At 45.8% G+C, this 72,089-nt stretch overlaps 1 long non-coding RNA gene across 2 annotated transcripts; it reads right to left on the bottom strand.

Moving 5' to 3' along the window:
- Positions 1 to 39,392: 39,392 nt before the first annotated feature.
- LOC128696453 (uncharacterized) lies at positions 39,393 to 63,080 on the bottom strand. 2 transcript variants are annotated; one of them, XR_011393239.1, is made up of 5 exons: positions 63,043 to 63,080; positions 62,170 to 62,486; positions 59,989 to 60,244; positions 59,824 to 59,863; positions 39,393 to 40,693 (listed from the first exon to the last, which is right to left on the bottom strand). It is a non-coding gene; the product is annotated as an uncharacterized lncRNA (long non-coding RNA). The 2 variants fall into 2 exon arrangements; XR_011393240.1 differs by having other exon boundaries at positions 39,394 to 40,693; positions 62,191 to 62,486.
- Between the last annotated feature and the right edge of the window lie 9,009 nt (positions 63,081 to 72,089).

Raw genomic sequence — 72,089 nt, 5'->3', positions numbered from 1 at the left:
CTCTCCACCAGTGGACTAGGGTCCACCCCCCAAAACCAGTGGACTAGGGCCCACCCTCCAACACCAGTGGACTAGGATCCACCCTCCAAAACCAGTGGACTAGGGTCCACCCTCCAACACCAGTGGCCTAGGGTCCATCCTTCAACACCAGTGGACTAGGTTCCATCCTCCAACACTAGTGGACTTGGATCCACCCTTCAAAACAAAGGGACAAAAGTCCATCCTCCAACACCAGTGGATTAGGGTCCACCCTCCAACACCAGTGGACTAGGGTCCGCCCTCCAACATCAGTGGACTAGGGTCCACCCTTCAACACCAGTGGACTAGGTTCCATCCTCCAACACCAGTGGATTTGGATCCACCCTTCAAAACAAAGGGACAAAAGTCCATCCTCCAACACCATTGGACTAGGGTCCATCTTCCAACACTAGTGGACTAAGGTTCAACCTTCAACAAGTGGACTAGAGTTGAACCTCCAACACCAGTGGACTAGGATCCACCCTCCAACACCAGTGGACAAGGATCCACCCTCCAAAACCTGTGGACAAGGGTCCATCCTCCAACATAAGGGGACTAGGGTCCACCATCCAACACCAGTGGACTAGGGTCAACCCTCCAACACCAGTGGACTAGGGTCCACCCTCCAACACCAGTGGACTAGGGTCCATCCTCCAACACCAGTTGACTAGGATCCACAGTCCAATACCAGTGGACTAGGGTCCACTCTCCAACACCAGTGGACTAGGGTACATCTTCCTACACTAGTGGACTAATTTCCACCCTCCAACACTAGTGGACTAATTTCCACCCTCCAACACCAGTGGACTAGTTTCCACCCTCCAACACCAGTGGACTAATTTCCACCCTCCAACACCAGTGAACTAATTTCCACCCTCCAACACCAGTGAACTAGGGTCCATCCTCCAACACCAGAGCACTAAGATTCACCATCCAAGACGAATAGACTAGCGTCCATCATACAACACCAGTGGACTAGGGTTCATCCTCCAACACCTAGTTACCACCCTCCAACAACCGTGGACTAAGGACCATCCTCCAACACCTGTGGACTAGGATCCATTCTCGAACACCTGTGGACTAGGGACCATCCTCCAACACCAGTGGACTAGGGTCCACGCCCGGACAGCTGTTTACTTGGGTCCACGCTCGCACAGGTGTAGACTTGGGCTCACACTCGGCCAGCTGTGGACTTGGGCCCACGCTCGGACAGCTGTGGACTTGGGTCCACGCTCAGACAGCTGTGGACTTGGGTCCACGCTCGGACAGCCATGGATTTGGGTCCACGACCGAACAGCTATGGACTTGCGCCCTCGCTAGGATAGCTGCGGACTTGCGCCCTCGCTAGGACAGCTTTGGACTGGCGGCCTCGCTAGGATAGCTTTGGACTTGCGCCCTCGTTAGGATAGCTTTGGACTTGGGTTCACGCTCGGACAGCCGTGGATTTGGGTCCACGGTCGGACAGCTGTGGATTTGGGTCCACGGTTGGACAGCTGTGGACTTTGGTCCACGGTCGGACAGCTGTGGACTTGGGTCCACTCTCGGACAGCCGTGGATTTGGGTCCACGCTCGGACCGCTGTGGACTTGGGTCCACGCTCGGACAGCTGTGGACTTGGGTCCACGCTCGGACAGCTGTGGACTTGGGTCCACGCTCGGACAGCTGTGGACTTGGGTCCACGCTCGGACAGCTGTGGACTTGGGTCCACGCTCAGACAGCTGTGGACTTGGGTCCACGCTCGGACAGCTGTTGATTTGGGTCCACATTCGGAAATCTGCGGACTTGGGTCCACTATCGGACAGCCGTGGATTTGGGTCCACGACCGAACAGCTATGGACTTGGGTCCTCGCTAGAATAGCTATGGACTTGCGCCCTCGCTAGGACAGCTTTGGACTTGCGCCCTCGATAGGATAGCTGTGGACTTGGGCCCCCGCTAGCATAGCTGTGGACTCGGGTCCAAACTCGGACAGCCGTGGATTTAGGTCCAAGTTCGGACAGCTGTGGACTTGGGTCTACGTTCGGAAAGCTGTGGACTTGGGTCCACTCTCGGACAGCCGTGGACTTGGGTCCACGCTCGGACAGCTGTGGACTTGGGTCAACGACCGAACAGCTATGGACTTGCGCCCTCGCTAGGATAGCTTTGGACTTGCGCCCTCGATAAGACACCTTTGGACTTGCGCCCTCGCTAGGATAGCTGTAGACTTGCGCCCTCGCTAGGATAGCTTTGGACTTGCGCCCTCTGTAGGATAGCTGTGGACCTGGGCCCTCGCTAGGAAAGCTGTGGACTTGGGTCCAAGCTCGGACAGTCGTAGATTTGAGTCCACGCTCGGACACCTGTGGACTTGGGTCCACGATCGGACAGCTGTGGACTTGGGTCCACGACTGGACAGCTGTGGACTTGGGTCCACGACCGGACAGCTGTGGATTTGGGTCCACGCTCGGACAGCTGTGGACATGGGTCCACGCTCGGACAGCCATGGATTTGGGTCCACGACCGAACAGCTATGGACTTGCGCCCTAGCTAGGATAGCTACGGACTTGCGCAATTGCTAGGACAGCTTTGGACTTGCGCCCTCGCTAGGATAGCTTTGGACTTGCGCCCTCGCTAGGATAGCTGTGGACTTGGGCCCTAGTTAGAATAGCTGTGGACTTGGGTCCACGCTCGGACAGCCGTGGATTTGGGTCCACGCTCGGACAACTGTGGACTTGGGTCCACGCTCGGACAACTGTGGACTAGAGGCCATCCTCCAACACCAGTGGACTAGGGTCCACCCTCCAAAAAAGGACAAGGGTCCATCCTCCAACACCAGTGGACTAGGGTCCACCCTCCAACACCAGTGGACTAGGATCCACCCTCAAAAACGTGTGGACTAGGGTCCACCCTCCATAAGGGGACTAGGGTCCATCGTCTAACACCAGTGGACTAGGATCCACACTCCAACACCAGTGGACTAGGATCCACCCTACAACACCAGTGGACTAAGGCCCATCCTCCAACACCAGTAGACTAGGGTCCACCCTCCAACACCAGTGGACTAGGGTCCACCCTCCAAAAAAGTGGACTAGGATCCACCCTGCAACACCAGTGGACTAGGATCCACCCTCCAACACCAGTGGACTAAGGTCCATCCTCCAACACCAGTGGACTAGGGTCCATCCTCCAACACCAGTGGACTAGGGTCCATCCTCCAACTCCAGTGGACTAGGATCCATCCTCCACCACTATACTAGGTTCCACCCTCCAACACCAGTGGATTAGGTTCCACCCTCCAACGCCAGTGGACTAGGTTCCACCCTCCAACACCAGTGGATTAGGTTCCACCCTCCAACGCCAGTGGACTAGGGTCCACCCTCCAACACCAGTGGAGTAGGATCCACCCTCAAAAACGTGTGGACTAGGGTCCACCCTGCATAAGGGGACTAGGGTCCATCGTCTAACACCAGTGGACTAGGATCCACCCACCAACACCAGTGGACTAGGATCCACCCTACAACACCAGTGGACTAAGGTCCATCCTCCAACACCAGTGGACTATGGTCCACTCTCCAACACCAGTGGACTAGGGTCCACCCTCCAACACCAGTGGACTAGGATCCACCCTGCAACACCAGTGGACTAAGGTCCATCCTCCAACACCAGTGGACTAGGGTCCATCCTCCAACACCAGTGGACTAGGGTCCATCCTCTAACTCCAATGGACTAGGATCCATCCTTCACTAGACTAGGTTCCACCCTCCAACACCAGTGGACTAGGATCCACCTTCCAACACCAGTGGGCTAGGATCCACCCTCCAACAGCAGTGGACTAGGATCCACCCTCCAAAACCAGTCTACTAGGGTCCATTCTCCAGAAGGGAACTAGGATAAACCCCCAAAAACCAGTGGTCTACGGTCCACCCTCCAACACCAGTGGACTAGGGTCCACCCTCCAACACCAGTAGACTAGGGTCCATCCACCAAAACAAGTGGACTTTGGGTCCATTCACCAGAAGGCAACTAGGATAAACCACCCAAAACCAGTGGATTAGGATCCACACTCCAAAACCAGTGGACTAGGGTCCATCCTCCAAAAAAGAGGACTAGGATAAACCCTGCAACACCAGTGGACTAGGATCCACCCTCCAACACCAGTGGACTAGGATCCATCCTCCAACACCAGTGGACTAAGATCCATCCTCCAACACCAGTGGACTAGGATCCACCCTACAACACCAATGGACTAGGGTCCACCATCCAACACCAGTGGACTAGGGTCCACCCTGCAACACCAGTGGACTAGGATCCACCCTCCAACACCAGTGGACTAAGGTCCAGCCTCCAACACCAGCGGACTAGGGTCCATCCTCCAACACCAGTGGACTAGGGTCCATCCTCCAACACCACTAGACTAGGTTCCATCGTCCAACACCAGTGGACTAGGATCCACCCTCCAACACCAGCGGACTAGGGTCCAGCCTCCAACACCAGCGGACTAGGGTCCATCCTCCAACACCAGTGGACTAGGGTCCATCCTCCAACACAAGTGGACTAAGGTCCATCCTTCAAAACCAGTGGACTAGGGTCCACTCTCCAAAAAAAGTGGACTGGGATCCACCCTGCAACACCAGTGGACTAGGATCCACTCTCCAACACCAGTGGACTAAGGTCCGTCCTCCAACAGCAGTCTACTAGGACCCACCCTCCAAAACCTGTGGAATAGGGTCCACCCTCCAAAATAAGGGGACTAGGGTCCACTCTCCACCAGTGGACTAGGGTCCACCCCCCAAAACCAGTGGACTAGGGCCCACCCTCCAACACCAGTGGACTAGGATCCACCCTCCAAAACCAGTGGACTAGGGTCCACCCTCCAACACCAGTGGCCTAGGGTCCATCCTTCAACACCAGTGGACTAGGTTCCATCCTCCAACACTAGTGGACTTGGATCCACCCTTCAAAACAAAGGGACAAAAGTCCATCCTCCAACACCAGTGGATTAGGGTCCACCCTCCAACACCAGTGGACTAGGGTCCGCCCTCCAACATCAGTGGACTAGGGTCCACCCTTCAACACCAGTGGACTAGGTTCCATCCTCCAACACCAGTGGATTTGGATCCACCCTTCAAAACAAAGGGACAAAAGTCCATCCTCCAACACCATTGGACTAGGGTCCATCTTCCAACACTAGTGGACTAAGGTTCAACCTTCAACAAGTGGACTAGAGTTGAACCTCCAACACCAGTGGACTAGGATCCACCCTCCAACACCAGTGGACAAGGATCCACCCTCCAAAACCTGTGGACAAGGGTCCATCCTCCAACATAAGGGGACTAGGGTCCACTCTCCAACACCAGTGGACTAGGTTCCATCCTCCAACACCAGTGGACTAGGTTCCACCCTCCAAAACCAGTGGACTAATTTCCACCCTCCAACACGAGTGAACTACGGTTCATCCTCCAACACCAGTGGACTAGGTTCCACCCTCCAACACCAGTGGACTAATTTCTACCCTCCAACACCAGTGGACTAATTTCCACCCTACAACACCAGTGGACTAATTTCCACCCTCCAACACCAGTGGACTAATTTCCACCCTCCAACACCAGTGGACTAATTTCCACCCTCCAACACCAGTGGACTAATTTCCACCCTCCAACACCAGTGGACTAATTTCCACCCTCCATCACCAGTGGACTAATTTCCACCCTACAACACAAGTCAACTAAGGTTCATCCTCCAACACCAGTGGACTAGGGTTCATCCTCCAACACCAGTGGACTAGGGTTCATCCTCCAACACAAGTGGACTGTTGTCCACGCTCGGACAGCTGTGGACTTGGGTCCACGCTCGGACAGCCGTGGATTTGGGTCCACGACCGAACAGCTATGGACTTGCGCCCTCGCTAAAATAGCTGCGGACTTGCGCCCTCGCTAGGACAGCTTTGGACTTGCGCCCTCGCTAGGATATTATCATAATCAAAAAGAAGCGCTAAGCCCTCGCTAGGATAGCTTTGGACTTGCGCCCTCGCTAGGATAGCTGTGGACTTGGGCCCTCGCTAGGATAGCTGTGTACTTGGGCCCTCGCTAGGACAGCTTTGGACTTGGGTTCACGCTCGGACAGCCGTGGATTTGGGTCCACGCTCGGACAGCTGTGGACTTGGGTCCACGCTCGGACAGCTGTGGACGTGGGTCCACGCTCGGACAGCTGTGAACTTGGGTCCACGCTCGGACAGCCGTGGATTTGGGTCCACGCTTGGACAGCTGTGGACTTGCGCCTTCGCTAGGATAGCTTTGGACTTGCGCACTCGCTAGGACAGCTTTGGACTTGCGCCATCGCAAGGATAGCTGTGGAATTGCGCCCTAGCTAGGATAGCTTTGGACTTGCGCCCTCGCTAGGATAGAGGACTTGGGCCCTCGATAGGATAGCTGTGGAATTAGGTCCAATTTCGGACAGCCGTGGATTTGGGTCCATGACCGAATAGGTATGGACTTGCGCCCTCGCTAGGATAGATGCGGACTTGCGCCCTCGCTAGGATAGCTGTGGACTTGGGCCCTCGCTTGGATAGCTGTGGAATTAGGTCCACGCTCGGACAGCCGTAGATTTGGGTCCACGCTCGAGCACCTGTGGTCTTGGGTCCACGCTCGGAAAGCTGTGGATTTGGGTCCACGCTCGGACAGCTGTGGACTTGGGTCCACGACTGAACAGCTATGGACTTGCGCCCTCCTAAGGATAGCTACGGACTTGCGCCCTCGCTAGGACAGCTTTGGACTTGCGCCCTCGCTAAGATAGCTGTGGACTTGGGCCCTCGCTAGGATAGGTGTGGACTTAGGTCCAAGCTGGAACAGTCGCAGATTTGGGTCCACGCTCGGACATCTGTGGGCTTGGGTCCACGATCGGACATCTGTGGACTTGGGTCCACTCTCGGACAGCTGTGGATTTGGGTCCACGCTCGGACAGCTGTGTACTTGGGTCCACGCTTGGACAGCTGTGGATTTGGGTCCACGCTCGGACAGCTGTGGACTAAGGTCCATCCTCCAACACCAGTGGACTAGGGTCCATCTTCCAACACCAGTGGACTAGTGCCCATCATCCGACACCACTAGACTAGGTTCCACCCTCCAACACCAGTGGACTAGGGTCCACCTTCCCAAAAAAGACAAGGGTCCATCCTCCAACACCAGTGGACTAGGTTCCACCCTCCAACACCAGTGGACTAGGATCCACCCTCAAAAACATGTGGACTAGGATCCACCCTCCATAAGGGGACTAGGGTCCATCGTCCAACACCAGTGGACTAGGATCCACCCTCCAACACCAGTGGTCTAGGATCCACCCTCCAACAGCAGTGGACTAGGATCCACCCTCCAACAGCAGTCTACTAGGGTCCATTTTCCAGAAGGGAATAGGATAAACCCCTCCAAAAAAGTGGACTACGGTCCACCCTCCAACACCAGTGGACTAGGGTCCACCCTCCAACACCAGAAGGCTAGGGTCCATCCACCAAAACAAGTGGATTTTGGGTCCATTCACCAGAAGGGAACTAGGATAAACCCCCAAAACCAGTGGACTAGCGTCCACCCTCCAACACGTGGACTAGGATCCACCCTCCAAAACCAGTGGACTAGGGTCCATTCTCCAGAAGGAAACTAGGATAAACCCCCTAGTTTATCCTAGTTCACAAGTGAACTAGGATCCACCCTCCAACAGCAGTGGACTAGGATTCACCCTCCAAAACATGTGGACTAGGATCCACCCTCCAACATAAGGGGACTAGGGTCCACTCTCCAACACTAGTGGACTAGGGTCCATGCTTCAACGCCAGTGGACTAGGGTCCACCCTCCAACATAAGGGGACTAGGGTCCACTCTCCAACACTAGTGGACTAGGGTCCATGCTTCAACATCAGTGGACTAGGGTCCACCCTCCAACATAAGGGGACTAGGGTCCACTCTCCAACACTAGTGGACTAGGGTCCATGCTTCAACATCAGTGGACTAGGGTCCATCCTTCAACATCAGTGGACTAGGGTCCATCCTTCAACATCAGTGGACTAGGGTCCATGCTTCAACATCAGTGGACTAGGGTCCATCCTTCAACATCAGTGGACTAGGGTCCATGCTTCAACATCAGTGGACTAGGGTCCATCCTTCAATATCAGTGGACTAGGGTCCATGCTTCAACATCAGTGGACTAGGGTCCACCCTCCAACATAAGGGGACTAGGGTCCACTCTCCAACACTAGTGGACTAGGGTCCATGCTTCAACATCAGTGGACTAGGGTCCATGCTTCAACATCAGTGGACTAGGGTCCATCCTTCAACATCAGTGGACTAGGGTCCATGCTTCAACATCAGTGGACTAGGGTCCATCCTTCAACATCAGTGGACTAGGGTCCATGCTTCAACATCACTGGACTAGGGTCCATCCTTCAACATCAGTGGACTAGGGTCCATGCTTCAACATCAGTGGACTAGGGTCCATCCTTCAACATCAGTGGACTAGGGTCCATGCTTCAACATCAGTGGACTAGGGTCCATCCTTCAACATCAGTGGACTAGGGTCCATCCTTCAACATCAGTGGACTAGGGTCCATCCTTCAACATCAGTGGACTAGGGTCCATGCTTCAACATCAGTGGACTAGGGTCCATGCTTCAACATCAGTGGACTAGGGTCCATCCTTCAACATCAGTGGACTAGGGTCCATGCTTCAACATCAGTGGACTAGGGTCCATGCTTCAACATCAGTGGACTAGGGTCCATCCTTCAACATCAGTGGACTAGGGTCCATCCTTCAACATCAGTGGACTAGGGTCCATCCTTCAACATCAGTGGACTAGGGTCCATGCTTCAACATCAGTGGACTAGGGTCCATCCTTCAACATCAGTGGACTAGGGTCCATGCTTCAACATCAGTGGACTAGGGTCCATCCTTCAACGCCAGTAGACTAGGTTCCATCCTCCAACACCAGTGGACTAATTTCCACCCTCCAACACCAGTGGACTAATTTCCACCCTCCAACACCAGTGGACTAATTTCCACCCTCCAACACCAGTGGACTAATTTCCAACACCAGTGGACACCCTACAACACAAGTCAACTAAGGTTCATCCTCCAACACCAGTGGACTAGGGTTCATTCATCCTCCTCCAACACCAGTGGACTAGGGTTCATCCTCCAACACCAGTGGACTGTTGTCCACGCTCGGACAGCTGTGAACTTGGGACCACGCTCGGACAGCTGTGAACTTGGGTCCACTCTCGGACAGCTGTGGACTTGGGTCCACGCTCGGAAAGCTGTGGACTTGGGTCCACGCTCGGAAAGGTGTGGACTTGGGTCCACGCTCGGACAGCTTTGGACTTGGGTCCAATTTCGGACAGCCGTGGATTTGGGTCCATGACCGAACAGGTATGGACTTGCTCCCTCGGTAGGATAGCTGTGGACTTGCGCCCTCGCTAGGACAGCTTTGGACTTGCGCCCTCGCTAGGATAGCTGAGGACTTGCGCCCTCGCTAGGATAGCTGTGGACATAGGTCCACACTCGGGCAACCGTGGATTTGGGTCAACTCTCGGACAGCTGTGGACTTGGGTCCACGTTCGGAAATCTGTGGACTTGGGTCCACTCTCGGACAGCCGTGGATTTGGGTCCACGCTCGGACATCTGTGGACTTGGGTCAACGACCGAGCAGCTATGGACTTGCGCCCTCGCTAAAACAGCTTTGGACTTGCGCCCTCGCTAGGACAGCTTTGGACTTGCGCCCTCGCTAGGATAGCTGTGGACTTGCGCCCTCGCTAGGATAGCTTTGGACTTGCGCCCTCGCTAGGATAGCTGTGGACTTGGGCCCTCGCTAGGATAGCTGTGGAATTAGGTCCACGCTCAGACAGCCGTAGATTTGGGTCCACGATCGGACAGCTGTGGACTTGGGTCCACGCTCGGAAAGCTGTGGACTTGGGTCCACGCTCGGAAAGCTGTGGATTTGGGTCCACGCTCGGAAAGCTGTGGACTTGCGCCCTCGCTAGGATAGCTTTGGACTTGCGCCCTCGCTAGGACAGCTTTGGACTTGCGCCCTCGCTAGGATAGCTGAGGACTTGCGCCCTCGCTAGGATAGCTGTGGACATAGGTCCACACTCGGGCAACCGTGGATTTGGGTCAACTCTCGGACAGCTGTGGACTTGGGTCCACGTTCGGAAAGCTGTGGACTTGGGTCCACTCTCGGACAGCCGTGGATTTGGGTCCACGCTCGGACATCTGTGGACTTGGGTCAACGACCGAGCAGCTATGGACTTGCACCCTCGCTAGGATAGCTTTGGACTTGCGCCCTCGCTAGGACAGCTTTGGACTTGCGCCCTCGCTAGGATAGCTGTGGACTTGCGCCCTCGCTAGGATAGCTTTGGACTTGCGCCCTCGCTAGGATAGCTGTGGACTTGGGCCCTCGCTAGGATAGCTGTGGAATTAGGTCCACGCTCGGACAGCCGTAGATTTGGGTCCACGATCGGACAGCTGTGGACTTGGGTCCACGCTCGGAAAGCTGTGGACTTGGGTCCACGCTCGGAAAGCTGTGGATTTGGGTCCACCGTCGGACAGCTGTGGACTTGGGTCCACGCTCGGACAGCTGTGGACTTGGGTCCACGCTCGGACATCTGTGGATTTGGGTCCACGCTTGAACAGCCGTAGATTTGGGTCCATGCACGGACACCTGTGGACTTGGGTCCACGCTCGCAAAGCTGTGGACTTGGGTCCACGCTCGGAAAGGTGTGGACTTGGGTCCACGCTCGGACAGCTATGGACTTGGGTCCAATTTCGGACAGCCGTGGATTTGGGTCCAGAACCGAACAGGTATGGACTTGCTCCCTCGGTAGGATAGCTGTGGACTTGCGCCCTCGCTAGGACAGCTTTGGACTTGCGCCCTCGCTAGGATAGCTGAGGACTTGCGCCCTCGCTAGGATAGCTGTGGACATAGGTCCACACTCGGGCAACCGTGGATTTGGGTCAACTCTCGGACAGCTGTGGACTTGGGTCCACGTTTGGAAATCTGTGGACTTGGGTCCACTCTCGGACAGCCGTGGATTTGGGTCCACGCTCGGACATCTGTGGACTTGGGTCAACGACCGAGCAGCTATGGACTTGCGCCCTCACTAGGATAGCTTTGGACTTGCGCCCTCGCTAGGAGAGCTTTGGACTTGCGCCCTCGCTAGGATAGCTGTGGACTTGCGCCCTCGCTAGGATAGCTTTGGACTTGCGCCCTCGCTAGGATAGCTGTGGACTTGGGCCCTCGCTAGGATAGCTGTGGAATTAGGTCCACGCTCGGACAGCCGTAGATTTGGGTCCATGATCGGACAGCTGTGGACTTGGGTCCACGCTTGGAAAGCTGTGGACTTGGGTCCACGCTCGGAAAGCTGTGGATTTGGGTCCACGCTCGGAAAGGTGTGGACTTGGGTCCACGCTCGGACAGCTATGGACTTGGGTCCAATTTCGGACAGCCGTGGATTTGGGTCCACGACCGAACAGGTATGGACTTGCTCCCTCGGTAGGATAGCTGTGGACTTGCGCCCTCGCTAGGATAGCTGAGGACTTGCGCCCTCGCTAGGATAGCTGTGGACATAGGTCCACACTCGGGCAACCGTGGATTTGGGTCAACCCTCGGACAGCTGTGGACTTGGGTCCACGTTCGGAAATCTGTGGACTTGGGTCCACTCTCGCACAGGCGTGGATTTGGGTCCACGGTCGGACATCTGTGGACTTGGGTCAACAACCGAGCAGCTATGGACTTGCACCCTCGCTAGGATAGCTTTGGACTTGCGCCCTCGCTAGGACAGCTTTGGACTTGCGCCCTCGCTAGGATAGCTGTGGACTTGCGCCCTCGCTAGAATAGCTTTGGACTTGTGCCCTCGCTAGGATAGCTGTGGACTTGCGCCCTCGCTAGGATAGCTGTGGACTTGGGCCCTCGCTAGGATAGCTGTGGAATTAGGTCCACGCTCGGACAGCCGTAGATTAGGGTCCACGATCGGACAGCTGTGGACTTGGGTCCACGCTCGGAAAGCTGTGGACTTGGGTCCACGCTCGGACAGCTGTGGATTTGGGTCCACGCTCGGACAGTTGTGGACTTGGGTCCACGACCGAACAGCTATGGACTTGTGCCCTCACTAGGATAGCTTTGGACTTGCGCTGTTGCTAGGGTAGCTTTGGACTTGCGCCGTCGCTAGGATAGCTTTGGACTTGCGCCCTCGCTAGGATAGCTGTGGACTTGGGCCCTCGCTAGGATAGCTGTGGACTTGGGTCCACGCTCGGACAGCTGTGGACTTGGGTCCACGCGCGGAGAGCTGTGGACTTGGTTCCACGCTGGGACAGCCTTCAATTTGGGTCCACCCTCGGACAGCTGTGGACTTGGGTCCACGCTCGGACAGCTGTGGATTTAGGTCCACTCTCGGACAGCCGTGGATTTGGGTCCACGCTCGAACATCTGTGGACTTGGGTCCATCCTTCAACACCAGTGGACTTGGGTCCATCCTCCAAAACGAGTGGACTATGGTCCATCCTCCAACACCAGTGGACTAGGGTCCATCTTCCAACACGAGTGGACTAGGGTCCATCCTCCAACCCGAGAGGACTAGGGTCCAACCTCCGACACCACTAGACTAGGTTCCACCCTCGAACACCAGTGGACTATGGTCCACCCTCCGAAAAAGTACTAGGGTCCATCCTCCAACACCAATGGACTAGGTTCCACCCTCCAACACCAGTGGACTAGGGCCCACCCTCCAACACCAGTGGCCTAGGGTCCATCCTTCAACACCAGTGGACTAGGTTCCATCCTCCAACACTAGTGGACTTGGATCCACCCTTCAAAACAAAGGGACAAAAGTCCATCCTCCAACACCAGTGGATTAGGGTCCACCCTCCAACACCAGTGGACTAGGGTCCGCCCTCCAACATCAGTGGACTAGGGTCCACCCTTCAACACCAGTGGACTAGGTTCCATCCTCCAACACCAGTGGATTTGGATCCACCCTTCAAAACAAAGGGACAAAAGTCCATCCTCCAACACCATTGGACTAGGGTCCATCTTCCAACACTAGTGGACTAAGGTTCAACCTTCAACAAGTGGACTAGAGTTGAACCTCCAACACCAGTGGACTAGGATCCACCCTCCAACACCAGTGGACAAGGATCCACCCTCCAAAACCTGTGGACAAGGGTCCATCCTCCAACATAAGGGGACTAGGGTCCACTCTCCAACACCAGTGGACTAGGTTCCATCCTCCAACACCAGTGGACTAGGTTCCACCCTCCAAAACCAGTGGACTAATTTCCACCCTCCAACACGAGTGAACTAGGGTTCATCCTTCAACACCAGTGGACTAGGTTCCACCCTCCAACACCAGTGGACTAATTTCTACCCTCCAACACCAGTGGACTAATTTCCACCCTACAACACCAGTGGACTAATTTCCACCCTCCAACACCAGTGGACTAATTTCCACCCTCCAACACCAGTGGACTAATTTCCACCCTCCAACACCAGTGGACAAATTTCCACCCTCCAACACCAGTGGACTAATTTCCACCCTCCAACACTAGTGGACTAATTTCCACCCTCCAACACCAGTGGACTAATTTCCACCCTACAACACAAGTCAACTAAGGTTCATCCTCCAACACCAGTGGACTAGGGTTCATCCTCCAACACCAGTGGACTAGGGTTCATCCTCCAACACCAGTGGACTGTTGTCCACGCTCGGACAGCTGTGGACTTGGGTCCACGCTCGGACAGCCGTGGATTTGGGTCCACGACCGAACAGCTATGGACTTGCGCCCTCGCTAAAATAGCTGCGGACTTGCGCCCTCGCTAGGACAGCTTTGGACTTGCGCCCTCGCTAGGATATTATTATTATAATCAAAAAGAAGCGCTAAGCCCTCGCTAGGATAGCTTTGGACTTGCGCCCTCGCTAGGATAGCTGTGGACTTGGGCCCTCACTAGGATAGCTGTGGACTTGGGTTCACGCTCGGACAGCCGTGGATTTGGGTCCACGCTCGGACAGCTGTGGACTTGGGTCCACGCTCGGACAGCTGTGGACGTGGGTCCACGCTCGGACAGCTGTGAACTTGGGTCCACGCTCGGACAGCCGTGGATTTGGGTCCACGCTTGGACAGCTGTGGACTTGCGCCTTCGCTAGGATAGCTTTGGACTTGCGCACTCGCTAGGACAGCTTTGGACTTGCGCCATCGCAAGGATAGCTGTGGAATTGCGCCCTAGCTAGGATAGCTTTGGACTTGCGCCCTCGCTAGGATAGAGGACTTGGGCCCTCGATAGGATAGCTGTGGAATTAGGTCCAATTTCGGACAGCCGTGGATTTGGGTCCACGACCGAATAGGTATGGACTTGCGCCCTCGCTAGGATAGATGCGGACTTGCGCCCTCGCTAGGATAGCTGTGGACTTGGGCCCTCGCTTGGATAGCTGTGGAATTAGGTCCACGCTCGGACAGCCGTAGATTTGGGTCCACGCTCGAGCACCTGTGGTCTTGGGTCCACGCTCGGAAAGCTGTGGACTTGGGTCCACGCTCGGACAGCTGTGGATTTGGGTCCACGCTCGGACAGCTGTGGACTTGGGTCCACGACTGAACAGCTATGGACTTGCGCCCTCCTAAGGATAGCTACGGACTTGCGCCCTCGCTAGGACAGCTTTGGACTTGCGCCCTCGCTAAGATAGCTGTGGACTTGTGCCCTCGCTAGGATAGCTTTGGACTTGCGCCCTCACTAAGATAGCTGTGGACTTGGGCCCTCGCTAGGATAGGTGTGGACTTAGGTCCAAGCTGGAACAGTCGCAGATTTGGGTCCACGCTCGGACATCTGTGGGCTTGGGTCCACGATCGGACATCTGTGGACTTGGGTCCACTCTCGGACAGCTGTGGATTTGGGTCCACGCTCGGACAGCTGTGGACTTGGGTCCACGCTCGGACAGCTGTGGATTTGGGTCCACGCTCGGACAGCTGTGGACTAAGGTCCATCCTCCAACACCAGTGGACTAGGGTCCATCTTCCAACACCAGTGGACTAGTGCCCATCATCCGACACCACTAGACTAGGTTCCACCCTCCAACACCAGTGGACTAGGGTCCACCTTCCCAAAAAAGACAAGGGTCCATCCTCCAACACCAGTGGACTAGGTTCCACCCTCCAACACCAGTGGACTAGGATCCACCCTCAAAAACATGTGGACTAGGATCCACCCTCCATAAGGGGACTAGGGTCCATCGTCCAACACCAGTGGACTAGGATCCACCCTCCAACACCAGTGGTCTAGGATCCACCCTCCAACAGCAGTGGACTAGGATCCACCCTCCAACAGCAGTCTACTAGGGTCCATTTTCCAGAAGGGAATAGGATAAACCCCTCCAAAAAGTGGACTACGGTCCACCCTCCAACACCAGTGGACTAGGGTCCACCCTCCAACACCAGAAGGCTAGGGTCCATCCACCAAAACAAGTGGATTTTGGGTCCATTCACCAGAAGGGAACTAGGATAAACCCCCCAAAACCACTGGAGTAGGGTCCACCCTCCAACACGTGTACTAGGATCCACCCTCCAAAACCAGTGGACTAGGGTCCATTCTCCAGAAGGAAACTAGGATAAACCCCCTAGTTTATCCTAGTTCACAAGTGAACTAGGATCCACCCTCCAACAGCAGTGGACTAGGATTCACCCTCCAAAACATGTGGACTAGGATCCACCCTCCAACATAAGGGGACTAGGGTCCACTCTCCAACACTAGTGGACTAGGGTCCATGCTTCAACGCCAGTGGACTAGGGTCCACCCTCCAACATAAGGGGACTAGGGTCCACTCTCCAACACTAGTGGACTAGGGTCCATGCTTCAACATCAGTGGACTAGGGTCCACCCTCCAACATAAGGGGACTAGGGTCCACTCTCCAACACTAGTGGACTAGGGTCCATGCTTCAACATCAGTGGACTAGGGTCCATGCTTCAACATCAGTGGACTAGGGTCCATCCTTCAACATCAGTGGACTAGGGTCCATGCTTCAACATCAGTGGACTAGGGTCCATCCTTCAACATCAGTGGACTAGGGTCCATGCTTCAACATCAGTGGACTAGGGTCCATCCTTCAACATCAGTGGACTAGGGTCCATGCTTCATCAGTGGACTAGGGTCCACCCTCCAACATAAGGGGACTAGGGTCCACTCTCCAACACTAGTGGACTAGGGTCCATGCTTCAACATCAGTGGACTAGGGTCCATGCTTCAACATCAGTGGACTAGGGTCCATCCTTCAACATCAGTGGACTAGGGTCCATGCTTCAACATCAGTGGACTAGGGTCCATCCTTCAACATCAGTGGACTAGGGTCCATGCTTCAACATCAGTGGACTAGGGTCCATCCTTCAACATCAGTGGACTAGGGTCCATGCTTCAACATCAGTAGACTAGGGTCCATCCTTCAACATCAGTGGACTAGGGTCCATGCTTCAACATCAGTAGACTAGGGTCCATCCTTCAACATCAGTGGACTAGGGTCCATCCTTCAACATCAGTGGACTAGGGTCCATCCTTCAACATCAGTGGACTAGGGTCCATGCTTCAACATCAGTGGACTAGGGTCCATGCTTCAACATCAGTAGACTAGGGTCCATCCTTCAACATCAGTGGACTAGGGTCCATGCTTCAACATCAGTGGACTAGGGTCCATCCTTCAACATCAGTGGACTAGGGTCCATCCTTCAACATCAGTGGACTAGGGTCCATGCTTCAACATCAGTGGACTAGGGTCCATGCTTCAACATCAGTGGACTAGGGTCCATCCTTCAACGCCAGTAGACTAGGTTCCATCCTCCAACACCAGTGGACTAATTTCCACCCTCCAACACCAGTGGACTAATTTCCACCCTCCAACACCAGTGGACTAATTTCCACCCTCCAACACCAGTGGACTAATTTCCACCCTACAACACAAGTCAACTAAGGTTCATCCTCCAACACCAGTGGACTAGGGTTCATCCTCCAACACCAGTGGACTAGGGTTCATCCTCCAACACCAGTGGACTGTTGTCCACGCTCGGACAGCTGTGAACTTGGGACCACGCTCGGACAGCTGTGAACTTGGGTCCACTCTCGGACAGCTGTGGACTTGGGTCCACGCTCGGAAAGCTGTGGACTTGGGTCCACGCTCGGAAAGGTGTGGACTTGGGTCCACGCTCGGACAGCTTTGGACTTGGGTCCAATTTCGGACAGCCGTGGATTTGGGTCCATGACCGAACAGGTATGGACTTGCTCCCTCGGTAGGATAGCTGTGGACTTGCGCCCTCGCTAGGACAGCTTTGGACTTGCGCCCTCGCTAGGATAGCTGAGGACTTGCGCCCTCGCTAGGATAGCTGTGGACATAGGTCCACACTCGGGCAACCGTGGATTTGGGTCAACTCTCGGACAGCTGTGGACTTGGGTCCACGTTCGGAAATCTGTGGACTTGGGTCCACTCTCGGACAGCCGTGGATTTGGGTCCACGCTCGGACATCTGTGGACTTGGGTCAACGACCGAGCAGCTATGGACTTGCGCCCTCGCTAAAACAGCTTTGGACTTGCGCCCTCGCTAGGACAGCTTTGGACTTGCGCCCTCGCTAGGATAGCTGTGGACTTGCGCCCTCGCTAGGATAGCTTTGGACTTGCGCCCTCGCTAGGATAGCTGTGGACTTGGGCCCTCGCTAGGATAGCTGTGGAATTAGGTCCACGCTCGGACAGCCGTAGATTTGGGTCCACGATCGGACAGCTGTGGACTTGGGTCCACGCTCGGAAAGCTGTGGACTTGGGTCCACGCTCGGAAAGCTGTGGATTTGGGTCCACCGTCGGACAGCTGTGGACTTGGGTCCACGCTCGGACAGCTGTGGACTTGGGTCCACGCTCGGACATCTGTGGATTTGGGTCCACGCTTGAACAGCCGTAGATTTGGGTCCATGCACGGACACCTGTGGACTTGGGTCCACGCTCGCAAAGCTGTGGACTTGGGTCCACGCTCGGAAAGGTGTGGACTTGGGTCCACGCTCGGACAGCTATGGACTTGGGTCCAATTTCGGACAGCCGTGGATTTGGGTCCACGACCGAACAGGTATGGACTTGCTCCCTCGGTAGGATAGCTGTGGACTTGCGCCCTCGCTAGGACAGCTTTGGACTTGCGCCCTCGCTAGGATAGCTGAGGACTTGCGCCCTCGCTAGGATAGCTGTGGACATAGGTCCACACTTGGGCAACCGTGGATTTGGGTCAACTCTCGGACAGCTGTGGACTTGGGTCCACGTTTGGAAATCTGTGGACTTGGGTCCACTCTCGGACAGCCATGGATTTGGGTCCACGCTCGGACATCTGTGGACTTGGGTCAACGACCGAGCAGGTATGGACTTGCGCCCTCGCTAAAATAGCTTTGGACTTGCGCCCTTGCTAGGACAGCTTTGGACTTGCGCCCTCGCTAGGATAGCTGTGGACTTGCGCCCTCGCTAGGATAGCTTTGGACTTGCGCCCTCGCTAGGATAGCTGTGGACTTGGGCCCTTGCTAGGATAGCTGTGGAATTAGGTCCACGCTCAGACAGCCGTAGATTTGGGTCCACGATCGGACAGCTGTGGACTTGGGTCCACGCTCGGAAAGCTGTGGACTTGGGTCCACGCTCGGAAAGCTGTGGATTTGGGTCCACGCTCGGACAGCTGTGGACTTGCGCCCTCGCTAGGATAGCTTTGGACTTGCGCCCTCGCTAGGACAGCTTTGGACTTGCGCCCTCGCTAGGATAGCTGAGGACTTGCGCCCTCGCTAGGATAGCTGTGGACATAGGTCCACACTCGGGCAACCGTGGATTTGGGTCAACTCTCGGACAGCTGTGGACTTGGGTCCACGTTCGGAAATCTGTGGACTTGGGTCCACTCTCGGACAGCCGTGGATTTGGGTCCACGCTCGGACATCTGTGGACTTGGGTCAACGACCGAGCAGCTATGGACTTGCGCCCTCGCTAGGATAGCTTTGGACTTGCGCCCTCGCTAGGACAGCTTTGGACTTGCGCCCTCGCTAGGATAGCTGTGGACTTGCGCCCTCGCTAGGATAGCTTTGGACTTGCGCCCTCGCTAGGATAGCTGTGGACTTGGGCCCTCGCTAGGATAGCCGTGGAATTAGGTCCACGCTCGGACAGCCGTAGATTTGGGTCCACGATCGGACAGCTGTGGACTTGGGTCCACGCTCGGAAAGCTGTGGACTTGGGTCCACGCTCGGAAAGCTGTGGACTTGGGTCCACGCTCGGAAAGCTGTGGACTTGGGTCCACGCTCGGACAGCTGTGGACTTGGGTCCACGCTCGGACATCTGTGGATTTGGGTCCACGCTTGAACAGCCGTAGATTTGGGTCCATGCATGGACACCTGTGGACTTGGGTCCACGCTCGGAAAGCTGTGGACTTGGGTCCACGCTCGGAAAGGTGTGGACTTGGGTCCACGCTCGGACAGCTATGGACTTGGGTCCAATTTCGGACAGCCGTGGATTTGGGTCCACGACCGAACAGGTATGGACTTGCTCCCTCGGTAGGATAGCTGTGGACTTGCGCCCTCACTAGGACAGCTTTGGACTTGCGCCCTCGCTAGGATAGCTGAGGACTTGCGCCCTCGCTAGTATAGCTGTGGACATAGGTCCACACTTGGGCAACCGTGGATTTGGGTCAACTCTCGGACAGCTGTGGACTTGGGTCCACGTTTGGAAATCTGTGGACTTGGGTCCACTCTCGGACAGCCGTGGATTTGGGTCCACGCTCGGACATCTGTGGACTTGGGTCAACGACCGAGCAGCTATGGACTTGCGCCCTCGCTAGGATAGCTTTGGACTTGCGCCCTCGCTAGGACAGCTTTGGACTTGCACCCTCGCTAGGATAGCTGTGGACTTGCGCCCTCGCTAGGATAGCTTTGGACTTGCGCCCTCGCTAGGATAGCTGTGGACTTGGGCCCTCGCTAGGATAGCTGTGGAATTAGGTCCACGCTCGGACAGCCGTAGATTTGGGTCCACGATCGGACAGCTGTGGACTTGGGTCCACGCTCGGAAAGCTGTGGACTTGGGTCCATGCTCGGAAAGCTGTGGATTTGGGTCCACCGTCGGACAGCTGTGGACTTGGGTCCACGCTCAGACAGCTGTGGACTTGGGTCCACGCTCGGATATCTGTGGATTTGGGTCCACGCTTGAACAGCCGTAGATTTGGGTCCATGCACGGACACCTGTGGACTTGGGTCCACGCTCGGAAAGCTGTGGACTTGGGTCCACGCTCGGAAAGGTGTGGACTTGGGTCCACGCTCGGACAGCTATGGACTTGGGTCCAATTTCGGACAGCCGTGGATTTGGGTCCACGACCGAACAGGTATGGACTTGCTCCCTCGGTAGGATAGCTGTGGACTTGCGCCCTCGCTAGGATAGCTGAGGACTTGCGCCCTCGCTAGGATAGCTGTGGACATAGGTCCACACTCGGGCAACCGTGGATTTGGGTCAACCCTCGGACAGCTGTGGACTTGGGTCCACGTTCGGAAATCTGTGGACTTGGGTCCACTCTCGCACAGCCGTGGATTTGGGTCCATGGTCGGACATCTGTGGACTTGGGTCAACGACCGAGCAGCTATGGACTTGCGCCCTCGCTAGGATAGGTTTGGACTTGCGCCCTCGCTAGGACAGCTTTGGACTTGCGCCCTCGCTAGGATAGCTGTGGACTTGCGCCCTCGCTAGAATAGCTGTGGACTTGGGCCCTCGCTAGGATAGCTGTGGACTTGGGTCCACGCTCGGACAGCTGTGGACTTGGGTCCACGCGCGGACAGCTGTGGACTTGGGTCCACGCTGGGACAGCCTTCGATTTGGGTCCACCCTCGGACAGCTGTGGACTTGGGTCCACGCTCGGACAGCTGTGGATTTAGGTCCACTCTCGGACAGCCGTGGATTTGGGTCCACGCTCGAACATCTGTGGACTTGGGTCCATCCTTCAACACCAGTGGACTTGGGTCCATCCTCCAAAACGAGTGGACTATGGTCCATCCTCCAACACCAGTGGACTAGGGTCCATCTTCGAACACGAGTGGACTAGGGTCCATCCTCCAACCCGAGAGGACTAGGGTCCAACCTCCGACACCACTAGACTAGGTTCCACCCTCGAACACCAGTGGACTATGGTCCACCCTCCGAAAAAGTACTAGGGTCCATCCTCCAACACCAATGGACTAGGTTCCACCCTCCAACACCAGTGGACTAGGATCCACCCTCCAACACCAGTGGACTAGGATCCACCCTCCAACACCAGTGGTCTAGGATCCACCCTTCAAAACCAGTGGACTAAGGTCGATCCTCCAACACCAGTGGACTAGGGTCCACCCTCCAACACCAGAAGACTAGGGGCCATCCACCAAAACAAGTGGACTAGAGTCCACCTTCCAACACCAGTGGACTAGGATCCACCTTGCAACACCAGTGGACTAGGATCCACCCTCCAATACCTGAGGACTAGGGTCCACCCTCCAAAACCTGTGGACTAGGGTCCACCCTCCAACACCAGTGGACTAGGATCCACCCTCCAACACCAGTGGACTAGGATCCACCCTCGAACACCAGTGGACTACAGTCCATCCTCCAACACCAGTGGACTAGAGTTCATCAAACACCAGTGGACTAGGGTCCACCCACCAAAAGGGGACTAGGATCCACCCACCAACACGTGGACTAGGGTTCATCATCCAACACCAGTGGACTAGTATCCACCGTCCATCACCAGTGGACTAGGGTCCAACCTCCAACATAAGGGGAGTAAGGTCCATCCTCCAACTGCAGTAGACTAGGATCTACCCTCCAAAAGCAGTGGACTAGGTTCCACCCTCCAACACCAATGGACTAAGATACACCCTCAAACCTGTGGACTAGGGTCCATCCTCCAACACCAGCGGACTAGGGTCAATCCTACATCAGTGGACTAGGATCCACCCTCCAAAACCAGTGGACTAGGATTCACCCTCCAAAACCAGTGGATTAGGATCCACCCTCCATAACCTGTGGACTAGGGCCCACCCTCCAACATAAGGGGACTAGGGTCCACCCTTCAACACCAGCAGACTAGGATCCACCCTCCAAAACCAGTGGACTAGGATCCACCCTCCAAAACCAGTGGACTAGGATCCACCCTCCAAAACCATGGACTAGGATTCACCCTCCAAAACCAGTGGACTAGGATCCACCCTCCAACACCAATGGACTAAGGTCCACCCTCCATAACCTGTGGACTAGGGCCCACCCTCCAACATAAGGGGACTAGGGTCCACCCTTCAACACCAGCAGACTAGGATCCACCCTCCAAAACCAGTGGACTAGGATCCACCCTCCAAAATCAGTGGACTAGGATCCACCCTCCAAAACCAGTGGACTAGGATCCACCCTCCAACACCAGTGGACTAGGATCCGCCCTCCATCACCAGTGGACTAGGGTCCAACCTCCAACATAAGGGGAGTAAGGTCCATCCTCCAACAGCAGTAGACTAGGATCTACCCTCCAAAAGCAGTGGACTAGGTTCCACCCTCCAACACGAATGGACTAAGATACACCCTCAAACCTGTGGACTAGGGTCCATCCTCCAACACCAGCAGACTAGGGTCAATCCTACATCAGTGGACTAGGATCCACCCTCCAAAACCAGTGGACTAGGATTCACCCTCCAAAACCAGTGGACTAGGATCCACCCTCCAACACCAGTGGACTAGGGTCCACCCTCCATAACCTGTGGACTAGGGCCCACCCTCCAACATAAGGGGACTAGGGTCCACCCTTCAACACCAGCAACTAGGATCCACCCTCCAAAACCAGTGGACTAGGATCCACCCTCCAAAACCAGTGGACTAGGATCCACCCTCCAAAACCATGGACTAGGATTCACCCTCCAAAACCAGTGGACTAGGATCCACCCTTCAACACTAGTGGACTAGGATCCACCCTCCAAAACCAGTGGACTAGGGTCTACCATTCAACGTAAGGGAACTAGAGTCCATCATGCAACACCAATGGACTAGGGTCCACCCTCCATAACCTGTGGACTAGGGCCCACCCTCCAACATAAGGGGACTAGGGTCCACCCTTCAACACCAGCAGACTAGGATCCACCCTCCAAAACCAGTGGACTAGTATCCATCCTCCAAAACCAGTGGACTAGGATCCACCCTCCAACCCCAGTGGACTAGTATCCACCCTCTAAAACCAGTGGACTAGGATCCACCCTTCAACACTAGTGGACTAGGATCCACCCTCCAAAACCAGTGGACTAGCATCCACCCTCCAACACCAGTGGTCTAAGGTCCATCCTCCTACACCAGTGGACTAGGGTCCACCCTCCAAAACCTGTGGACTAGGGTCTACCATTCAACGTAAGGGAACTAGAGTCCATCATGCAACACCAGTGGACTAGGGTCCACCCTCCAACATCAGTGGACTAGGATCCACCCTCCAAAACCAGTGGACTAGGATCCACCCTCCAACACCAGTGGACTAGGATCCACCCTCCAACACCAGTGGACTAGTATCCACCCTCCAACACCAGTGGACTAGGATCCACCCTCCAACCCAAGTGGACTAGTATCCACCCTCTAAAACCAGTGGACTAGGATCCACCCTCCAACACCAGTGGACTAGGATCCACCCTCCAAAACTAGTGGACTAGCATCCACCCCCAACACCAGTGGTCTAAGGTCCATCCTCCTACACCAGTGGACTAGGGTCCACCCTCCAAAACCTGTGGACTAGGGTCTACCATTCAACGTAAGGGAACTAGTCCATCATGCAACACCAGTGGACTAGGGTCCACCCTCCAACACCATTGGACTAGGGTCCACCCTCCAAAACCAGTGGACTAGGATCCACCCTTCAAAACCAGTGGACTAGTATCCACCCTCCAAAACCAGTAGACTAGTATTCACCCTCAAAAAGTGGACTAGGATCCTCCCTCCATCACCAGTGGACTAGGATCCACCCTCCATCACCAGTGGACTAGGATCCACCCTCCAAAACCAGTGGACTAGGATCCACCCTCCAACACCAGTGGACTAGGATCCACTCTCCAACACCAGTGGACTAGGATCCAGCATTCAAAACCAGTGGACTAGGATCCACCCTCCAAGACTGTTCAACTGCCTCCCAGCATACATAAGGGGGATTACCAACAGACCCCTGGCAGTCTTCAAGCTGGCACTGGACAAGCACCTAAACTCGGTTCCTGACCAGCCGGGCTGTGGCTCGTACGTTGGTTTGCGTGCAGCCAACAGTAACAGCCTGGTTGATCAGGCTCTGATCCACCAGGAGGCCTGGTCACAGACCGGGCCGCAGGGGCGTTGACCCCCGGAACTCTCTCCACATAAACTCCAGGTAAACTCCAACACCCGTGGACTAGTATCCGCCCTCCAACATCAGTGGGACTAGGGACCACTCTCCAACACCAGTGGACTAGGGTTCACCCTCCAACACCAGTGGACTAGGGTCCATCCTTCAACACCATTGGACTAGGTTCCATCCTCCAACCCCAGTGGACTAGGATCCACCCTCCAACACCAGTGGAGTAGAGTTCATCCAACACCAGTGGACTAGGATCCACCCTCCAAAACTAGTGGATCAGGGTCCATTCTAAACAAAGGAACTAGGATAAGCCCCCCAAAACCAGTGGACTAGGGTCCATCCTCCAACACCAGTGGACTAGGGTCCACCCTCCAAAAACAGTGGATTAAGGTCCATCCTCAAACAGCAGTGGAATAGGGTCCACCCTCCAAAAGCAGCGGAGTAGAGTCCATCCTCCAACACCAGTTGACTAGTATCCACCCTCCAACACCAGTGGACTAGGATCCACCCTCCAACACCAGTGGACTAGGATCCACCCTCCAAAACCAGTTGACTAAGATCCACCATCCAAAACCAGTTGACTAGGATCCACCCTCCAACACCAGTGGACTAGGGTGCGCCCTTCAACACCAGTGGACTAGGATCCACACTCCAAAACCAGTGGACTAGGATCCACCCTCCAAAACCAGTGGACTAGGGTCCACCCTCCATCACCAGTGGACTAGGATCCACCGTCCAAAACCAGTGGACTAGGATCCATCCTAAAACACCTGTGGACTAGGGTCTTCCCTCCAACACCAGTGGACTTGGATCCACCCTTAACACCAGTGGACTTGGATCCACCCTCCAACACCAGTAGACTAGGATCCACACTCCAAAACCAGTGGACTAGGATCTACCCTTCAACACCAGTGGACTAGGATCCACCCTCCAACACCAGTGGACTAGGGTCCACCCTCCAACACCAGTGGACTAGGTTCTACCCTCCAACACTAGTAAACTAGGGTCCATCGTCCAACACCAGTGGACTAGGATCCACCCTCCAACACCAGTGGACTAGGATCCACCCTCCAAAACCAGTGGACTAGGGTCCATTCTCCACAAAGTAGGATAAACCCCCAAAAACCAATGGACTAGGATCCACCCTCCAACACCAGTGGACTAAGATCCACACTCCAACACCAGTGGACTAAGGTCCATCTTCAAACAGCAGTGGACTAGGGTCCACCATCCAACAGTAGTTGACTAGGATCCACCCTCCAAAACCTGTGGACTAGAGTCCACCCTCCATCATAAGGGGACTAGGGTCCATCCTCCACCAGTGAACTAGGATCCATCCTCCAACACTAGTGGACTAGGATCCACCCTCCAACACCAGTGGACTAGGGTGCACCCTCCAACACCAGTGGACTAGGGCCCACCCTCCGAAAAAAGTGGACTAGGATCCACCCTGCAACACCAGTTTACTAGGACTCACCCTCCAAAACCTGTGGACTAGGGTCCACCCTCCAACGTAAGGAGACTAGGGTCCACCCTCCAAAAGCAGTGGACAAGGATCCACCCTCCAAAACCAGTGAACTAGGATCCATCCTCCAACACCAGTAGACTAGGGTCTGCCAACACCAGTGGACTAGGATCCACCCTTAACACCAGTGGACTAGGATCCACCCTCCAAAACCAGTGGACTAGGATCCACCCTCCAACACCAGTGGACTAGGGTCCACCCTCGAAAATAAGGGGACTAGGGACCACCCTCGAAAATAAGGGGACTAGGGACCACTCTCCAACACCAGTGGACTAGGGTTCACCCTCCAACACCAGTGGACTAGGGTCCATCCTTCAACACCATTGGACTAGGTTCCATCCTCCAACACAAGTGGACTTGGATCCACCCTTCAAAACAAAGGGACAAAAGTCCATCCTCCAACACCAGTGGACTAGGGTCCACCCTCCAGCACCAGTGGACTAGGGTCCAACCTCCAACATCAGTGGATTAAGGTCCACCGTTCAACACCAGTGGACTAGGTTCCATCCTCCAACACCAGTGGACTTGGATCCACCCTTCAAAACAAAGGGACAAAAGTCCATCCTCCAACATCAGTGGACTAGGGTCCACCGTTCAACACCAGTGGACTAGGTTCCATCCTCCAACACCAGTGGACTTGGATCCACCCTTCAAAACAAAGGGACAAAAGTCCATCCTCCAACATCAGTGGACTAGGGTCCACCCTCCAATACCAGTGGACTAGGGTCCACCCTCCAACATCAGTGGACTAGGGTTCACCGTTCAACACGTGGACTAGGTTCCATCCTCCAACACCAGTGGACTTGGATCCACCCTTCAAAACAAAGGGACAAAAGTCCATCCTCACCATTGGACTAGGGTCCATCTTCCAACAATAGTGGACTAAGGTTCACCCTTCCAAACCACTGGACTAGAGTCCAACCTCCAACACCAGTGGAGTAAGATCCACCCTCCAACACCAGTGGACTAGGATCCACCCCCCAAAACCTGTGGACTAGGGTCCACCCTCCAACATAAGGGGACTAGGGTCCACTCTCCAAGACCAGTGGACCCTAGTCCACCCTCCAACACCAGTGGACTAGGGTCTACTCTCCAACACCAGTGGACTAGGGTTCATCCTTCAACACCAGTGGACTAGGGTTCATCCTTCAACACCAGTGGACTAGGTTCCATTTTCTAACACCAATGGACTAATTTCTACCCTCCAACACCAGTGGACTAATTTCCACCCTCCAACATCAGTGGACTAATTTCCACCCTCCAACACGAGTGAACTAGGGTCCATCCTCCAACACCAGTGGACTAGGATCCACCCTCCAAAACTAGTGGACTAGCATCCACCCCCAACACCAGTGGTCTAAGGTCCATCCTCCTACACCAGTGGACTAGGGTCCACCCTCCAAAACCTGTGGACTAGGGTCTACCATTCAACGTAAGGGAACTAGTCCATCATGCAACACCAGTGGACTAGGGTCCACCCTCCAACACCATTGGACTAGGGTCCACCCTCCAAAACCAGTGGACTAGGATCCACCCTTCAAAACCAGTGGACTAGTATCCACCCTCCAAAACCAGTAGACTAGTATTCACCCTCAAAAAGTGGACTAGGATCCTCCCTCCATCACCAGTGGACTAGGATCCACCCTCCATCACCAGTGGACTAGGATCCACCCTCCAAAACCAGTGGACTAGGATCCACCCTCCAACACCAGTGGACTAGGATCCACTCTCCAACACCAGTGGACTAGGATCCAGCATTCAAAACCAGTGGACTAGGATCCACCCTCCAAGACTGTTCAACTGCCTCCCAGCATACATAAGGGGGATTACCAACAGACCCCTGGCAGTCTTCAAGCTGGCACTGGACAAGCACCTAAACTCGGTTCCTGACCAGCCGGGCTGTGGCTCGTACGTTGGTTTGCGTGCAGCCAACAGTAACAGCCTGGTTGATCAGGCTCTGATCCACCAGGAGGCCTGGTCACAGACCGGGCCGCAGGGGCGTTGACCCCCGGAACTCTCTCCACATAAACTCCAGGTAAACTCCAACACCCGTGGACTAGTATCCACCCTCCAACATCAGTGGGACTAGGGACCACTCTCCAACACCAGTGGACTAGGGTTCACCCTCCAACACCAGTGGACTAGGGTCCATCCTTCAACACCATTGGACTAGGTTCCATCCTCCAACCCCAGTGGACTAGGATCCACCCTCCAACACCAGTGGAATAGAGTTCATCCAACACCAGTGGACTAGGATCCACCCTCCAAAACTAGTGGATCAGGGTCCATTCTAAACAAAGGAACTAGGATAAGCCCCCCAAAACCAGTGGACTAGGGTCCATCCTCCAACACCAGTGGACTAGGGTCCACCCTCCAAAAACAGTGGATTAAGGTCCATCCTCAAACAGCAGTGGAATAGGGTCCACCCTCCAAAAGCAGCGGAGTAGAGTCCATCCTCCAACACCAGTTGACTAGTATCCACCCTCCAGCACCAGTGGACTAGGATCCACCCTCCAACACCAGTGGACTAGGATCCACCCTCCAAAACCAGTTGACTAAGATCCACCATCCAAAACCAGTTGACTAGGATCCACCCTCCAACACCAGTGGACTAGGGTGCGCCCTTCAACACCAGTGGACTAGGATCCACACTCCAAAACCAGTGGACTAGGATCCACCCTCCAAAACCAGTGGACTAGGGTCCACCCTCCATCACCAGTGGACTAGGATCCACCGTCCAAAACCAGTGGACTAGGATCCATCCTAAAACACCTGTGGACTAGGGTCTTCCCTCCAACACCAGTGGACTTGGATCCACCCTTAACACCAGTGGACTTGGATCCACCCTCCAACACCAGTAGACTAGGATCCACACTCCAAAACCAGTGGACTAGGATCTACCCTTCAACACCAGTGGACTAGGATCCACCCTCCAACACCAGTGGACTAGGGTCCACCCTCCAACACCAGTGGACTAGGATCCACCCTCCAAAACCAGTGGACTAGGGTCCATTCTCCACAAAGTAGGATAAACCCCCAAAAACCAATGGACTAGGATCCACCCTCCAACACCAGTGGACTAGGGCCCACCCTCCGAAAAAAGTGGACTAGGATCCACCCTGCAACACCAGTTTACTAGGACTCACCCTCCAAAACCTGTGGACTAGGGTCCACCCTCCAACGTAAGGGGACTAGGGTCCACCCTCCAAAAGCAGTGGACCAGGATCCACCCTCCAAAACCAGTGAACTAGGATCCATCCTCCAACACCAGTAGACTAGGGTCTGCCAACACCAGTGGACTAGGATCCACCCTTAACACCAGTGGACTAGGATCCACCCTCCAACACCAGTGGACTAGGGTCCACCCTCGAAAATAAGGGGACTAGGGACCACCCTCGAAAATAAGGGGACTAGGGACCACTCTCCAACACCAGTGGACTAGGGTTCACCCTCCAACACCAGTGGACTAGGGTCCATCCTTCAACACCATTGGACTAGGTTCCATCCTCCAACACAAGTGGACTTGGATCCACCCTTCAAAACAAAGGGACAAAAGTCCATCCTCCAACACCAGTGGACTAGGGTCCACCCTCCAGCACCAGTGGACTAGGGTCCAACCTCCAACATCAGTGGATTAAGGTCCACCGTTCAACACCAGTGGACTAGGTTCCATCCTCCAACACCAGTGGACTTGGATCCACCCTTCAAAACAAAGGGACAAAAGTCCATCCTCCAACATCAGTGGACTAGGGTCCACCGTTCAACACCAGTGGACTAGGTTCCATCCTCCAACACCAGTGGACTTGGATCCACCCTTCAAAACAAAGGGACAAAAGTCCATCCTCCAACATCAGTGGACTAGGGTCCACCCTCCAATACCAGTGGACTAGGGTCCACCCTCCAACATCAGTGGACTAGGGTTCACCGTTCAACACGTGGACTAGGTTCCATCCTCCAACACCAGTGGACTTGGATCCACCCTTCAAAACAAAGGGACAAAAGTCCATCCTCACCATTGGACTAGGGTCCATCTTCCAACACTAGTGGACTAAGGTTCACCCTTCCAAACCACTGGACTAGAGTCCAACCTCCAACACCAGTGGAGTAAGATCCACCCTCCAACACCAGTGGACTAGGATCCACCCCCCAAAACCTGTGGACTAGGGTCCACCCTCCAACATAAGGGGACTAGGGTCCACTCTCCAAGACCAGTGGACCCTAGTCCACCCTCCAACACCAGTGGACTAGGGTCTACTCTCCAACACCAGTGGACTAGGGTTCATCCTTCAACACCAGTGGACTAGGGCTCATCCTTCAACACCAGTGGACTAGGTTCCATTTTCTAACACCAATGGACTAATTTCTACCCTCCAACACCAGTGGACTAATTTCCACCCTCCAACATCAGTGGACTAATTTCCACCCTCCAACACGAGTGAACTAGGGTCCATCCTCCAACACCAGTGGACTAGGATCCATTCTCGAACACCTGTGGACTAGGGTCCATCCCAGAACACGAGTGGACTAGGGTTCATCCTCCAACACCAGTGGACTGTTGTCCACGCTCGGACAGCTGTGGACTTGGGTCCACGCTCGGGCAGCCGTGGATTTGGGTCCACGATCGAACAGCTGTGGAATTGAGCCCTCGCTAAGATAGCTGCGAACTTGCGCCCTCGCTAGGACAGCTTTGGACTTGCGCCCTCGCTAGGATAGCTTTGGACGCGCGCCCTCGCTAGGATAGCTTTGGACTTGCGCCCTCGCTAGGATAGCTGTGGACTTGGGCCCTCGTTAGGATAGATTTGGACTTAATTTCACGCTCGGACAGCCTTGGATTTGGGTCCAAGCTCGGACAGCTGTGGACATGGGTCCACTCTCGGACAGCCGTGGATTTGGGTCCACGCTCGGAAAGCTGTGGAATTAGGTCCACGCTCGGACAGCTGTGAACTTGGGTCCACGCTCGGACACCTGGAGTTTACCTGGAGAGAGTTCCGGGGGTCAACGCCCCCACGGCCCGGTCTGTGACCAGGCCTCCTGGTGGATCAGAGCCTGATCAACCAGGCTGTTGCTGCTGGCTGCACGCAAACCAACGTACGAGCCACAGCCCGGCTGGTCACGAACCGACTTTAGGTGCTTGTCCAGTGCCAGCTTGAAGACTGCCAGGGGTCTGTTGGTAATCCCCCTTATGTATGCTGGGAGGCAGTTGAACAGTCTCGGGCCCCTGACACTTATTGTATGGTCTCTTAACGTGCTAGTGACACCCCTGCTTTTCATTGGGGGGATGGTGCATCGTCTGCCAAGTCTTTTGCTTTCGTAGTGAGTGATTTTCGTGTGCAAGTTCGGTACTAGTCCCTCTAGGATTTTCCAGGTGTATATAATCATGTATCTCTCCCGCCTGCGTTCCAGGGAATACAGGTTTAGGAACCTCAAGCGCTCCCAGTAATTGAGGTGTTTTATCTCCGTTATGCGCGCCGTGAAGGTTCTCTGTACATTTTCTAGGTCAGCAATTTCACCTGCCTTGAAAGGTGCTGTTAGTGTGCAGCAATATTCCAGCCTAGATAGAACAAGTGACCTGAAGAGTGTCATCATGGGCTTGGCCTCCCTAGTTTTGAAGGTTCTCATTATCCATCCTGTCATTTTTCTAGCAGATGCGATTGATACAATGTTATGGTCCTTGAAGGTGAGATCCTCCGACATGATCACTCCCAGGTCTTTGACGTTGGTGTTTCGCTCTATTTTGTGGCCAGAATTTGTTTTGTACTCTGATGAAGATTTAATTTCCTCGTGTTTACCATATCTGAGTAATTGAAATTTCTCATCATTGAACTTCATATTGTTTTCTGCAGCCCACTGAAAGATTCGGTTGATGTCCGCCTGGAGCCTTGCAGTGTCTGCAATGGAAGACAGTCATGCAGATTCGGGTGTCATCTGCAAAGGAAGACACGGTGCTGTGGCTGACATCCTTGTCTATGTCGGATATGAGGATGAGGAACAAGATGGGAGCAAGTACTGTGCCTTGTGGAACAGAGCTTTTCACCGTAGCTGCCTCGGACTTTACTCTGTTGACGACTACTCTCTGTGTTCTGTTAGTGAGGAAATTATAGATCCATCGACCGACTTTTCCTGTTATTCCTTTAGCACGCATTTTGTGCGCTATTATGCCATGGTTACACTTGTCGAAGGCTTTTGCAAAGTCTGTATATATTACATCTGCATTCTTTTTGTCTTCTAGTGCATTTAGGACCTTGTCGTAGTGATCCAATAGTTGAGACAGACAGGAGCGACCTGTTCTAAACCCATGTTGCCCTGGGTTGTGTAACTGATGGGTTTCTAGATGGGTGGTGATCTTGCTTCTTAGGACCCTTTCAAAGATTTTTATGATATGGGATGTTAGTGCTATTGGTCTGTAGTTCTTTGCTGTTGCTTTACTGCCCCCTTTGTGGAGTGGGGCTATGTCTGTTGTTTTTAGTAACTGTGGGACGACCCCCGTGTCCATGCTCCCTCTCCATAGGATGGAAAAGGCTCGTGATAGGGGCTTCTTGCAGTTCTTGATGAACACGGAGTTCCATGAGTCTGGCCCTGGGGCAGAGTGCATAGGCATGTCATTTATCGCCTGTTCAAAGTCATTTGGCATCAGGATAACATCGGATAGGCTTGTGTTAATCAAATTTTGTGGCTCTCTCATAAAATATTCATTTTGATCTTCGACTCTCAGTCTGGTTAGCGGCTTGCTAAAAACTGAGTCATATTGGGACTTGAGTAGCTCACTCATTTCCTTGCTGTCATCTGTGTAGGACCCATCTTGTTTAAGTAGGGGCCCAATACTGGACGTTGTTCTCGACTTTGATTTGGCATAGGAGAAGAAATACTTTGGGTTTCTTTCGATTTCATTTATGGCTTTTAGTTCTTCCCGCGATTCCTGACTCCTATAAGATTCCTTTAGCTTGAGTTCGATGCTTGCTATTTCTCTGACCAGTGTCTCCCTACGCATTTCAGATATATTGACCTCTTTTAGCCGCTCTGTTATTCTTTTCCATCGCCTGTAAAGGGAGCGCCTGTCTCTTTCTATTTTACATCTACTCCTCCTTTTTCTTAGAGGAATAATATTAGGAGAGAAGTAAATAATGAAAATGATTGTTATAGGAATGCAGTTAGAAGCCTGAGTAGATCTATAACCCACTATGATAACATGAACGTAGATAAGTATGTTTATGGAGCAACTTGCAATGTGAACAGACTGACTGATGTTGTAGTGGCCAGGCTTAGGCTTGGTTACAAGTACTTCTGGCAGTTTGGGGGACACACAGATGATGATCAAACTAAATGTAAATTATGTGATCAGGCATATGGTCACTCTCTTGAACACTATGTGCTTAATTGTCCACTTATTGAGGAATACAGAGACAGACAGTATAATAACCTATGTGACATGTCAAGATATCTTATTAATGAAAATAAGATACCAGATATACTAAGCAAATTTCCTAAATTTGCTTGTAACAGATAAGTGAACTATAGATATGTAGATATAAATCCATATGTATTCCTGTTAACCCTTTGGGGCCTAGTTCCTAGGCCTTTTGTGTATCCATATGCTCTCGCGCTACCGTCCACAGGATGGATATGGGGTGCACAATAAACTAGCCACTTCGGTGGCAAAATCTAAAATCTAATCTTAGAGGAATAAGCCTTGTGCATACATCGAGTGCCACCATGTTAATCTGTTCTAGGCATACGTTGGGGTCTGTGTTGCTTAGTATATCTTCCCAGCTTATATCGGTTAGGACTTGGTTTACTTGGTCCCACTTTATGTTTTTGTTATTGAAGTTGAATTTGGTGAATGCTCCCTCGTGACTAGTCTCATTATGTCGGTCTGGGGCTCCACGCATACATGTCTGAACCTCAATTATGTTGTGATCTGAGTATATTGTTTTTGATATGGTGACATTTCTTATCAGATCATCATTGTTAATGAAGATGAGGTCTAGTGTATTCTCCAGTCTAGTAGGCTCTATTATTTGCTGGTTTAAATTTTATTTTGTGCAGAGATTTAAAAGCTCGTGTGTGAGTTTTCATCAGAGCTGCCTCCTGGTGTTATTACTGCAACAATATTATTTGCTATATTCCTCCATTTTAGGTGCCTTAAGTTGAAATCCCCCAGGAGCAAGATGTTGGGTGCAGGAGCTGGAAGATTTTCCAGACAGTGGTCAATTTTTAACAGCTGTTCCTGGAATTGCTGGGATGTTGCATCCGGAGGCTTGTAGACTACCACAATGACTAGGTTTTGGTTCTCGACCTTTACTGCTAAAACTTCCACTACATCATTTGAGGCATTTAGCAGTTCTGTGCAAACAAGTGACTCTGCAATGTACAGGCCAACTCCCCCCCCCCCTTTTGCCTGTTCACTGTCACATCTGTATAGGTTGTAACCTGGGATCCATATTTCATTGTCCAAGTGATCCTTTATGTGGGTCTCAGTGAAAGCCGCGAACATTGCCTTTGCCTCTGCAAGCAGTCCATGGATGAAAGGTATTTTGTTGTTTGTTGCTGGCTTTAGACCCTGTATATTTGCAAAGAAGAATGTCATCGGACTGGTGGTATTGTTTGTACTGGGGGGGGGGGTTCCGGCATTAGTATCTGTATCTGTTGGTTTGGAGTGGAGGCCATCGACTGTGGTTCCACTCCAGGAATGACTGGATTTGGTGTACGATTTCTGCCATTTCCTGCCAGTTTTTTTCCTTCCTGGCACTAAAAACCTCTCCCTCTTGAGTGGCTGTGGCTACCCAGGTTTTCCCATGGTCTTGATGTTTTGTATCTTTTTGTACCCTTTAGATGGTGTGCCTGGCAATTTAAGTTATAGCACAGTCTTTCCTGTACTGAAGAGGTACACATTTCAGGGTGAAAAAGCTTACAGGAAGGGAGTTTGCATTTTCCTGTTGTCATATGGGCATGGCATTTTCTAGGGTGGTCATAGTTGCACGTCCCGTCTGTTTTTCCAGATTTCCCATGTCTGCAGATACCAAGTGCATAGTATGTGCACAGGCTTGGTTTCCGTTTCCCTTGGGTTTCTGTGACTGTATTCCCTGTTGGTGCATGTTTCCCTGTCTTATTCCTATCCTCCCTAGCACCAACAATGGAGCTCCCACCAGTTGTTTTTGGTAATATATCCTCACTATAGCTAGTGGAGTCCTCTTGTTTGCTATTTCCTGTGGTATTTCTAGTTTGCAATATTGGTTTTATCTTATCTTTTACTACACTTGTTTCCCCACTACGGCTCCTGTCCCCTATGAGGTCATTTATATGTATTCCTTCCTGCGCATAATTCCCGACTACCTGGACAAAATCTCCAGCTTCACCATTACTGTCTCCCAGGACAGCACCTCCAGCTTCACCATTACTGTCTCCCAGGACAGCACCTCCAGCTTCACCATTACTGTCTCCCAGGACAGCACCTCCAGCTTTACCATTACTGTCTCCCAGGACAGCACTATCAGCCCCACATTTACTGACTACCAGGACATCACCTCCAGCCTGACAGTTTCTGACTACATGGCCAGTATCAAGGGCAGTACCATTCAGCCCAGACTTTTTATGTTCCCATCTGTTGTAGAAAGCTTCCAGGTTGTCTATGAAAGCAGTTTTGATGTTATCCTCTTAATACCCTTGTGATTTTAGTCCACAGATTTTCCTCATTTGGGCATACCCAAAAACACTTCCCTGTTTTAATACTGCTTGTAGCTAGTTCTTGGATATCTGCACAAGGGGCGTGACACCAATTTCCACAAAAATGACAATTTATCCATGTGGAAGCCCGTTTGTTTGATTGACTGCAGACTATACAGAGCTTCATAATGATTTGAGTGGTTGATTTACTGTAATTCTACTAGCAACCTCTTGAATACTCTATTAATAGGGATTAATAGCGATTAATAGTGGACTAGGATCCACCATCCAAAACCAGTGGACTAGGATCCACCCTCCAAAACCTGTGGACTAAGGTCCACCCTCCAACATAAGGGGACTAGGGTCCATCCTCCATCAGTAGACTAGGATAAACCCTCCAAAAGCAGTGGACTGAGTCCATCCTCCAAAACCAGTGGACTAGGTTCCACCCTCCAAAACCAGTTGACTAGGCTCCACCATCCAAAACCAGTTGACTAGGCTCCACCATCCAACACCAGTGAACTAGGATGCATCCTCCAACACCAGTGGACTAGGGTCTGCCCTCCAACACCAGTGGACTAGGATCCACCCTCCATCACCAGTGGACTAGGATCCACCCTCCAAAACTAGTGGACTAGGATCCACCCTCCATCACCAGTGGACTAGGGCCCACCCTCCAAAAAAAAGTGTACTAGGATCCACCCTGCAACACCAGTGAGCTAGGATCCACCCTCCAAAACCTGTGGACTAGGGTCCACCCTCCAACATAAGGGGACTAGGGTCCACCCTCCAAAAGCAGTGGACCAGGGTCCATGCTCCAATACCAGTAGACTAGGATAAACCCTCCAAAAGCAGTGGACTAAGAGTTCATCCTCCAAAACCAGTGGACTAGGATCTGCCCTTCAAAACCAAAAGACTAGGATCCACCCTCCAACATCAGTGGACTAGTATCCACCCTCCAAAACCAGTGGACTAGGATTCACCCTCCAAAACCAGTGGACTAGGATCCACCCTCCAACACCAGTGGACCAGGATCCACCCTCCAAAACCAGTGAACTAGGATCCATCCTCCAACACCAGCAGACTAGGGTCTGCCCTCCAATACCAGTGGACTAGGATCCACCCTTAACACCAGTGGACTAGGATCCACCCTCCAAAACGAGTGGACTAGGATCCACACTCCAAAACCAGTGGACTAGGATCCACCCTACAATACCAGTGGACTAGGGTCCATCGTCCTACACCACTAGACTAACATTCACCTTCATAAACCAGTGGACTAGGGTCCATCGTCCTACACCACTAGACTAACATTCACCTTCATAAACCAGTGGACTAGGGTCCATCTTCCAACACCATTCCTAATTTCATAACATTCTAGCTCCATTCCTAGTTTTTTAACATACTAGGTACATTCCTAGTTTCCTAACATACTACATACATTTGTACTAGTTTCACAAATAAGACAAAGTTCATTCCTAGTTTCACAATAGACTAGGTTCACTTCTAGTTACAAAACTAGGACACTAGGTTCACTCCGTTTCACAACTAATACACCAAGTTCACCCCAGTTACAAAACTAGCAGACTAGGTTCTTTGCTAATTTTACTAACAGACTAGGTTCACTCCTAATTTTACAATAGATTAGGTTCACTCCTAGTTTTACAATAGACCATGGTCGTTTCTGTTTCAAAACTTTTGACTAGGTTTATTACTAGTTTCAAAAGAAACATTAAATTTCTTTTATCATAGATCAGTATTCTTGGCAACTTAAGATAAAAAAAAAAAATAAAATTTCTACCACAAATAAAATATGATCATTGCCAGTTAAAATAATTAACATTTGATATTATCAAAGTCAAAAACCTCTCTTGAAAATTCCCACAGTCTTTTCAGGCAGCCCAGAATTTGTAACAACAATGATGTAGATTACAACTTTGGTTTCAGAACTTACTAAGTGCATTCAATGATTTCACAATAATTCTTTTATGACAAACTGGTATGCCTCTGTCTTTACATTATACTGCATTCCTGGCTTTACATTATACTGCATTCCTGGCTTTACATTATACTGCATTCCTGACTTTACATTATACTGCATTCCTGACTTTACATTATACTTCATTCCTGGCTTTTCAGCAAGTAACCTTGTTCAAAACACTACAAAATATTTTTGTATACCACACAATCTTACACTGCAGCTTAGCAATTGCAAAAATTTAATAAGCGTGTTGAACATTCCAGCCCATAAAACTGAACTCCATGAAAAATATATCAGCGTTAGATGTAAGTCTTTATACAATTAGGCAACTCTTCTGCCTCGTGATAGACAAGAGTATCGAGCCTTCACCACTTCCCACATTAAATATTTTAAACACAAACTGATACAATAATTTAGGAATTACCAATAAAGTTACAAGATGTATGAATTTTGAACAGGAAGCTAAACGTACTAAAAATAAGAGATCAGCGAGTCAATTGCTCCATCATTGCATATAAAAAAAATGCCTAGTTTCGGTAGCCTCATGCACCATGTACACTGAAATTACTTCTAAAATTCTGTATTTGAGTTTAAAAAAAACCTACCTGGAATTACCTCTGTCAAGTTGCCGTTGAAATGTGTGGACACAAGTTACCTGTCAAGTTGATTACCTGAGAAACACATCTGCATAAAACAATCTAAGTGGGGAAAAAACAAAAAAAAAAAAAAACAACAAAAAAAAACCACGGTGATTGTTGTTGTATCGAAGTGTTACAGATTGTTGGCGATTGTGGTAGTGGTGGTTACTGCAGTGTTGACTGGTGTTTTTAAGTGCCAGGTTAATTGCAGAGCAACGTAAATTTTTGAAAAAGAATATACAACAGCAAACATTAAACTGCATTAATACACCAATGCAAGTCAATAAAAGAAATTTAAAAGCACATATAAAACATTAGGTAAACATAAGGTAAATAACATTAGATGATATAAAACATTAGATATAAAACAGAAGATATAAAATATTAGAAAATATATAATAGGATATAAAACATGAGAAAATAAATATGCAAAACATTAGGATACAAACGTAAGACATAAAACATTAGAATCTATAAAACATTAAAATATAAAACAGGTATAAAACATTGTAAGATAAAAAAAACATTATAAATATGAAACATTAGGAAATATAAATATGAAACATTAGGAAATATAAATATAAAACATTACGAAATATAAATATAAAACATAAAACAAATATAAAACATAAAATACATGAAACATTAGAACATATATAAAACAGAAAATATAAACATTAGAGTGTATAAAACATTGTGTATAAAACATTAGAAATAAAACATTAAAATATAAAACATTAGATGGCATAAAACAAAATATAAAACATTAGAAGGTATAAAGCAATCAGAAGATATAAAACATTAGAAGGTATAAAACAGATATAAAAAATTAAAATATAAAACATTAGATATAAAATATTATTAGATATAAAATATTAGAAGATATAAAAGAGAAGATATAAAACATTAGAAGATATAAAACATTAGAAGGCATAAAACATTAGATATAAAACAGATATAATACATTAGAAGATTAAAACATTAGATATAAAACATTAGAAGATATAAAACATTAGAAGATATAAATCATTAGAAGGTATAAAACAGATATAAAACATTAGATATAATACATTAGAAGATTAAAACATTAGAAGATTAAAACATTAGATATAAAACATTAGAAGATATAAAACATTAGAAGGTATAAAACATTAGATATAAAACATTAGATATAATACATTAGAAGATTAAAACATTAGATATAAAGCATTAGAAGATATAAAACATTAGAAGGTATAAAGATAAGATAAGACATTAGATATAATACACTAGAAGATTAAAACATTAGATATAAAACATTAGAAGGTATAAAACATTAGAAGGTATAAAAAATTAGAAGGTATAAAACATTAGAAGGTATAAAACATTAGAAGATATAAAACACTTGGCAGTATAAAATGGTTTAAAACAATATGGTTGGCAGTTTAAATAATTGCAAGAGGCAGTTTCATACATTAAGCAGGACAGTACTACCTAGGGTGACAGCAGCCTCAGGCTGATAGTGCCCCAGTGCTACCCAGGCTGATAGTGCCCCAGTGCTACCCAGGCTGATAATAGCCCAAGTGCTACCCAGGCTAATAATAGCCCAAGTGCTACCCAGGCTGATAATAGCCCAAGTGCTACCCAGGCTGATAATAGCCCAAGTGCTACCCAGGCTGATAATAGCCCAAGTGCTACCCAGGCTGATAATAGCCCAAGTGCTACCCAGGCTGATAATAGCCCAAGCATTACCCAGGCTGATAGTGCCCCAGTGCTACCCAGGCTGATAGCCCAAGTGCTACCCAGGCTGATAATAGCCCAAGCACTACTCAGGCTGATAGTGCCCAGTGCTACCCAGGCTGATAGCCCAAGTGCTACCCAGGTGTGAGCAGCACCCAGGTATAAACAGCCTAAGTATGAGCAGCACCCAGGTGTAGCACCTGGATATGAGCAGCACCCAGGTATAAACACCCCAGGTATGAGCAGCACCCAGGTGTAGCACCTGGGTATGTGCAGCACCCAGGGGTAGCATCCTGGTATGAGCAGCACGCAGGTATGATCAACACTCACACACAAACATGTTCCCAAAATATAAATCTTATAAACACCAGTTTTATATAAAATAAATATAACAGAAGGTAAAGTACACAGCAAGGAATACATGAAGAAATATTAACTTACTTCATGTTAGTTTTCTTGGTTTAACTAACTACTTGCCCAATATAAGTGTTATGAGGTTACTGCTGAAATCATCCAGGGGTTGAGAAGTTCAAATATCTTGCTGAGGTTGAGAAGTTCAAATATCTTGCTGGGGTTGAGAAGTTCAAATATCTTACTGGGGTTGTGAAGTTCAAATATCTTGCTGGGGTTGAGAAGTTCAAATATCTTGCTGGGGTTGAGAAGTTCAAATATCTTGCTGGGGTTGAGAAGTTCAAATATCTTGCTGGGGTTGAGAAGTTCAGATATCTTGCTGGGGTTGAGAAGTTAAAATATCTTGCTGGGGTTGAGAAGTTAAAATATCTTGCTGGGGTTGTGAAGTTCAGATTTCTGGAATGATAAAATGCCCATTTCACTTGACTAATATGAAGCCTACCAAAAGGTAAATATACTGGAAATACATAAGTAGCACAGGACTGTAGATGAATGGTTCAGAGAACCGACACAGTTGATAAATTAGACACATGTGCAACTCTTGGGTTTACCTGGAGAGAGTTCCAGGAGTCAACGCCCCTGTGGCCCGGTCTGTGACCAGGCCTCCTGGTGGATCAGAGCCTGATCAACCAGGCTGTTACTGCTGGCTGCACGCAATCCAACGTACAAGCCACAGCCCGCCTGGTCAGGTACCAACTTTAGGGGGTATCTTTATTGAGGAAACGTTTCGCCACACAGTGGCTTCATCAGTCAATACAAAGGAGAAACGTGAAGAACAGGAGGAGAATGAGGTAATCAGTCCTTCAACCTCGGGTCAATATGGTCAGTCCATCAATCTTGAAGAGAATGCGGCATATGTGCGGAAAAGTAGTTTATAAACCGTAGGCAGGAGAGGTGCAGCAGTCGTAGGTGGTGTCACATTTGTACAATGTGGAAGTAGGTCATGCCCAAGGGTTAGGTTGGGAAAAGGGGGGCAAAAGGTTGAAGTTCCTAAACCTGTACTCACTGGAATGCAGGCAAGAGAGATGATTATATACACCTGGAAAATCCTAGAGGGACTAGTACTGAACTTGCACACGAAAATCACTCACAACGAAAGCTAAAGACTCGGCAGACGATGCAACATCCCCCCAATGAAAAGCAGGGGTGTCACTAGCACGTTAAGAGACAATACAATAAGTGTCAGGGGCCTGAGACTGTTCAACTGCCTCCCAGCTTACATAAGAGGGATTACCAATAGACCCCTGCCTGTCTTCAAGCAGGCACTGGACAAGCACCTAAAGTCGGTACTCGACCAGCTGGGCTGTGGCTCGTACTTTGGATTGCATGCAGCCAGCAGTAACAGCCTGGTTGATCAGGCTCTGATCCACCATGAGGCCTGGTCACAGACCGGGCTGCAGGGGCATTGACCCCCGGAACTCTCTCCAGGTAAACTCCAAGTAGGATTATACAGCGTGTGTGTGTGGGGGGGGGGGATGGAAGGTATTCAGTCAATTCAGGGAACTGGAGCACAGATACAATTCCCTAGATCAAGAGTCCCTTACCAGCATCAAGGGGTGACACTAGAGAAGGTGTGCTGCTCCACCACAATCTAACATGCTCAATAGCCCATCAATATTCCTAACACCCTTACCATCATGATTCCTAACACCCTCACCATCATGATTCCTAATACCCTCACCATCATGATTCCTAACACCTTCACCATCATGACTTAATTTACCATCACTACTATGGAGTGAATGATGATTCATGTGTTTCTTCTTTTCTGGGTCACTGCCTCAGTGGGAAATGGCCGATGTGTTAAAAAAAAAAAAAAAAAGAGAATTTTAAATACAAAATACTGTATGAATTTTGAGAAGGAGCAGCATATTTTTTAATGGATTTTTAATAGCCTAATTAAAACCAAATAAGGAAAAAAAAAAGTTGCTTCAGACAACATATTTTGGTTTTAAAATGCACTGTGGAAATAAGCTAATTACTCTAGTTACTTTATCAAGTTTAAAGTCTGTCTACTACATGAGGATTTAATTAAGTTTGCATGTAACCTGTTGACTGTCAAGAATACTTGACAACTGCCAGGGAGATTAAAATTTAACATTTATATACAACCCTCTTATATATAAAGTCCTTTCTAAAGTTTCTCTTATATGCTTAAAGGAATATTTTTTTACTTTAATGTAAAAATTAATTATGTACCAAAAGAACCTTAGAAAACTTACCTAACCTTATTATAACAAGCACAATTTAATTTAGCAAGTTTATAATGATTTAATAAACAATGAAACATTTTTTTTGTTAGGTTCAGAATTATTGTGAAATTATTGAATATACAAATTTTTGCTTGCCTTATTCGGCAAGAAGAGCGTTATTATTTAAGCCAAACTCGCAAGTTTTACCAATTCGGCATGACATACTTATATACACACACATACACGCATCTTCATAGGGAAGTGTGTAAGCCGTGCGTTTCTTAAGAGGAGAGTAAAATGCGGGAAGCAAGGGGTTAGTAACCCCTTCTGTATACATTACTGAATTTAAAAAGAGAACTTTTGTTTTTCTTTTTGGGGCACCACCCTGCCTTGTTGGGATACGACTGATTTGTTGAAAGAATACACACGCACACCGGCTGTCTCCCACTGAGGCAAGGTGACCCAAAGAAAGAAACACTTTCACCGTCATTCACAGTATCACCGTCTTCGCAGAGGTGCACAGATAAGACAGTTCAAATGTCAGTCCAAACGGCAAATATCCCAAACCTCTTAAACTGTAGGCATTGTATTTCCACCTCCAGGACTCTAAGTCCAGCTAACCTTTTTCCCTGAATACCTTCACAAAATATTACCTGGCCCGGTGGCCTGGTGGCTAAAGCTCCCGCTTCACACACGGAGGGCCCGGGTTCGATTCCCGGCGGGTGGAAACATTTCGACACGTTTCCTTACACCTGTTGTCCTGTTCACCTAGCAGCAAATAGGTACCTGGGTGTTAGTCGACTGGTGTGGGTCACATCCTGGGGGACAAGATTAAGGACCCCAATGGAAATAAGTTAGACAGTCCTCGATGACGCACTGACTTTCTTGGGTTATCCTGGGTGGCTAACCCTCCTGGGTTAAAAATCCGAACGAAATCTTATCTTATCTTAACTCAGTGTACACATGAAATATAGCATCTGTTTCCACTACTCCACTATAAGGAAGATGACAAATTTTGTACAACGATGTGAATATATAACGAGGTAGTCTGAGCTGTCTGACCCTTGTAGGTTTAGCACTTCTTTTTTATTATAACTGATTATAATAAGCAGGTATTAAACCTCAGCAAACACTTCATAAACAAGTACCATATCTGGACCACAAACTTTATATTTGAGATACAGTGGACCCCAGATTACAACATCATCAGATTACACAAAATTCGGATTAAGTAAAGTTTTTGCGTCAAAATATTGGCTCGGTTAACAACAAAACTTGGTTAAAGTCATTCGTCCCAAATGTGTGTGTGGGGATTGAGCGGCTTGCCACTCCATGTACAGCGTGTGCCGTTGTTTACAAGCCAGTGAGGACGATTCCACGCATACATGCGATAAATTTTGTATTATTCCATTGTTTTTAGTGCTTGCAACTGCTAAATAAGTCACCATGAGCCTAAAGAAAGCTTCTAGTGCCAGCCTTGTGGTAAAGAGGGTGAGAAATACTATTGAATTCAAGAAAGAGATCATTGCAAAATATGAAAGTGGAGTGCATGTCTCCAAGCTGGCCAGGTTGTATAACAAACCCCATACAACCATCGCTATCTTGGCCAAGAAAAAGGCAATCAAGGAAGCTGTTGTTGTGAAAGGTGGAAATATACTCACAAATCAGAGATCACAAATACTCGAAGATGTGGAGAGATTGTTGTTGGTGTGGATCAACGAGAAACAATTATCAGGAGATAGTGTTTCGCAGTCAATTATACATGAAAAGGCAAGGCAGTTGCATAATGATCTCACTAAGAAAATGCCTGAAACTAGTGCTGATATTGATGAATTTAAGGCCAGCAAAGACTGGTTTGAGAGATTTAAGAATCATAGTGGAATACACAGTGTGATATGGCATGGTGAGACTGCCAGTTCTGACAAAAAAAAAGCGGCTGAAAAATATGTGCAGGAATTTAAGGGGTACATAGAGGCTGAACAATTAAAACCTCAACAAGTGTTCAGTTGTGATGAAACAGGCCTGTTTTGGAAGAAAATGCCAAACAGGACCTACATTACTCAGGAGGAAAAGGCACTCCCAGGACACAGGCCTATAATAGACAGGCTTAATCTCATGTTTTGTAGTAATGCTAGTGGGGATTGCAAAGTGAAGCCTTTACTCGTGTATCACTCGGAAACTCCCAGTGTGTTCAAGAAAAACAGTGTCGTCAAGACTAAATTGTGTGTGATGTGGAGAGCAAACAGTAAGGCATGGGTCATGAGGGACATATTCTATGATTGGTTCCATGATGTGTTTGGCCCCACTGAAAAATACCTCCTGGAAAATAAATTGGAACTCAAGTGTCTCCTGGTATTAGACAATGCTCCTGCTCATCCTCCAGACTTGGAAGAGCAAATGGTACCAGAGTTTAGTTTCATCAGTCAAGTTTTTGCCTCCTAACACCACTTCTCTCCTCCAGCCCATGGACCAGGAGGTCATTTCAAATTTCAAAAAACTGTACACCAAAGCAGTGCTTCAAAAGTGCTTTGAGGTGACCTCAGATACTGAACTGACCCTAAGAGAGTTCTGGAAAGATCATTTCAGTATCCTCAGTTGCACAAACCTTATAGGTAAGGCTTGGGAGGGAATGACTTGCAGGACTTTGAACTCTGCTTGGAGAAAATTGTGGCCAGAATGTGTACAAGAGGGGGATTTTGAAGGTTTGGGGCTGACCCTGAGAAGCCTATGCCAGTTGTGGAATCTATTATGGCATTGGGGAAGTCCATGGGGTTGGAGGTTAGTGCCGAGAATGTGGAAGAGTTGGTGGAAGACGACAAAGAGCTAACCACTACAGAGATGCAAGAGCTTGAGGTGCAACACCAACAGACCACAGCTCAGGAATTTCCTTCAGAGGAGGAGGAAGAGAGATGGAGGAAGTTGCCTTATTCAAAGATTAAGGACATTTGTGCAAAGTGGATTGAAGTGCAAATCTTCATGGATGAACATCACCCTGACACAGATGTTGCAGGCCGTGCTGGCAACATCGACAATGACAATGTTGCGTCTCATTTTAGGGAAATCTTAGAGACACGCCAGAAACAGAGTTCTCTGGACAGATTCTGTGTAGGAAAATGTATATTTTAACATCATTGCTTTAGTCTTTTTGTTCATTAATAATTGTAACGGCTATTTCTCTACATACCCCTTATGAATGTAAGTATCGATCCTGATATCAACCTCTTATTGGACAGCACACATAGTCCAAACAGTAATTGCCATTACTACACTACTAGTCAGGCTAATACCCTTCTCAGTGTCAGCAAGAACATTACAGTCTTCAAGTGCAACGTTAGATCATTGAGTAAGCACTGATGACCTCATTGCACTACTTAAGTCTCTAAATGCTATTACAACTTTCATTATACTTACTGAAACCTGGCTCAAACAAGATCTGACAGACATATTTACCATACCTGGTTACACAGCCATACATAACTGTAGGCCCGACCAATCAGGAGGAGGCACTGCCATCTATTACTCTGATGAACCAGAATGTGTGTAATCAACTGATGTACGGGACGAAAACAGTGAATATATAATAGCTAAATTCACATCAAGAACACTTAAGAAACCTATAGCAGTTGGTGCAGTCTACAGACTACCATACTCAAACACTTACACTTTTAGCAATAACCTTAGAAACATGATAATTGAGTCAGAGTTGAATAAACACCATCTGATGCTAGCAGGAGATTTCAACATCAACCATATCCAAGCAACCGACCCTCCAGTAGCTGATTTCACAAATGCTATGAACAACAGCTTATTGCTACCCCCTCTAACAAAGCCAACAAGAATCTCTGACACTAGTGCCTCGTTACTCGACCATATCTGGACCAACATAATATCCCCACTACAAGCAGGTATAATCACAGATAACACCACAGACCACTATCCTACCTTTCTCATAACCAACTTATCTAAACTGCCTCAAGAAACAAGAAATATCTCATTTTGCCTGCATGATGAGACATCGATAAACAACCTAAAACTAGCACTAGGTGCCATTGATTGGCAGAGAGCGCTAAATGATGGTAATAATATCAATAAAGATACCAATTTTTTTTTACATAAAACCCTAAACCTCTACAACAAACATTGCCCAGTCAAAATGAAACAAGTCACAGAAACGAGGCTAAACAGCCCATGGCTAACTAGAGTATCCTCAAATCTATTAATAAAAAACACCAAACTGAAAAGCAGTTCAGATTAGGCATAATTACTAAGGAATTTACTAAAAGATATACATCAATACTCGCAAAACTAATACGTAAATCAAAGCAAATGTATTATGAAAATAGATTTAATGAAATGAAAGGTGACATGAAAAGTACCTGGCAAACCCTCTCCAAAATTTTGGGCTCAAGAAAATCGACTGGAATTAGAGAGATAGACTTAACTAAACCAGATGAACCTCACATGCAACCTATAGACACGGCCGACAAATTTAATGTCTTCTTCTCTACCATAGGATAAAAGCTAGCGAGCCAAATTCCTAGCTCAAATACCCTTCCGAGTGAGTACCTCACTGGCAACTATCCAAATAGTACTCTATTCCTAGCTCCAACTAATCCTGCTGAAGTCTCGCTCATCATTTGTCACGATTGTGACCAGACCTACCTGGAGTTCATTACCTTTGTAAATTGTGAGTTCATTACCTTTGTAAATTGTGAGTTCATTACCTCTGTAACTTGCTCAGCTATCAAAACTTTGGAGTCCAGTCCCTGGACCAATTATGTACCTTTGTAATCTTTTGACTACTGCCCACAGGATGGGTATGGGGTGCATAATGAACATATTAAACTAAACTCATTAAATCATTAAAAAACAAATCAGGTGATCTAGATAACTTGCCACCATTCATATATAAAAAAGCTGCACCAGAACTGCTGCCCATTATTGCAACAATGTTTAACAAATCTATAGCTTCCTCAACCTTCCCATCCATACTCAAGACAGCAAGGGTCACCCCAGTCCACAAAGGTGGAGATCCAACTGATTTGAACAATTACAGACCCATATCAAACTTGCTTATACTATCCAAGATATTTGAAAAAATAATACACAAGCGACTTTACTCCTACCTTACATCCAACAACATATTTAACCCATGCCAGTTTGGATTTAGACCAAAAAAAAAAAAAAAAAGCACGAATGATGCTATTATACACATGCTTGACCTAATACTATATACAGCTCTCGATAAGAATGAATATCCCCTGGGGCTCTTTATCGACCTAAGAAAAGCGTTTGGCACAGCTGACCACAATCTCTTGCACCTCAAACTGTATCATTATGGCATAAGAGGACATTCTCTAGACTACCTAAAATTCTATCTTAACGACAGACACCAGTATGTGCATGCAAATGGAGTCAACTCCGCTATCCAACCTGTAGCTGTAGGAGTACCCCAAGGTAGTGCCCTAGGCCCACTCCTCTTTCTCATCTACATCAATGATCTCCCCAATGCATCCCAACTCCTTACACCAGTTCTATTCGCAGATGACACTACATATGTCTACTCCCATTCAGACCAAGCTGTGCTTGAAAACACTGTAAACAATGAACTGCTAAAGATATATGCTTGGATGATGACCAACAAACCCACACTTAACACAGAAAAAACTTACTTCATGCTGTTTGGCAACAGAGCCTCAAATATTCAACTCAACATACTGTTAAATGGTTCCCCTATATCAAGACACACACAGGGCAAATTTCTAGGTCTTCTCCTTAACTGTAATCTTAAATTTCAGTCCCACACCCATCACATAGCCAAGAAAATTTCCAAATCAGTAGGAATCCTTTCCAAGATACGCTACTATGTATCACAAACGACTCTCCTTACCTTGTACCACTCTCTAATATATCCTTACCTCACTTATGGTATCTGTTCCTGGGGCTCAACCACAGCCAACCACCTTAGACCCTTAATAATCCAACAAAAAGCTGCTGTGCAGGTGATAACCAGCTCCTGTGCAAGACAGCACACCCCACCACTTTTCAAGACAACTTGCTTAATATACAAAACATACACTCTTATTATTGAGCCTACTACATATACAGAACTTTAAATTCCACTCTAAACCCTCCCCTAAAACTACTCCTCGACAGTTACAACAGAATGCATAGTCACAATACAAGGCATAAGGCCCTTTTCAACATCCCTCGAGTAAAACTCTCACTATGCAAGAACGCTGTGCACATAAAAGGCCCAAAGATCTGGAAATTGCTACCGGAACAAGCCAAGGATCCCCAGACAACTTATAAATTTAGGACTCTGCTAAAAAATCATCTTATCTCACAATATTAACTAAATCAAACGAACATCTACTGGCTAGATTTATCATTGACCTCCTGGCTTTTAATTCTGCCATTCCATAAAATATTACTACCTGGAGTTTACCCGGAGAGAGTTCCGGGGGTCAACGCCCCCGCGGCCCGGTCTGTGACCAGGCCTCCTGGTGGATCAGAGCCTGATCAACCAGGCTGCCTGCACCATTTCTTGTAAATTAGATTTTGTACTAAGTATACATAAGATTTATGAAGTCCAAATAAGACTGTAAAACAGCTAACCACTATTGTGTGTTTAGTTTTAAATAATAATTACTATGTACTATTATCTTATCTAGTTTTAATTAGTTACTATGTATTAGGATTAGTTTGCTGAAATGCCTCGGCATGATAGTGGCTATCTTTGTACTTAGCAAATCAAAATTGTAATTACACATTGTAACCTTTACAAAGAAATAAAATTATTATTATTATTATTTCATGTGAAAAAAAAAATTATTTTGTTTAATACTTTTGGGTGTCTGGAACAAATTAACTGGATTTCCATTAATTCTTATGGGGAAAATTAATTCAGATTATGACAGATTCGGTTAAAGACACACACTCTGGAATAGATTAATGTCATAATCCGAGAGTCCACTGTAAATTTAAATTTAGTAACAAAAAAATCTTGCAAGTCAAATCTGATTTACACCTTTTAAAGGGAGAGTTCCTTAATGCTAGTGAAGGGCTCTTGATTCAAGGAACTGAATCAAGAGTCCATTGCAATAGATCATTACCTCCCATTGTATGCCACCTACTGGTTTACTATAAAAAAAAATAGTAACCCCCATGGCAAAGCTCTCGCTTTACACATGGAGGGCCCAGGTTCGATTCCCGGCGGGGTAGAAACATTGACATGTTTTCTTACACCTGTTGTCCTGTTCACCTACAAGCAAGTAGGTACCTGGGTGTTAGTCGACTGGTGTGGGTCGCATCCTGAGGAGACAAAATTGAGGACCACAATGGAAATAAGACAGTCCTCGAAGACGCACTGCCTTTCTTAGGTTATCCTGGGTGGCTAACCATCCAGGGTTAAAAATCCGAACGAAATCTTATCTTAACAATTGTAAATGACCTCACGAGGCAGTAACTGGTAGGCTTAATATATTAGGTTATAGCCTACTGACAAATTAATTTTTTAATACTAATAATGTCAATAATACTAATAAAAAGACTAGTACAGTGGACCCCCGCCTTTCGGTAGCCGACTTTCAGCAATTTTTTTCGGCAAAATACAGTGGACCCCCGCATAACGATCACCTCCAAATGCGACCAATTATGTAAGTGTATTTATGTTAGTGCGTTTGTACGTGTATGTTTGGAGGTCTGAAATGGACTAATCTACTTCACAATATTCCTTATGGGAACAAATTCGGTCAGTACTGGCACCTGAACATACTTCTGGAATGAAAAAATATCGTTAACCGGGGGTCCACTGTATAGCCTCACGGTTCATGACTGACCTCGTGATTCGGCAAACATCTGGTATGCGTCCGAACGGCATCCCAGCGTCAACGTGCACACAAAGCCAGACTTCCGCACCATTCACACTCTGTGGCAATGTTTATCAGAGGGACCATCACCCCAAGGGTTCATGTGATACATTTCATAATAATCCATTTTTTTTTTGTGCTTGCAACTGCTAAAGAAGTCACCAAGGGCCCAAAGAAAGCTAATGCCAGCCCTTTGGTAAAGAAATTGAGGAACACAATTTAATTAAAGAAAGAAAGAAATTGAAAAATATGAAAGTGGAGTGCATGTTTCAGAGCTTGTCTGGATGTATGGCAAACACCATTCAGCCATCACTTCGATCATGGCGAAGGGAAAGGAAATCAAGGAAGCTGTTGTTGCAAAAGGGGGTAGACATGCTGACAAAAAAGAGATTTCAAATCCTCGAAGAAGTGGAGAGGATATTGTTGGTGTGGATTACCCAAAAACAGTTAGCAGGAGATAGTGTTATGCAGTCAATAATTTGTGAAAAGGTAAGGCAGTTGCATGATGATCTTGTAAAAAGAATGCCTGCAACAAGTGCTGTTTGTGATTTTAAGGCCAGCAAAGGCTGGTTTGAGAGATTTAAGAAGCATAGTGGCATATACGGTGTGGTAAGGCATGGCGAGGCTGCCAGTTCTGACAAAAAAGCGGCTGAAAAATATTTTCAAACCCCAACAGGTATTCAATTGTGACAAAACAGGCCCGTTTTGGAAGAAAATGCCAAAGAGGACCTACATCACGAAGGAGGAAATAGCATTGCCAGGACACAAGCCTATGAAAGACAGGCTAGCTCTCATGTTTTCTAGTAGTGCTAGTGGGGATTGCAAAGTAAAGCCTTTACTGGTGTATCACTCTGAAAATCCCAGTGTTTTCAAAAAAACCGGGCCACCAAAGCTAATTTGAGGGATGTGGAAGGCTAACAGTAAGGTATGGGTCACGAGGGACATTTTCCTCGATTGGTTCAATGAAGTGTTTGACCCCAGTGTGAAGAAATACCTCCTGGAAAATAAATTGGAACTCAAGTGCCTCCTGGTAATGGACAATGCTCCATTTCATCCTCCAGACTTTGAAGAGCAAACGGTGCAGGAGTTTTGTTTCATCACAGTGAAGTTTTTGCTCCCTAATACCACTCTCCTCTCCTCCAGCCCATGGACCAGGAGGTCATTTCAAACTTCGAAAAAATGTACACCAAAGCATTGTTTGAAAAGTGCTGTGAAGTGACCTCAGACACTGAATTGACCCTAAGAGTTTTCCGGAAAGATCACTTCAATATCCTCCACTGCATAAACCTTTCGGGTAAGGCTTGGGAGGGAGTGACTTGCAGGACTTTGAACTCTGCTTGGAGAAAATTGTGACCTGAATGTGTACAAGAAGGATTTTGAAAGGTTTGAGGCTAACCCTGAGGAGCCTATGCCAGTTGTGGAAAGTATTGTGGCATTGGGGAATTCCATAGGGTTGGATGTGAGTTTCGAGGATGTGGAAGAGTTGATGGAGGACCACGATGAAGAGCTAACCACTACAGAACTGCAAGAGCTTCATCTGCAACACCAACAGACCACAGCTCAGGAATTTTCTTCAGAGGAGGAATAGAGATGGAGGAAGCTGTCTTCTTCAAAGATTAAGGACATTTGTGCAAAGTGGATTGAAGTGCAAACCCTTATGGATGAACTTCACCCTGACAAAGCTGTTGCAGGCTGTGTTGGCAACATGTACAATGACAATGTTGTGTCCCATTTTAGGGACGTTTCAAAGACACGCCAGAAACAGAGCTCTCTGGACAGATATTTTGTGCAACAGGGGTCCAGTGACAAGCTGGTCGCAGTGCCATTAAAAAGCAAAGTGAAGTAACCCTGGAAAAGGACTTGGTACCTGAAGTCTTTATGGAAGGGGATTCCCCTTCCAAACAATAGTGTACCTTCTTCCTCTCCCTTCCTCCCATCTTCCATCCACCCAGAAGTGGTAAGTGTAATATTTTATATATGTGTACTTGATTTCTCATTGTTTTCTGTATGTAAATCTATTTAATTTGAAAAAAATAATTTTTAATATTTTGGGGTGTTTGGAACGGATTAAATGGATTTTCATTCTTTATGGGGAAAATGGTTTCGCCATTCATGAATTTCAACTTTCAGCAGACTCTCTGGAATGGATTAATCGTGAAATTCGAGTGAGAAATACTATCGTACCACGGTCAGCTGTACTACTCGAAGATGTGGAGAGACTTATTGGTGTGGCTTATCGAGAATACTGAGAAACAATTAACCCCAGAGGGTTAGCCACCCAGGATAATGCAAGAAAGTCAGTGTGTCATCGAGGACTAACTTATTTCCATTGGGGTCCTTAATCTTGTCCCCCAGGATGCGACCCACACCAGTCGACTAACACCCAGGTGAACAGGAAAAAATGCCTGGAACTAGTGCTCATATTGGCGAATTTAAGGCCAGCGAAGGTTGGTTTGAGAGATTTAAGAATCGTAGTGGCATACACAGTGTGATGAGGCCTGTTCTGGAAGAAAATGCCAAACAGGACCTACATTACTCAGGAGGAAAAAGCACTCCCAGGACAGTCATCGCTACATTATCGATAAAGGTGTCATTTATTCTTCATTTAGTACACTAGTACAAGCACAATATATATTGTGCATGTATCCTCCTTTTTGTGTTTAGGAAAATGTATATTTCATGTGGCAAATTTTTTTTTTTCATACTTTTGGGTGTCTTGAATGGATTAATTTGATTTCCTTTATTTCTTATGGGGAGAATTAATTCGACTTATGATAATTTCGTCTTACAATGTGCTCTCAGGAACTGATTAATATTGCAAGTCGGGGTCCACTGTATAACAATTTTATATTTTAATGAAATGTACTAAAAACACCATTGATGGATTGGGTTTAAAGCCTATCTACTACATGGTCATGATTTATTGGGTTTAAAGCCTATCTACTATACAAAGGTTATAATTTATTTATTGGGTTTAAAGCCTATCTACTACACAAAGGGCATGATTTATTGGGTTTAAAGCCTATCTACTACACAAAGGTCATGATTTATTGGGTTTAAAGCCTATCTACTACACAAAGGTTATAACTTATTTATTGGGTTTAAAGCCCATCTACTACACAAAGGGCATGATTTATTGGGTTTAAAGCCCATCTACTACACAAAGGTCATGATTTATTGGGTTTAAAGCCTATCTACTACACAAAGGTCATGATTTATTTATTGGGTTTAAAGCCTACTACACAAAGGTCACTAATAATTTATTGGGTTTAAAGCCTACTACTACACAAAGGTCATTAGTGATTTACCGAGTTAAAAGCTTATTACACGAAGGTCATGATTGATTTATTGGGTTTAAAGCCTATCCACAGGCCATGATTTATTGGGGTTAAAGCCTATCTACTACACAAAGGTCATGAGTGATTTCCCAAGTTAAAAGCTTATTACACAGTTATGATGAATTTATTGGGCTTAAAGCCTATCTACTACACGAAGGTCATGATTTATTGGGTTTAAAGCCTATCTACTACACAAGTCATAATTGCTTCATTGGGTTTAAAACCTATCTACTTCATGAAGGTCATGGTTTACTGGGTTTAAAGCCTATCTACTACACAAAGGTCATAATTTATTGGGTTTAAAGCCTATCTACTACACGAAGGTCATGATTTATTGGGTTTAAAGCCTATCTACTACACAAGTCATAATTGCTTCATTGGGTTTAAAACCTATCTACTTCATGAAGGTCATTGTGGAAAATACTGTATATATTTTCCAGAAATACGGTAATTTATAGGTAAATAGATGCCCTATATTGTATTTTTAAAAGAAGTATTTTATCGAAAATGGGAAACCTGCGGCTGGGGAGGACACTTGCCATCTTGGTTTTGAATTTTGTACAAACGTTGGCGTAATGGGAAGAATTTTTCGTGCTCTAGAGGTTAAAATTGTGCTGACACCTCTCAAATAGGAGGCGAAATTGTTGGACATGCATTTCTGCATAACTTGAGATATCAAACGACTGGACAAGACAGCTCCAGGAACCTCGGATAAGCTCTCTAGATTTGTGTATAATTCTGGCCAGTGTTTTCATAAATTTAGTTAGTGAGGTTTTTCTGAGTATGATACAACTTAATATCACTCACCAATTTGACTGGATATTAAGATATATTTTCCTTCTGTTATGTAATTGTGCATATATATAAACATTTATTATTTTTAATATACAGTCCACAAATTTATATATTTACCAGTATTCCTGGTGTATGTATATTTCATTTAATTAATAGGTCCAGAGCAACTTGTGGTTATGACAGTGGTAGGTATCGAAGGGGGACATTTTTTGCGACCTAGGTGTCCCAAATTCCTACTTGTCTATGTAACATTGATAAATAATAATTATCTTTGTTATCATTTACTGTTATGTACATAATTGGTTACATTCAGATAAATGCAATTTTCCACATTTAATTTGCCCATTGGTCCTTCTTGAACCGGAGGTAATTAGTGAAGTCATTAATTAATTACTTAATAATTATATATGAAATGACAGAAGGAGGTGGATGTTAAGTTCACAAATTTACTTCATGTGTAGTGGATTATAATTATTACAATATTAATTTGGATAAGCCAAGTGTAGCTAATTATAGTAATGTGCATAATATTAAATTTGCAAAGCTAGGATTTATGTTAATGTATTTGTATAATACTAATTTGATAAGACAATTCTGGCCAAGAATTATATCAGTGTATGTGTAATTGATAAGCCAAGTGTTGCTAATTATATATTGTGTATAATATTAATTTACTATGTCAAATTCTGGCAAGGATAATATTAATTTGTGTAATATTAATTTTGATAAGCCAAGTTTGGCTAAAGGTTTGTATTAATGTACATTTAAAATTTATATAATTTTCTTACATGTAATTGCTAAGCTCAGGTAGCTTGGATTTATTCAAAGGTAAGTTGTACTATTTACCTTTATAAAGTGCATAATTTAGTACATAATCAGTGTTATTAAGTTGAATTTAATACATTGCATCATGGCTGAAAATGAGGAAATTATTATAGAAGACAAACATATGGAATATAGAGTAAAGAAAGCATCACTACAGGCTAAGAAAGTTCACGTAACCAAGGCATATAATAAGTGCTTGGAATTAATGAATCAAGAAACTGTGAATACTGTTTTAAAATTGTATTTAGATGCTTTAGGTAATAGATATGATTTACACAAATTATATTACAACAAATATGAAGGAGATTTATTAGTAAACTGTGTAGATGAGACTGAAATAGATCTCATGATTAATCAGTATTATGAATTAGAGGGAAAGATTCTTTCTTGTAAAAGTCAGGCCTTGAATAAATTAAAATGTGTAAACCAGGCAGTTGGTCTGCTCCAACAAATAATATGTCTTTGCCAAAACTCCCAGAATTGTGTTTGCCTGTTTTTAATCCTGGAGAAAATTGGGAGGAATTTTGGTCAATTTTTAAAGCAGCTGTGCATGATAGGAGGGATCTAGCCTGTGTAACTAAACTATTTTACCTCAAAGGACAGGTAAGAGGAGATGCTCACATACTGATACAAGCCTTTCCCAATGTAGTTGACTCTTACAAGGAAGCAGTTGACTTGTTGAAGGTCACTTATGGTAATATAGAACAAAGTAGGTTGGATCTAGTGAATATCATTGTTAATTTAAAATCTCCAGATCACACTTACAAAGGTTTACAGCAGTTTACAGTTAAACTGGAGAGCACTCTCAAAACTTTAAGTAATAAATATAATCTGAAGGAATCAGACTGGTTATTGAGTGCCATGGTACAGAATAAATTAAGCTGTAAAACACTTGAATGACTCTCAAACAAATATCACAAGGGTTATTTTGGTCTAGAGGAAATAAGACTAGGTCTACAAGAATTAATTGTGCAGTTGCAGACCAGCCAACTAACTCATTTTAAAGATGCAACACATAATAACTCTGAGGTATCTGTCAAGTTTCACAATGGGAGAAATTATCCCAATAGTAATAATCAAAATTCATTTCCTAAAAAGAGTTGCATAGGTGCATATCAAGTAGCAAGAATCAGAAATAATGATTCTCCACTAGGTAAGAAGAATAAGTACCCTCCTAAGAGTAGCCCAGTTAATAAGAAACCAGTCAGAGAAAAGAGAGATTGTCTTTTCTGCAAGGGTACTCATTTATCTAAGAATTGCAATGCATACAATTCATGGAATGATAAAGTTGAACGATTGGAGGAACTTGACAGATGTATCAGATGTTTAGGTAATCACAATGTAAAGGATTGTTATGCCAAATTAAACTTCTGTTATCAATGTCACAAAGGAAGACACCATATAGTCATGTGTAAAGGTCTATATGATAATGTTGACAATCCTGACACAACAGTAGCTAATGTAAAAATTGCTGCTAATGTTAATAATGATGGTTTTGCTGAAGTAGCCTTACCTGTGTTACAGGTAAAAATTGATGATAAAAGGCATAAATCAAAAAATGTAACTGCATTATTGGACCAGGGATCCCAGCATACTTTCATAAAACGTAAATGTCTTGATGGTATGAAAGTACAGATGGGAGATCCCACAACTTTAAAATTATCTGGTTTTCTCTCGGATAAAAGGGCTCAATTGTATGACACTATGTAACTGTCAGGTTGGGAAATGAGAAAAAATGCGTTAATGCAGTAATTGTAGATAGACTTCCAGAGAAAATATCTACAGTAGGGCTTAGTAGAGCTACAGAAAGACTTTCACATAATGTAAATTTAGCACCTTATGGTGTAAGTGATGATTCTGTAGGCCCAATAAATATTTTGATAGGTAGTGACTATTATGCCTCCTTTGTAAAGGGTATGGTAAAGAAATGTGGTGTCACCCTTTTGAAGACTGCAGGAGGCCATGTAATGTATGGTAGGATTCCTCGTAATAATAATTCATGACTAGAGGAAACTACAAATACCATAACTGTGTGTCTTACACATGAAATTGTACCCCAGTATAATTCTTTCATAGAGGATGGTGTTGAGCCAGTGCATAAATTGTGGGAATTAGACAGCATTGGAATAAATGTAAATGAAGAAAGTTCAGATGATTCTTTTACTCAGGAGCAATACCTGAGAGATGTAAAATTTGAATCTGGACAATACTGGGTGCCACTTCCGTGGAGACTGAGCCATCCAGAATTGCCCACCAATTACAGAATGGCATATGGACAATTAAAGGCTCAGCTCCGCGAACTGAGTAAGACACCAGAATTGTTAACTGCCTATAATGATATAATTGCTGAACAGTTAATTAATAAATTTATAGAAGAGGTACCTCCTGAGCAAGCCAAAATTTATGGTCACTATTTGCCACATCACGGAGTGAAGAAGGATTCTAAGACCACTCCTCTGAGAATTGTGTTTAACTGTAGTGCCAGGAGTAACAAAAATGTACCTAGTTTAAATGACTGTTTGATGACAGGTCCGTCATTGACGGAAAAATTAGGAGATATCTTATTAAATTTCAGGATGAAAAATTATGCCTATATGCTCTATATTCCATGTTCCTCTTCTACATTAATTTCCTCATTTTCAGCCATGATGCAATGTATTAAATTCAACTTTATTAATAAAACTGATTACAACTTACAACACTGATACAACTTACCTCTGAATAAATCCTAGCTACTTGAGCTTAGCAATTACATATAAAAAATTATAATATAAATTTTAAATGTACATTAATACAAACTTGGCTCATCAAAATTAATATTATACAAATTAATAAATCCTTGCCAGAATTTGGCATAGCAAAATTAATATTATACACAATATAATCTTTATCCACACTTGTCTTATCAATTACACATACACTGATATAAATCTTGGCCAGAATTGTCTTATCAAATTAGTATTATACAAATTAATATAAACTTAGCCATACTTGAGCTTAGCTTATCAAAATTAATATTGTAATTATTATAATCCACTACACATTAAGTAAATTTGTGAACTTACCATCCACCTCCTGTTATTTCACATATAATTATTAAGTAATTAACTAATTAATGACTTCACTAATTACCTCCGGTTCAAGGACCAATGGGCAATTAAATGTGGAAAATTGCATTTATCTGAATGTAACTAATTATGTACATAACAGTAAATGATAAAGATAATTATTATTTATCAATGTTACATAGACAAGTAGGAATTTGGGGCACCTAGGTCGCAAAAAATGTCCCCCTTCGATACCTACCACTGTCATAACCACAAGTTGCTCTGGACCTATTAATTAAATGAAATATACATACACCAGGAATACTGGTAAATATATAAATTTGTGGACTGTATATTAAAAATAATAAATGTTTATATATATACACAATTACATAACAGAAGGAAAATATATCTTAATATCACTCACCAATTTGACTGGAGATTAATGCGTATCATACTCAGAAAACCTCAAACTAAATCTATGAAAATAATGCTGGCCAGAATTACACACAAATCTAGAGAGCTTATCTGAGGTTCCTGGAGCTGTCTTGTCCAGTCGTCTGATATCTCAAGTTATGCAGGAATGCACATCCACCAATTTCGCCTCCTATTTGAGAGGTGTCAACACAATTTTAACCTCTAAAGCACGAAAAATTCTTCCCATTACACCAACGTTTGTACAAAATTCAAAACCAAGATGGCGAGTCTCCAGCCCAGACGCAGGCTTTCCGTTTTCTATGACAAATATTATTAAATACAGTATGGCCATCTATTTACATATAAATACTGAATTTCTGGAAAATATATACAGTATTTTCCACAATCATAACTAATAACTAAACCCAACGGGTCATACATAACCATAAAGCGCTAAACCTATAAGGGTCACACAATCATAAAGCGCTAAACCTACAAGGGTAATATAACCATAAAGAAGCGCTAAACCTACAAGGGTCATACACCGTTAGGATCTCAATGGGTCAACACCCCCCCCCCACCCAAAAAAAAAAAGCTTTTGGAAAATATGAATAAATTTAACTTGCATCAACTTAAAACATGGCAACTGCAAAAAAATATAATATCAACTTTAAATTAGTTTAAAATAATAAACATTAAAATCAGTAATTACAAAAAAAAAACCTTCATATACTATGACATTTAAATCTTAGTTTACTAGAATAATTCAACAAGGCATCCACCATATTCACGTATCCATGGCAACAAAGTCCATATATAAAACGCTGGATAATAAATTAATGCTTCAGCGAATAATAATTTCAATTAAAATTTATAGTAGTGATATAAGTGGTAGTGACAAATGGTAAGGTCGTAAAAGTGGTAAAGTGACAAATGGCAAGGTCATAAAAGTGGTAAAATAACATAAGTGGTAGACAAATGGTAAAGGGATAAGTAATAACTGATCACTTATAAGTGAAAGTGACAAACGTTACCACTTACCATAAAGGCTAACAGTTACTGCTGAACTCCTCTGCTTCAACTGGAATAAAAATTTCACAGAATTACTACTACAGATTATATATACATACTGTTTATATTACCATGTAAATCCACTAATTATAAATAACCAGTAATTTAGGAGAAATAAAGGAAAATATGTCTTACCAGAGGAGCGCACGCCCTCACTCCCCCTCCTACGCATGGCGGGCTACCGCACCACTACCAGACTGTGACGTAGTAATCTGAGCTCTCTCATTGGCTGATCAACAGTGACGTCACGACTGCTGGGTCTTGGCGCTCAAGCCCGTGACGTCAGGCTAAATCTACGCTGTAATTGGCTGTTGCTTCCCGCCAACTTAGCAATTTGCTTTTTGAGTGCTGGTGATGGACTCTTGATCCAAGGATTTGGAGCAACCTTACCCTAATAAAAGCCAAATAAAACATTTATAATGTAGAAATATCCCAGAATAAGTGAGAAAATATTTTGTATACTGACTCTCTCAATGCACACATACAGAGAACAAGTATATATATGCACAATGATATGCTATATACACACACATTTCAAGTTTACATCAATCCCCACAACCCCTGGGGAATGGAATATATCCCCCGCAGAGCCCGAGGAATGGAATATATCCCCCGTAGAGCCTGGGAAAGAATATATCCCCCATAGCCCCCGGGGAATGGAATATATCCGGAGGAATGGAATATCCCCCATAGCCCCTGGGAAGTGGAATTATCCCCCATAGCCTGGGGAATGGAATATGTTCATTACTGGGAATGGTGGCTCAGATTCATTGGATCAAGATCCTCCCACCGTGGCCATGGTCCAGAAAATTTAAAATAAACGATCACTTAAGTGGTAGTGAATGGTAAAGTGACAAGTTACAACCGATTATAAACGATCACTTGTAATGGGTAAAATGACAAATTACAACTTAACACTTACCAATTAGTGGTAATGACAAAGTTACAACCAATTACTTATAACTGGTACTGACATACCAATTATTAGAGGTAAAGTGGCAAGTTACAACCACTTATGTAAGTGGTACGTGACAATTGACAACCACTTACGTAGACACAAGTTACCATATTTTACAAAATTATTACTTCAGATATATTTACTTTATATAACCATGTAAAAGCATTATTTAATATAAACGACCAGTAATTTTGAAGAAATGAAGATAAAATTATTACCAGAGTGCGCACCCCCCCCCCCGCCACTTTCTCCCGTGCATGACTGAGGCGCCAGTTTTCGCGGGCTCTGCACTACCACCAGTCACGTAGGAGCCGCTGAAGTGATTGGCTGATCGACAGTGATGTATGTTTGGCCAAGTGACGTCACGATTACTGACTGGCTGCTGGGTCTTGACGCTCAAACCCGTGACGTCATAGGTTAACTCGAGACTAATTGGCTGCTGCTTCCCGCCAATTTTGTATTTGGCTGTGGCCAGGACATTTTGATGAGCTCTTGATCCAAGGATTTGGAGCACCCCCCCAATAAAAGCAATTATATGTAGAAATAGTCCACAAATGAGAAAATATTTTATATATATTCTGAATCTCAATGTATATACACCGAGTATATATACATATACATAAACATTTCAAGTGTATATATACACTTGACCCACGCGTGGTTAAGTTTTGAAACTCATTAATCATTTGGGGGGCTGAGTGACCTGGCTTTGCGCTTCCTAGAGCGGATTTCACACATTGGCGCCAAGAACGCGAGTTAATGGCGCCAACTGAGCACACATGCTGTGCCGTGGCATTTACGGTAAAGCGCTAAACCCGTAGGGGGGTCATAGTGCCCGGGGAATGGAAGTCACTACTGGAAATAGTGGTTCAGATTCCTTGGATCAAGATCCTGCCCGTCAAGGTGATATTAAAGGCCACTTCCAGAATATATAAACTAACGACCACTTACGTAAGTGATAAAGTGTAATAGGTACAATTATAATTGACCACATGCAAGTGGTATTGTGATGCCATACTAAATTACCACTTAATTGGTGGTGACAAATTACAAGACCATAAACGACCACTTATAAGTGACATTAGTGAAGTGGCAATTTACAACCATAAACGACAAAGTGGTAAAACGACATACGCTACTACCCACCACTTACAATTTGTAGACAATTTACCATTTAGTGCTAGTGACAACTTATGTAAGTGGTACATGACAATTTACAACCACTTAAGCGGTGACATTAAAAGTTACTTACCATATTTTGCAGTATTACTACTTCAGATATACACACACTTTATATTACCACGTAAAAACAATGTAAATGACAAGTAATTTCGGAGAAATATGGGAAAAATTCTTACCAGAGTAGCGCGTGCCCTCACCTCATCTCCCGCGCATGACTTGAGGCAAGTTACCAGGGGTCCCGCACCACCACCACTGTGACGTAGTAGTCTCTGTGCGCTTTGATTGGCTCGTCAAGCGACGTCACGACTGCTGATTGGCTGCTGGGTTTTGGCGCTCAAACCCGTGACGTCATAGGTTAAATCTAGGCTGTAATTGGCTTCTGTTTTCCGCCAATTTAGTAACTCTCGTTTTCATTGGCTGTGGCCACAGCGGTGACATGCATACACCTGGCAGGTGATGGGCTCTTGATCCAAGGATTTGGAACAATCTCCCCCTAATAAAAATAAATATATTAATGTGGAAATAGCCTAAAATAAGGAAATATTTTATGATTAATATCTTAATGGTCCTAACATGTATTATAAACATTGGCGCTAATTTATCGGCGCACATTACTGCGCCACTGTAAGTGTTACATGGGCGTTACTCTAAACCACTTAAGTGATAGTGACAACTTACCACTTACTAGTGACATAAGTTAAACTTTCCTCTTGTATGTGGTAGTGACAAGTTACAACTCACAAGTGGTGGTGACAATTTACACTAAGCGACCTCTTGTTAATGTTTCAACCCATCATAAACCAGCACTTATAAGTGGTAGTGACGTAATAAATGGTGACAAGTGCAAGTTACATAAGTGACCATATAATATAGTTAGCACTTACCACATAAATTTAGCTGCTGAACTTAAGTTTCAACAAATTTATTGGAACAAAAATCAATAATTGCACAATTACTTTAAAAGATATATATACGGTTTATGACCATGTAAAAGCATTAGTTAATGAAAACAACCAGTAATTTAGGCGATATAAAGGAAAAATGCTTACCAGAGGAGCGAACACCCTCACGTCATCTTCTCCCGCGCATGACTGAGGCGCAAGTTTACGCGCCAGACTTATGCACCACCACAAGACTGTGACGTCGGAGCCTCTGAGCACTTTCATTGGCTGATCAACCATGATGTATACATCCTCAACAGTGACGTCACAACTCTTGATTGGCTACTGGGTCTTGGCCGTCTAGTCTGTGACGTCATAGGTTAAATCGTGGCTTTAATTGGCTGCTGCTTCCCGCCAACCTAGCAATTTTCGTTTTGTTTAGCAGTGGCTCTTGATCCAAGGATTCAGAGCAACATTTACCTAATTAAAAATGAATGTATACATTCCTAGTGTACTTTAATCCCTTATCTGAGTTATAAGGAATTCTCCCCCTAGAGCGGGATCAGTCGGTGGCCCGGTGGCCTGGTGGCTAAAGCTCCCGCTTCACACACGGAGGGCCCGGGTTCGATTCCCGGCGGGTGGAAACATTTCGACACGTTTCCTTACACCTGTTGTCCTGTTCACCTAGCAGCAAATAGGTACCTGGGTGTTAGTCGACTGGTGTGGGTCGCATCCTGGGGGACAAGATTAAGGACCCCAATGGAAATAAGTTAGACAGTCCTCGATGACGCACTGACTTTCTTGGGTTATCCTGGGTGGCTAACCCTCCGGGGTTAAAAATCCGAACGAAATCTTATCTTAGCGCGAACGAAAAAATTTTGTCGAAAAATTCACAAATTGAGGTAATCTTATAGAAAAATAGCTTAACTCTCTGGCAACACAATGGTACAAGAATCATTGTTCTACGACATTCCTACAAGGAATTATGGTCATTTAAAACACCTAGGGTGACGTCACCACCCGCGGCAGGTCTGCTCACCTGTCGTCAATTTTAATTTTTTTCCGTTTTTTTTCGTGTATTTATTGTATTATTCTTTCTATTGTATTATTCTTAACTCCATATGTAATACATACATAGGTCAATGTGAGACAATACAGCCATTATTATCTCAAACACTACCAAACAGGTGCATACACTGTACTAAAGTACGCATGAAAAACAGAAAAGACACCTTATGTAAAATGTGTAAGTGGTGGGTGCATGATGGATGTATGTACAATTATAGCAACGGTGCCAGAATTCATTTTGTGTGTAACAAATGCTCATTGGCACAGTTACCCTTTAACAATGATGACATTGATTTACCTAATTTTAATACAAATGACCCATTGCCATATACTGATGATTATAATTGTTTTATGAAAACAGGCCTTCACTTTATTCATGTCAACGCAAGATCACTTCTTCCTAAATTGGCAGAGATTAGGATTCTAGCTAACAAAATTAGGGCGGCAGTTATAACCATCTCTGAATCCTGGTTGGATGATACGGTGACTGACGACGAGGTCAAAATAGAAGGTTACAATATAAAACGCTTAGATAGGAACAGAAAGGGTGGTGGAGTATGTGCCTACATTAGAAATGACTTAGCTTACAACCCAAGACCTGATTTAAATAACATTAAACTGGAGATTCTATGGTTTGAAGTGCTGCTTCCCAAGACCAAACCCATCTTAGTAGGAACTAGTTACCGCCCTCCTACCCAGGACCAGTTCTTAGAAGACTTTTCCAGAGTATTGTCCGGACTTGAAAATAATTGCGAGACAATAATACTGGGAGACTTCAATGTCTGTTTTCAGCAGCAAAATAACGGGCTATGCAAAAGATATAAGCAAATTCTAGGTTTAAATAGTTACACTCAACTAATTAATACACCAACCCGGATCACGCAGTTCTCAGCCACACTAATTGACCACATTGTAACCGCTCTGAGAACATTAGTCAGTCAGGCGTCATTACCACAGGCCTTAGTGATCATTTCATCATTTACTGCACCAGGAAAATCACTAGGGATAGGATAGGCCTACACAGGACAATAAAAATGAGGTCAACTAGAAACTACAGTAAAGAAACACTGGTAAATAGGCTACACAATTGTGACTGGACAGAGATAACAAGTTGCACGGACGTAAACGATGTCAGGGAAAATTTCAAAACAATGTTCACTACCATCCTTGATAATATTGCACCAGTTAAAGAGGTTAGGATTAAACGAAGAACTGAACCCTGGATGACTACTGAGATATTAGATAATATGAAATTCAGAGACCAGCTGCTAAAAAGATTTAAAGCAAACAGACAGGATATTGCAGCACTAAATGAATTCCAAAGGGTGAGGAACAGAGTGCAGAGACTTATAAAAGGAGCAAAGGCAAAGCACTATTGCTCAAAAATTGAAGAGTATAAGCATAACCCCAGAAAGCTCTGGCAACAACTAAAACAGTTGGGGTATAGCCATAAGTCAGTAGATAGGTCTAACATAGCACTCACTATCGATAATGAGGTATGCCACGAAACATCTAAGGTGGCAAATTGCTTTAATTCCTACTACACATCTGTTGCATCAACACTAGTAAGTAAACTACCAGCTGCATCAAATACCTTTAACACAGACTCTGATAAGTTTCAAACATACTATACCAATAAAGGGGTACCCCAAACAGTTGTCAACTAGCAAGTGTATCTCATGACTTTATTCAAAAAGAACTAAGTAGGTTAAACCCAGCTAAGAGCACAGGCCCTGATAACATCCCGTCTAAGTTCCTAAAAGATGGTGCTTCTGAACTGTCAATCCCTATTGCTCACATAATAAATCTATCAATCACCACTAATACCGTACCGGAGGGGTTCAAGGAGGCCAGAGTTACTTCTTCAAGAAAAATAGTAGGTCTGATGTCAGCAATTATAGGCCTGTTAGTATACTCAGTATAATATCCAAAATTCTAGAGAGGGCGGTGTACTCTCAAGTAGTTAAGTACCTTAATGACAACAACATTCTCCATAGCTATCAATCGGGCTTTAGAAGATCTTACTCAACCGACACCTCCCTAATTAATCTGATGGATTACCTGAGAACTGAAATGTCAAAGGGGAACATCATAGGTATGGTAACCTTAGACCTGCAAAAGGCCTTCGATACTGTCAACCACAATATATTATGTACGAAACTTCAAGCTATCAGTATAGGTTCTGTAGACTGGTTTAAGTCCTACCTTAGCAACAGGAGACAAATTGTCAAAATCAATAAAACGGAATCAGAACCCCTGCCGATAACATGTGGAGTTCCCCAAGGTAGTATTCTGGGTCCATTATTATTCTTATGTCAATGACATGCCTATCAGTGTCTTACTGTATGCAGATGACAGTGCCCTGTTAGTGTCAGGTAAAGACCCACAAGATATAGCTAATGTTTTAACACTGGAACTGGAGTCCTGCAGCAAATGGTTAGTAGACAGATAAGACTTCGTTCGGATTTTTAACCCCGGGGGGTTAGCCACCCAGGATAACCCAAGAAAGTCAGTGCGTCATCGAGGACTGTCTAGCTCTAGCTTATTTCCATTGGGGTTAAGGCCTTAATCTTGTCCCCCAGGATGCGACCCACACCAGTCGACTAACACCCAGGTACCTATTTGCTGCTAGGTGAACAGGACAACAGGTGTAAGGAAACATGTCGAAATGTTTCCACCCGCCGGGAATCGAACCCAGACCCTCCGTGTGTGAAGCGGGAGCTTTAACCACCAGGCCACCGGTCCACACATCATTACACCTCGGGAAAACTGAAGCCATTCTCTTTGGCACGAAACATAAACTGAGAAGGGTAAATAATTTTAATGTCCAGTGTAATGGGGAGCCCATCACTTTGGTTTCATCAGTAAAATATCTGGGAATCCCCTTTGACCCATGCATGTCAGGAGAATTGATAGGGAACAGTGTAGTAAAGAAAGCGAATGCCAGACTGAAGTTCCTGTACAGACATGCACAGTGTCTACCTACTGAGGCTCGCAGGACTCTATGTCTAGGCCTTATACAATGCCATATGGATTACGCTTGCTCTTCATGGTACTCTGCCTTGACAAAAAAAAAAAAAAACCTGAAAGATAAAGTGCAAATCACCCAGAATAAAATCGTAAGATTCATCCTGGGACTGGAACCAAGAGAACATGTAGGCCAGGATGAATTACAGCAGTTGGATATGCTGAATGTTGAAGACAGAGTAAAACAACTGAAGCTAAATCATGTTTATAAAATTGCTCACAAACAGTGTCCAGAATATCTTGCTGTCAATTTTGTCAAGGTTGGGAACCAAAGCAATCATAGTACTAGGGGGAGAGAGCACAACTTTGTAGTACCCACAGTCAGTTTACCTGGAGTTTACCTGGAGAGAGTTCCGGGGGTCAACGCCCCCGCGGCCCGGTCTGTGACCAGGCCTCCTGGTGGTTTAAAAAATGGTTTAAAAAATGGTATAAATAATATTGGCACACTTGCAAAAGAATATTAGACTCACCAGTTGATGTGTATTGGATGCTTGGCATGATTTGTTTACTTTTGAACTTAGGTAAAAATCGATCATTTCTTCTGCTTTGAGCTCAATTTCAAGGTACTTTTCATTGTAAAACCAGTCAAAAATCATCTCAATTTCTGTAATATGTCTTCCATTCCATAAAATGAGACAAAGAAAACTAGAATACAACAATAAATACCATACGAAAATACAGTGCAAAGTCGCTGTTTTATTCCAAAAAAACGGTCTAAGTTTTTTTTTCTCATTATGCACTGTGTGCTGCAGGATTTTTTTTACACTGTGCACACTGACCACATAGATCCATTCTTTCATAAGCAGGCCTACCAGCTTTCTCCTACTAGATTTGAGGGTGCTAGAATTTAGGCATACTAGTACATCAAAAACCCTGGGTTGTAAGCCGTACTAGTATGGCTGAAACCCTCAAAGGGTTAAAAGACAAAGAAGGGAAGTAACCCTAGATAAGGACTTTATGCCTGAAGTCTTTTTGGAAGGGGATTTCCCTTCCAAACAATAAATCCTCCTCTCTCTCCTCCTCCCTGTCTTCCATAAGCCAACAAAAGTCTTCAATAAAGGTATGTAATAGAGATTAAAATGTATATTTATTTATTTTATTTAGTTCTCATTTTTTGAGCATGAAAAACTATAATTAATCTTCAAAAAGTGTATTTTTTGTTATTTTTTTTGGGTGTCTGGAACGGATTAATTTTATTTACATTAATTCTTGTGGGAAATATTATTTCAGTTTTGGGCCATTTCAGTTTTAGACTGACATTCTGGAAAGGATTATGGCCGATGGCCGATGGCCGATGGCCGATGGCCAGGCTTCAAACACCTTTTATTGTACAGCAATAAAGGAATGGAACAGACTACCTGCACATGTCAAAGCCAGTCATAGCAGGAACCAGTTCAAGAAGAGTGCCAAAAGGTGTCTGATGAATGTAGCTACAGAAAGGGAGGGGAATGATTTTCTATTTTTTAGCTAACATACGTGTAAATTTTACCTTATTCCTAGTAATGACCCTCGTATTGTAGATAGTCTTAATGACCCTCGTGTAGTAGATAGTCTTTTTAGTATGATAATAAGATGTTATCTTCATTATAAAATAATAAGAAAATATTATAACCTTTATATTATAATAATAAGGTAAAAGGACCCCAATGGAAATAAGTCACTCTGTCTGACTTTTTTGGGTTATCCCAGGTTCTCTACACATATACTGCTATGTATGATAATTCTATGTAACTGTATTTGTGTATACCTGAATAAACTTACTTACTTACTTAATAAGATAATAATTGACGATTTAGCATCATAATACAGTGAATGGGACTTATACGTAGACTTACAGCCAATCAGGAACCTCCTGGCAACATCTTGCTGACGTCATGGAAAATTCCAGTCTCGGGATGGCCGGGGGAATATGCTTCAATATAACGCTATTATAGCTTCTACGGCTTATTTATCTATCACAATTGATCCAATATGACATAATAAACAATATAAATAACAAAGAAATATGGTAAATACCCCAGAATGAATAATATATAGCATTTTCCAAGAGCGTTTCCCTCGGGAATATAAGATTCCTATAGTCAGGGATGGCTTCCATTCTTCTTCTTTCACTCCAGGGTCCTTATATTAAAGAAAACGGACATGGGTAACTATGATATACACTCGTAATGCTGAGAAAAATGCTATTTTCTCGAAAAAAAAAATTGGTGGTCCAGCTGTTTCGCGGATTATCTCGGAAGTAGGTTATTCACGTATATATGTCTGTATTTTCGTTAATATTAGCAGGAATGCAATGAAATTCACAGAGAACATAAAGGAAAGATTGTTTTACAAACTGGTGGTTAGCATTTTGTGATATCATAATTTGTTTTTGATTTTTGTGAGGGCAAAAGTCAGATATTTAGCTGAATGTCAAAACCATACAAACTTTATTTTTTTAAGAATGAAGAAAGGATAAATTACAGTAAACTTAACCATCAGAAATACAGTTTAGCATTGTTTTATGCGTAGATAATGCCAAAACAGCTTCTCCAAGACCCATTATGAAAATAGTTTAATATGTATGATTATTAGTAAATAATTTGTTTCTCAGTTGTTTTTTGAGCTATCTTATTGAAACTTGGTCACATTACAATGGAAAGGTGCTTCTTTACGTACAAAAAAAAAAAAAAATGAAAGAAATCGAACGAAAAATAAAGAAGTTCAGGCGCGAAAGCAATTTTCCCCCCTTAATCTCCAGTTAAATTGGTGAGTGATATTAAGATATATTCTCCTTCTGTTATATAAATGTGTGTATGTATATATATATATATATATATATATATATATATATATATATATATATATATATATTATATATATATATATATATATATATATATATATATATATATATATATATATATATATATATATATATATATATATATATATATATATATATATATATATATATATATATATATATATATATATATATATCATTAATTTTAATATACAGTCCACAAATTTATATATTTACCAGAATTCCTGGTGATGTATATTTCATTTGTAATTAATAGGTCTAGAGCAACTTGTGGATATGACAGTGGTAGGTATCGAAGGGGGACATTTTTGCGACCTAGGTGTCCCAAATTCCTACTTGTCTATGTAACTTTGATAAATAATAATTATCTTTGTTATCATTTACTGTTATGTACATAATGAGTTACATTCAGATAAATGCAATTTTCCACACCAGGATTAATTACAACAACTGGATATTCTGAATATTAAAGACAAATTATAGCAACCCATTTAAATCATGTTTATAAAATTGCTCATATGCAGTGCCAAAAATACCTTGTTGCGAAATTTGTCAAGGTTAGAAACCAAAACCAGCATGGTACTAGGGGAAGTGAACACAATTTTGCAGTACCCACAGTAGTTGGTCACACCCTGGTCCTGTTAACTGCACAAGTGCTGGTGGCTCAGTGGCCTAGTCATTAAACTGTCACTTGGTACGGGTACTAGGTATAGAAACACTAGCAACTCTAGTAACTCTAGGCATGTCGAACTCGATACGTCGCCCAAAACCCATGAGCCCAATGTGCCACTTAGTCCAGTCACTTCAAGGATAGACAGCGCCTCTCCAATCTAAATCTTTAATTACAGCCCTGGCAAGGAGAAAGAAAAAGGATGGGGAAGAATGGAAAGGTACTGAGTAGATATGGGAGAAAAGGAAGGGGAATAAAAAAAAATATGTGACTCGTCCATTTTTGGTTAAGTACCCTCTCGCAAAGCTAATTTGTGAGAGCTCTTCACAGACTCGCAAATTTGTTCTGCAGTCTTTCAGGAACCATCGTCCATCAACTAGTCTTATCTCAGGCACTCGGGGGATCTCATAAACTAGATCAGGGACATCAATATGAGGAATAAGGAACTAGCAAGATTTGCCAACATCGCTTTCTTCACTAACGTACCCAGCACGCCATGACACTTCTACGTAACAAAAGTCATTGATGACGCGAGTTTTCGATTCCGATAAAATATTTTGTTGACCTCATCGAAATGTGCATCAAGTAGAGTTGCTTCTTTTTTTTGAAAAAATGAGTATAAACTATGTTTTGGGATGGCCTTGGGTTCCGCACATCAATGCTGTGTTAGCTAAAACACCAGGAGCTGGACAGCATCAAACCCATTATCAAAATAATACTAAAATTTCATTTTTGGATGTCCTCCTAGACACAGGCAGCGAAAAGCTTTACTTTCAGTGTAAACAAGAAAGCCACCAACAAGAACGATCCAATACATGTTTTTATATGATAACACTTTTACTAAAAGACACATCGTCATTAGGTTCTTCTTTAGAATTCATAGGTTTTGTAACCCCTCAGTTCCTCGTAGAGAAATGTGACCCAGTTTTACAAATATTTACACCTCCTCCCCAGTTTCTTCCATATTTTATTTCTGACTACAGGAGGCATGTCCACTGCACTATCAATACAGCCACATGAGAAAGATATGTTATTCTGCTAGTGAGGAAGATGGTCAGGCTTATGTTTATCACAAAGAGAATATGGCCAACATCCTCGTCATCCACCATTTATGACCTGGCAAAGAAGAAGCTTACCAGGGTGGCAGAAACCAGCAAGGAAGTGTATGTCATCCTATGGTTACGATGGAGTGTACGTGGGTGATACATCCAGAAGTTTGGACCACTGACTGATGGCAAACAAATATACATGAAACAGAGACACCCTGGCTAGTGCTAATATGGTTCACCATAACTCACAAGGACATCTAGCGAAGTGGAAAGAAGTCGTGCTGTTACTGAAGGAGTGTGATTTACAGAAATGTTGCTGCCTTGAGGCAACTTTCTTCGCTGTGTCCAACGCAGACGCTCAGAATTCTAGGAATTTTAATGTATGGACTGAGTCACCCACTATTTATTCCGTTTTTTCCTGTTCTCTGTAATGTGTCGCTAGAGCCCCCCCCCCCAGGGGGGATAAACATCCCTTAATAAAATGTCCTAAGTGTTGCGTATGTTTTTATTCCCGAGTTGTCACTTGTAGAGTACATGTGTCGCGCCCGTTCAATATGAATTTGCTTCCTCCACTGAAAGTATTTCACGATGAGCA

Source organism: Cherax quadricarinatus, chromosome 47 (assembly GCF_038502225.1).
Source record: "Cherax quadricarinatus isolate ZL_2023a chromosome 47, ASM3850222v1, whole genome shotgun sequence".
NCBI lineage: Eukaryota > Metazoa > Arthropoda > Malacostraca > Decapoda > Parastacidae > Cherax > Cherax quadricarinatus.
The sequence above is the reverse complement of the archived record's forward strand: the minus strand, read 5'-3'. Positions and strand labels throughout refer to the sequence as shown.